General features: G+C 43.0%; 1 protein-coding gene and 1 long non-coding RNA gene across 3 annotated transcripts in view; one reads left to right on the forward strand and one right to left on the reverse strand.

Moving 5' to 3' along the window:
* The window catches only part of BMF (Bcl2 modifying factor), a 26,188-nt gene extending 15,401 nt beyond the window's left edge, over window positions 1-10,787 (reverse strand). Inside the window, exons 1-4 of one of the 2 annotated variants that reach the window (XM_027642142.1) lie at window positions 10,714-10,787; window positions 9,266-9,430; window positions 8,029-8,349; window positions 6,929-7,092 (exon numbers count right to left, since the gene is read on the reverse strand). In XM_027642142.1, the coding sequence (XP_027497943.1) occupies window positions 6,929-7,092; window positions 8,029-8,344 (480 nt within the window). In that variant the 5' untranslated portion in view covers window positions 8,345-8,349; window positions 9,266-9,430; window positions 10,714-10,787. The remainder of the gene's footprint in view (window positions 1-6,928; window positions 7,093-8,028; window positions 8,350-9,265; window positions 9,431-10,713) is intronic. The other variant, XM_027642143.1, reaches the window with a different exon arrangement.
* A 26,867-nt stretch (window positions 10,788-37,654) lies between these two features.
* LOC113946778 lies at window positions 37,655-53,344 on the forward strand. Its single transcript, XR_003527543.1, has 3 exons — window positions 37,655-37,665; window positions 43,896-43,898; window positions 53,144-53,344. It is a non-coding gene; the product is annotated as an uncharacterized LOC113946778 (long non-coding RNA).
* Window positions 53,345-72,089: the final 18,745 nt, after the last annotated feature.

Consider the following 72,089-nt stretch of genomic DNA (forward strand, 5'->3'; position numbering starts at 1 on the left):
TGTTCTGCTGTGGTCCGGTCCTTTGAAATTGGCAAGGGTAGCTATCGAGGAGAAACAAAAAAAAAAAACCACAAATGGAGAGTATAAAAGGCTGGCGGGACATTCCTCCTCAATGGCTTGAAACAAAGGAGGACTGCACTTGGGCACTTGCTTTCCTGCCTTTCCACCATAAAATTTAATTGAGTAAAATACAAACACACACTCCTCACCATAAATAATCAGTCCAAACATCTCATCATCCCCCTCGGAGTTGGCACTATCTTAATAAGATCAACCAACCTAAGCGGAGGACTGGAGGCAGAACAACTGGGTTCCAATGAGCAATCTTTACATGATCTCAATCAAGTTATAACCTGCATTTTCTAGTCTCCCACACTAAAAAAGAAGTGGGGTATTACTTCTTAATTGAAAAATAATTTCTCAGCTGTCACACTGCTACAAGGGCAAAGCATGTTACCACTGTCACAGCCGGCAAAGTGCTCTGAGAGCTGAGGAAAGGCAAAAGAGCCTGTAGAGACTACAGGGGTTGTACTGGAGAAACATCAGCACTGAACATTAACGTCACTGCACTGATGTTAGAAATACTGCAAAACCATTCACCTGTGCTGTCCCGGAGAACTGTTTTGTTCTCTTTATTGTGGGCAGTCTTGGTCTTTTGAGGTTGTGGCCATACTGCCTGAAGACAGCGCAGTTCTGTGTCTGGCAGGGTGAAGGATTCACGGTGCACCACTGCATAGAGCTTGCAGGGCTCTCCTGCCACCCAGCTCCCTTATCCTCTACCCACTTCCTCTACCAGAGCTAGGCAGGAAGTTTTGCTTTTTAACATTATCCCCTATTTTAAGCAGGAACAAACCCATAATATATTTAAATCTCTTGTCAGCTGAAAGCATGGAGAAGAAGGCTAGATTAGGCTGATGCAAAAGTTTTGTGGTTTTTATTTAACTGATACACAGTGGTTGTATGTGACTTGCATCAAGAGTTTGCATAGCCCAGCCTCCAACAGCAGCATTACGTGGCTGCCTGAGGAAAAGCTGAGGGCAACTACATGCAATAGGTCCCCCTAATACTCTTTCAGCATCTAACTAGTTTGAGCTTAGGACTTCCCGAGTCAGATCTGGTTTCTGTTTATTTAATGTCTGCTTCAGTGGCCATAAACTTGTCTCGATTCCCCTTGAACTCAGATAAAGCACTGGGATGCACAATATGCCTTGACAAGGAACTCCACAGAGCTACCTGTTTTATGAAAAAAAATACCTCATTTACTTTGAACTGGCTCCTACTAGCTTGACTTGATTTTTCCTAGTTCTTGTACTGGGAGAAGCTGGTCTATCCATCTCCTTCATGTCACTTTCAATTTCTGTTTAATATTGCTTCCCTCTTGCTTTGTGTCTTTTTTTGGGCTTAGCAGTCCTAGCCCATTTTTTCATTTTTCATATGGAAGTTCCATCATCCTTCTTGACTTTCTCTGAACCTTTTCAGAGATGCAATTCTGCTGCATCATTTTGGAAGAAGAAAAGCAGAATTGCATGTAACATTCAAGATATGGGAGAAACATGGATTTATACAGTGGCATAGCTATGTACTTTTCTCAGTTTCTTAACATACCAAAGAATATAATTTCAGATCAGATGTGAAAGGGTCCAGCAATTTTCTGTTAACCTAAATGTCAAGTAATCAGCTCCACAGGCAGCAGGATTTCAGAACGGGTGCTAAGCAAGGGGCAATAGGTTGTTGTATCATTTGTATGCATAGGGGAAGGTGCACTTCCAAGCCCACCTCTTCCTTCATTGTTATTGGTCAAAATGGAAAAAAAAAAAAAAAGAAAAAAGAAAATTTAACAACATTAAGCAAAAAAGTGTCTCCACTTCCTCATATCAAGTTTCTGACACCACTGACCATAAGAATTCTTCTTCCCCCTATGGCAACCTCCTTTCCTCAAGCCTAGGACTCCAGTTCTGTAGCCCACGAGAACTTTGTTTTACATCTCAGTCTTCCCAACCTCACACTCACTCTACCCCCTGCCCTCTAAACCAGGCTCACTCACTTCAGGAGTTCACTCCCTCACCATGCTCCTGCATCCTCAGCTGGAGATTCAAGTCCTGCGCTGATGGGCAACGTGCAGAAAGTGGAGCTGAAGAGGTGACCCACTGCTGTGCACAGCAGCAGCAGGGACCAGCAAGCACTAGCCAGCTGGGAAGATCCTGAAACATACTGACCTGCTAGGGAAACAAAAGAATGAAAACACTTACCCAAGTCTCAACAAGACTGCAGGTACAAGTAAAGTATGCAGCTGCCGGTGCTACAGGCTCAGTCGCAGGACAGTCAGAGTCTCTGCACTACATTATTAGGAAACTTTTCTGAAGATTTTTCCTAAAACATAAAGTCATTATAAAGAATGGTTTCCTGCAAACAATACTAGTGTAAAAAAAGCAACTGTTAAAAATTCCGTGGTTGTCCCTTAATAAACAATGAAGAAAAGCCTGATGAAGTTTGTGATAAATGATGCACATGTAGCACTGTGTGCCCACTCTCTCATGCCAATGACTTTCCAAAGAGACGCAGACTCCTGTTGCATAAGCAGAAGTGTCTCAGAGGAGGCTTTGATAACTCTCATGAGAGACAGGGGAAAAAATATGCAAATTTTAACAGGTTTCACTTTCAAAGGAAAATAACATTTCCTCCTGGATAGGAGGAAATGTCATTGTCATTAGGTTGAGGCAAACAGGTACATGCCTAGTTGTCTGCCCACAGCCAGTATGGATGCAGGCATTTGTGTTCCACAGGCTGCTCAAGCCTGTTTGCAGCAATGGTGAGAATTATTTGCTGAACCAACTGGGGAATTCAGAGAAACAAAGTTTTCTATAGCTAGATCCACAGAGGCTTTTTGAGCATGGTCAGCATATCCAAATCAACTGCAGGATTCCTGATGTGTTGGAAAGGGGCTTTGTTGTTGTTTGTAATGCACTTATTTACTCAAGAAAGCTCAGCTCTGATTCAGCATCTGGTTCTCATTGAGGCTCAGCTTTTTTTAAACCAAGCTTTCCAGATGGGTTGACTGAAGCACAAGGAGGTCAAGAGACTTGTCTGAGGTCATACAGCAAGTCAGTGGCTCTGCTTGGACCTGAGCCCAGAACTGTTCAAGGCTACCACTCCTTGGCTCTTAAAGAGACAATTTTATCCCCTGTGAAGTGATCTTATCTCCATGAAGAAGAGATGCAATAAAAGTAGTCCCCTCAAAGCTGCAGCCTGCTTAAAAAGAGTTATTTTATTTGGAAAAAAGCTGTAGCATTCCAGTGTCTCAATGGAGCAAGTCAAACTGAAGGGGTGTGATACTGATATACAGTGTCATCCACCCCACCCCTGTATAACCCTGTGCTCCTCTGGGGTGGCTTTATGCTGCTGCCACTGCTGTCCCTGACTGTCTACTCACATCCCAGCTAGCAGCACATCATGTCGTGAAATACACTGTTGGTTCAGCACAGATTGAAGCCCCTCCTCGAGGCAAGGAAACTTAAGTTCACTCAGGACCTGAAGCAGAGCCCAAGCACTTATTGCCACAGCCTGGGCATATGGGGTGTGGGCAGCACATCTCAGCCAACCAACCAGCAGATCCCCTAAGCTCAGCTCTGTTCTCCATAATCTCAGAGTACAGTCTTTAAACTCAGCCACAGACTGGGCTACAGCAAGCAGTTCACAGGCAAAGGCACACTTGCTCCAAACCAAGAAGGAGGTGGGAGGTCCTGGGTTCTCCTGAAGAAAACACGGCTTGGCTCTAGCTTAGTTTTCCAGGGGTAGGGTGAAAAAAGTACAACGGGGGAACTTTGCCAGAAGCAACACAGCTTCAGTTAGGTAAGAGGTAGTAAAGAACTCAAGAAAACACAGATGAGTCTCGCATGTCATTCTGCAGAACTTTTGCAAACTGGATCAACCTGTAACAGGCTCTGCTACTTAGGCACACAGGGGGTTGCTCAAGCTCCTCTTACAATAAATTCAGCATCTTAAGGAGATGAAAGCCACAGAGTTCTAGGGAATGTCGCGTTATTGCTCTAGCACTGTTCTAAAGATGAAAAAGCCAGGTTTTAAACTACTTTTTTCTGTTTAACATATTAATAGGAAATGAAACTCTGAAAATGGTGTACATGCCAAAAGCAAGCATAGGTGCAGCCAACTTTCTTATTCTTACAAGATGCATACCCAAGAATCTTTTGTATAGCCAAGAACCACAGAATAAATACCATTTAGCTCCAGAAGCCCAGGGAAGAGATAACAGTGACTCTCCAGGGTTCCCAGTGTGGGATGGGGTTAGACCATGCATGCAGCTGAGTCCAATGACAACTCAGTGACGTCAACCTCAGCAGCTATTGCCTGCTCAGTTTCTCTCTCAGCCAGGGATGTACATTAACCAGCAAGTTTTGTGTCAACACAGACTTGCTGCTGCAGCAGGAGAATGGGGGCCATACCTCAACTGCTGGAGAGTCTCACAGAACTCAAGACCCATGAGAAGGCAACTCTTGAGCTAACTGGATGCACTATTCCAATACTAAAAGTCTTTCCTACCTCCCACTGAAAGGGCACACGTTTTCTTTTCCCAGGTTCACAGATAAGATGTTTTGTCGGCTCCGAAAAGAGGCACAGCTTGTTGAAAACCAGCTTGCTCTCTCTCGGAACTTCACAAGACCACACTGGTGTGACTAACTTTGTGGTATTTTAAATCTGATTCAAGACACCACTCTGGAAAGTTGGTTTTGACCAAATGTTTGAGACAAGCTGGAACAGGGCATCCAAATCAGGGATTAGTTTCACAGCAAGATAAATGACAGCCCAGTTTTTCATGTCTCAGAGGCTTCCCCTTCCAAACCACAGCACATTGTGAACCAGTTCACGTGTCTCCAGGGGCAGACCGCTTGCTTCTTCAGCAACGGGCTAGGACAGAGGGGCTTCTGCACAGGGGATCTCTGCCAAAAGCCAAAGGAAATCCTCCATGCAGGGCTAGGAGGGAAGGGATTGGGCATGACAACAAAATACTCCATGGGGAACAGTGCCTTGGACACCAATATGTGGCTCAGTACTCAGTTTTCCTGACAAACAAGAAGGAATCCCTTAACAGATCCAAATGCCAAGGCCTATCCCAGGGTCAGGCTGTGGATAACCACTGGCTGAACTACTCTGTCCTCAAGTTAAGTTTTCAGGTTGTTTTGGTTTGGGTGTTTTTTCCTTATGCTTTGTTTTCAAATTCAAATGGCCGAAGGCCCTCGCTCCCGTCCCCTTTACAACTTGTTGCTCTTCCAGTTCAAACAAAGAGCGAAGCCCCTCCTCTGCCGGGCCCCAGGGGCCGGGCCGGGCCGCCCAGCGCAGCCGGACGCCTTTGTTTACTACGGCTCCCACACGTCGGGCTGGCCGCCGGCCCTGGCAGCGGGGCCGGGCGGGCACCGGGAGCTCCGGGCCAGCAAAGAGCCCGACCCCGGGCAGCCTTAGTGGGGCCGGTTCGGGTGGGAGCTCCTGGACGCGTTTCCAAGGCACAGACATCAGATATGGACACTCCCCCGAGATGAAAGGGGTCAAGTTACAACCAGTTCCACCAGTTCAGTGCAGGGCTCCTCCGGCGGGATGGTTAAACCTTCCCTTTCCTGCGAGAGCCTGGCGAGGGAGTGGGGTCTGCAGCTATCGCTGGCGAAAAGGCGCCACCGCGGAAAACCCCATTCAACCACAAACAACACGTGTTAAAAATCTCGTGGTAACTCGTTATTCCTGCAGTTTGCTAAATGACGTTCATAGCCCCATCTACATTTCTACAGAGTAATATTCCTTTTACAGTTTCTTTAATCCTCCTGCTATTAGGAGATGAGTCGCAGAATTCCCTTATGTCTCAGATGACACAGAGAGGATCAAACCTTTGCCCAGCCACAAGCCAAATTCTCTGGCCAGGACAGAGATCCTCACTTACCTTTGAGAAGGGCTGCAACAGATCCCACAGTTAACAGAGCAGCAGCTCACTTGGAGTGAGATAAACTTTCTGTCCCCCTCTGAAGTCAGCAAAATTTCTTCATATATAAGCAGATACACACTCTCCTTGTTGGGCTTGCATAGAAGTGGCAAACTATTACCTACTGCCAAACCTCTGCAACCTCTGACCAGCTCTCCATGGGCTGAGATTTCCATTTACTCAGCAGGGGAAGGAGGGCAAGGAAGAAAGAATCAGGGATTTCGGGGGTGATGGTTATTTTGTTTCTTTGAATAGCAGGGTTTCTTTTTTCTTTTCTTTTTTTTCTTTAAGAAACAAAATCAAGAATCTGGAGTGTGGTTTTCAGACCTGATGGCACCTTACAGCTGTCTTTTGTTGTGAGGAAGTTACAAGTCTGAGATGCTAGCTAGGACTGTCTGACAGAGGAGCTGCTAGCAAGTCTAGCATGATCTAAATATACTTTATAACATTACATAGAACTACCCTTAGACAACAAGGAGTGTCAGAACAGACTCCAGGCTTCTTGTTATCTCCAAGATGAGGAGCTGACATAAGCCACAGATGGCCACTTATTCCACAGAAGACAAGACGGTGGTGGTGACGAAAGTGGAGAAGAAGAGTAAAAGCTATAATAGAAAGAAAGCAGGAGATCCCTGGGAAAAGCCTCATAAACCCCGCTGCTAATGAACTGGAAGAGCTGGAATAGCAGCAGCTAACACAAAATAGCTACCTTCCCAGGCAGAAAATGGAATCCCACACATTCTCTTCCCTCCACCTTGCCAATCTTTAGGAAGAGCCAGCAATCTAGCATAAGCAAAAATCTATCAGGATACTCCTGCCATTTTATTGCTGTTGGCATTCTGCTACCTGGAAGTACAGCCCACTTAGCTAATGCCTGGAGCCAGTCTTCTAGAGTACCACTCCTGGATAGGTAAATCCCCATCTTCCCCTCCAGAGACACCCTACCCTCTGTATGTGGAGCCGGTGGAACTGGTCGGCAATGCACTGCAACTTCCGTGCAATCTGCACCTCAGCACGTGCTTCCTGCTGACCTTCCTGAGGTTCCTCTTGGAGGTGTGGATCCAACCCAAAGCCAGCTGGAGGGACATGTAAACGGTAACCAGCATTCCCTACAAAGCAGAGATCAGAAGAGTAATTCGTCCAGTGCGAAGATTACCTTTTCTACTCAGTACGCTTCATGTAGGAAAGAGCTGCACATAATCCTAAATTTTTGACTCATGTAAAAGTCCAGTTCCTGAAGCCCAAACAATGACTGTGTACTGTAATCATGGAGTAAAACATTTGCTCAGCTTTGAAATAGACTTATATAGATTAAGCAGAGCATTGTGTTGCTTCCCATAGTGAAATGAGTGGCAGGATCTTACAATTGGTTCTTTTTGCTTGTTTATAGTTCAGTCAAGTCCTTGGGTTTTTTTGATGACAGTTTTGCAGTTTTAGAAGATCTCTGCCTCAAGCTGTCTCCTCTTAGAGGTTGCAATATCTTTTCTCTCAGACTTTTCTCAGTTTTCTGGCATTTAGTGGTACTGATTTGAATTAAAGCTTAATTGGATACACAAAACTGAACGGTGTCACATCAGTTGCTAGTAAAATACTGCATGGACATGCTATTTATTCAACAAGTTTAACTCTGGTAAAGAGCCTAAAAGCTCTAACTTTTTGCATTTCCCTCTTTCCACTGAAAACTTCTAGGAGTCTTCCTATGCAGATGAGACCAGTAGTAGTTAAAAAATATAGGCAAATTGTAGCATATAAGGTACAGTGAGCACTTGAACATCTAGCAGTAAAATCGAATGTGATAAAATAAAGCCAAAAAGCGAAAGAGAGGGAATATCAAAGACAGCAGAAGCAATGAGCAAGTGCCTGGTTCCTGCAGTGGACAAGCAAAGGTAAGAAAATAAGTTGTCTTACTTGAGGGAGTTGGACCAAGGCAAAATAATTTCAGTCCTTTAATAACATGCCCTAATGAAAGAAACCTTGCTTGATTGGGGAAATGCTAAAGGGACAGTTTCCTTGCTGCAAAGCTAATGACACTGGAGTGCTCTTACCATAGAAGAGTCTCCGTGGCTCTTCAGTGACTCCACAAGGCAACATAACATCCTGACTGGAAGAGGACGGGCTGAGTGTTTGAGTTGCCTTGTCCTGCTGCTCAGGATGCCTGATACCGGGACCACAGCAGTGTGTGAGGGGGAATAGTTGAAACCTCCCCAGAAGGCAGCTGTAGGACTGGTTCTGTGTGAAAAAGCCAGTTGCAGTCATCTCACCAGGCTGACCTGCAAGTCCAAAGTCATCAGAGTGAAACACGTCATCGTCCAGCCCATCCAGGCTAGAATAGTCCTCTTCCAGGTAGCTGGGGCGATCCATTGCTCCTGCAATAAAGGGACATTAGAGGAAACAGCTAAGACACAGCAAGAATGCTGTCCAGGAGATAATACCTTCTGCTCCAACAATAAAACATAACTGTTTTTACCACACCTCCCTCCCAGTGCTGCCCATCTGCATGAGCAGGAGAGGCGAGTGACCTTGTGGTGAATGCCAGAAGTCCTCAAGTGGTGGGCCAGAGAGAGACAAAGTTCGCACATGTAACAGTCCACCAACAGCTCTAATTCTACAACTGCTCACAAGTAGGTAGCCAACCCCCAACCTCTCAGCACATGGAAACTGAAAAGACATTGTTTTAAAAGGCAACTCCAATCCTTCCAAAAGCCTTGTGGCCAGTCAGCTTCTTTGGGGTCTGCTTTGCTTTAGCCTGCTGTATTTGAACTTTATGGTATATAGATCATTCACTTTTTCCTACCTATTGGTTATTGAAGAAGAACTCCTGTAATCACAAGGCTGCAGGGCCAGATTTTTAACAAAACCCAGCGGTTGCAAAACTCGAGAGCTGGCAAAGCCATTTCTGTGAAGCTCTCCATTACTTGTCCCTGTGAGAGCCAACTTTCCTTTCAACTTCTCATTTCCTCCCTCAGCTCGACTTAAGACATGTCCCAAACTTGGCAATGCAGTCACTTCTTTACCCCTCTTACCCTCAAGCCTACATGCACTGTCACTGCAGTGGTTCACCCTACTACTAAAGAAAACCATTGCTGGTCTCAGTGTTTAAAGCAGGACTTCTGTCGTTGCCACAGTAAACATTCCTGAGCTCTGTTACAGTACAGAGTTGGACTAATATGGTGGATAGGAAAAACCCCCATAAGCCCTAAATCATTATTTAAGAGTTCTTTGCAAACGTAAAGCATATAGAAGCAGAATTACCAAAAATGCCACAAGTCCCTTTACTGTTACCTGTGCATCTAACCCAATTGGAAGACAGACTCCTAAGAGATCCATCTCCAGGATTTCCACCCAATTCCAAACAAGGCAGTGAAATTCAACTCTTCATGTCTCTTCCTTTGCTCTGGTTTGCGAAGCATTTAACAGAATGGAAGACTAGCAAGAGGAATTTCAGGCCTGAAGGAGACATTAATAATAATTTTATAAGGATGTGTTCAGCACTGCCCTTGGTGCTCCCATCTCCTCGCAGGTGAGCAGCACTCAGGACACCAGTACTTTAGAGGAGACAAAGGGACTGAGCAGTGCAAGAACTATTTGTGCAGGACTCTAACTTGGGGGCACTATGGTTATTTAAGTTGCTGCATCTCAGCAGTTCACTCAGCTGAGCAACAACTCCCAAAAGTGTGTCTTCAGAGCAGAACAAGTACCAGCCCCACAGTTGGTCCAGCTCTGCTGGCTGACAGCAGTGGCACAGCACTCATAGCATTCTCATCCATGGCTTAAAGAAGCATACCGAAAGGAGTTACGGGCCCCAAGAGGCACTCATGGATGATCATCTGTCAGCCCCGCTGGGATACGGGCATTCCTCAAAGAAAGTGCAGCAAAGGCACAGAGCAAACACTGAACAAAAGAGGGTTTAGAGAGCAAGAAGTTTAACTCAACCTCCTGCAATACAGTCCGACCTTTTTTGAAGAGCTCCTCGGAAATGCCGAAGAGAGAATGCCGAGGCAGCGTGAAGGATAACTCATCCTACAACTCACTGAAACTCCCTCCACTCCCTCCAAACGCAGCTCACGCCGGGAACCGCAGACACTGGACAGCTCGGGTTCTGGGGCTCTGCCCGACGGCGGGCGCACGGGCACGGGAGCTCGCGCGTCCCCGGCGCCGTGTCCGACCCAGGGCGCTTCCTTGGCCGAGCCAGCGGCCAAACCCCGCCGGCCGGGGCCGCCGCACGCGCGCGCTGACAGGCGGCGGGCCGGGAGCGGAGGGAGGGCTTAGCGCACACGTGCGTGCCAGCGTCCCAAAACAAAGCTGGCCGGCCTCGCTTCGACACCGCCGGCCGCCCTTAACTCCTCCCCGCCCGGGCTCCAGCCTCGCAGATGTGCCCCCAGCCAAGAGGTTTAAACGCGGCTCCTTCGGGCAGCGCCGCAGGACGAGGCACCCGAGCCCTGCGGGACGGCCCGAGAGGGGCAGCGCTGCCCGCAGAATCAGCCGCCGCCTGCATCAGCAAATCGCTGCCTTCCCGGTGCCAGCCGAGCTCATTCCCAGCCCGCCCGCTCCTTCCTTCTCCTCGCTTCCCCGCAGGCGCGGGACTCCGGGCAGGACCGGCCGGGCGGGGGTTTGCCCCGAGGCGAACCCCCTTCCCTGTCCCGATCGCGCCCGGCCTCGGCGCCGCGCTGACCGGAGACGTGGCTCAGAGCGGCCAGCCCCAGTGGCGAAGGGGCTTTCTGGGCACTCACCGAGAATCGGGACGGGCGTCCCGCGGGGACGGGGCGTCCCGGGAGCCGCGGCCGCCGCCTCCTCACGGCCAAAGTGCGGCCGGCGCCGCCGGGCGCGCCGCGAACAGCTGACGGCGGCCACGCCCTCCAGGGCGGCCCCGCCCCCGCCCCGCAGCCAATGGGCGCGGAGGGGCGGGGCCGCCGGCGCGCGCGAGCGGCGGGGGCGAAGCCGCTCCGTCCTGATCCAGGTGGGAGAGGGGAGGGAGTCGGTCCCGGTCAGCTCTCAGCGGGACGGAGGCGTGGAGCCGGGATCAGACCGGTCCCGCAGCCCGGCAGTCATCCCCGGCCAGGGGCTGAGCCACCCGCACGCTGGGCTAGTTTTAACTCTGATGGGAGTATGACTCCAGCTAGTTATCTTTCCTACAAAACCCTGATTTCTTGGCTTTAGATGAGTTAGAAAGTTCTCTTTGACTTGTAAAGTCTGAATGCTGAGGTGTGATGGTCAAGGAGTCCTTCGCAGCATGTCGTGCTTCGTAGTGTAGATGAGTAGCAATACACAGGACTAAAGAATAAACTAATAAAGAAAAATTCTCAATAGTGTATTCTGTGAAGCCCCTCGATGAGAAGATCAGAAAAAAACCAAAAACAAACCCATAAAAAAAAGCCAAGCTTCATGCTCCAAACAACAGCTTGGTGCCATTTATCCTTCCTCTCCCACTGATTCACCAAGTCCCCCTCACTGAGCTGAGCGAGGCAAAACCTAGGTCCTCACCGTGCAGCAGCACCCTGTCAGGATGTTTTTAAAACCTGCGTAACAAGATCTCTTGGAAGGGAGATTTTAAAACCCAGCTGGCAGCTGAGTAATGTTAATTGCTGTCAAGTCTGCCACACAGTTATTGAGGTTTGTAACTTAAACTCAGGGGAGGGGTTAGATTGGAAACCGATGACTGGCAAGGTGAGGCTAATTACTGTGGTTTCCTTGTATCACATTGTCTTGGCCAGGCTCTGTGAGCCTCTCCAGTTAAATGTTTCAGAGTCACTGTGATTTTGGGTGAGGTATTTACAGTTACCATTAATAGATTAATAGACTAGTAATATTCGTTTCCTCCAAGAACCCATTTCTTTATGGTTCTTGTCCAAGCGTTCATTTCTACTCTTTTATTTTTCAGAAGGCTTGAGCCTTTGCTTATTTACGAGAAGATCAGCTCATGTTTGATTTTTACCTCACCACCAAGTAAGAAAGCAAAAGGACTCTTTCATTTTCAGTAAGGGTCAGGATCCTAACTTAATTTAGGCCTCATTGTCCACTTTTGATAGTCGTGGGAGTTCTGAGTAGGAGGAGAGAAGAATGCTATTAGAAAAAAAAAAGGTGACAAAAAGCATTCTGTATCTTCAAGATATTCAGATTTTATCACAGTGATGGTCAGGCCCTGGCAAAATGCCAGCTACTGGAGGGCTATTTCTAATTTGAATGTGTATTACTATAAATAAAAAATGAATGTGCTATGATTTGAACCACATATGTCTTGCAGACTGAGTAATAACGGCCTGCTGGTTAGGCTCATTAACAGTAAGAACAGTACCTGATTGGCTTTGTTTTCATCTCATTGAGCCACACTTTGTATCCCCAGAGGCTGCGTTTTGGGAACTCCTACTGTGTAGAAAATGTATGGAAACTGAAATCTATGTATATAATCAGGCTAGATGGTAAGAGGGCTCAGGAAGGATATTTGTGCCTTTCAGTGATTAAAAAAAAAGATATGGCAGCATTTCTAAGAGAGGGGACTCAGAGGGATTCCTTGAGGAAATTAGACATTGTTAAGAAATGGCTCCGAGTAAATAGACCGAAACCAAGACAGAGACAGCGAGTCTGAAATGGAAAATTGTGAACTGGGGGCAAATTATACCACCAACCTCATTGCACTCTACTGAGAGAGTTTCTACAATAATACGGAGACAAGCTTCTTACCTGGGAATGGGAGCCCCAGGGATGAGTACTCTGAGAGGTTTTTGCTCATTAGTGTACATGGTGGCATTTTGATTCAAGAGATTAATCTTAAATCACGTGCAGTAGTGTCCCTGTGACATCTGTGGATGGAAATACTGTGCCATCCTATAACCTTTCTGTCAGGCTGCTCTACTTCTCATAAAAATAGTGAACAAAATTGCTTCTTTTATTTAGTTAGCCCCCCCTACATATCCCCTACATGTCTTCAGAATTATTTCTTCTTATTTTACTGACAAAACTCTGTTGTCAGCATTGTGTTGTAATTGCAGAGTATGTTGTGATCTTAGGCATGGGTCTTGCCAGCTCCTCTGCCTGGGTGGGCTCCAAAACCCACACAGGGCCAACTTGACTTTGGTGGGGGTAGTCTTGTCCGATGAACTCAGGTTTCATTTCTATTTTTCTATTTTTGTAGCTCTCATGGTTGGAATAGGGAAATTAAGAGTAGCCTCATGGATCATAAAGCAAAGGATGAACAACAAAACCATGCAGGGTTGATTCTGTTTATTTTGTTATCTTGAAAACATTTGGTCAATTGGATGATTTTTCAGGGGGCTCAGTCTGAATTCCAAGGATTGGAAAACACTGTCTTCTACCCTGACACATATCAGCGGGCTTGCTGTGTTCTACCACATTTTATTGTTGTGTGTGGCAGAAAAAAAAGTCTTGAATTTCAAGTTTTGACTATCCCTGTGCATTCCTTACGTGAGCCAACCTCTTGGAGAAGGCGGCCTCTGTCCTGATGGAAGAGCTCACTGGCTTCAGCGCCCAGTGCTGGTAGGAGTAAGTCCTGCACATTTTAATTGGTTGTTTGGGAGCAGGATCACTTGCTGACTATATATAAAAGTGAGAGGATAATGCTGTTGGAGTTGTTTTCTGAAGGAAGCAAATTTTAAGGCAGCTCACCACGGTTCCTCCTTTTTGCTCTTCTGAAACCAAAATTCAAACACTTTTTTTCTCCCCAGATAGTGGCACTGTCTTGGGAAAATGCTTCAGCCTTTCTTGGGATGCTATGCTTGACTCCTACTGCAAACACCGAAGACAGACGTTTGCATTTTCCATTCAGCCTTTCGACTGTCAGCCCTGCAAATCCACTCATGCCTTAAAGGCAATGGGACTGAGGGAAACACTGTCAACCAGGCTTGAGGCATCCACATTTCTGTATGTTACTGAACATACTCTTGTATGCTGGGGTCAGCCTGAATTTTTCCTCCCTGCTCACTTGCTCGCTTTCTTTCTTTCTTTCTTTCTTTCTTTCTTTCTTTCTTTTTCTCTCTCTTTCTTTCTTTCTTTTTCTCTTTCTTTCTTTCTTTCTTTCTTTTTCTCTCTTTCTTTCTTTCCTTTTCTTTATTTCGCTCTTTCTCTCTCCCCCCCTTCTCCTCCTTCCTTCCTTCCTTTTTCTCTTTCTCTCTCTCTCCTTCTCTCTTTTTCTCCTTCTCTCATAAACGCTTGATATACAATTTCATTTTCTCTAAGCAGTTGTCCAATTCTACAGAATTTCTACAGCCTGCTAATGATGTGGGGGAAGTTCCCATGAAGATTTCTCTTCCCTTTTTTTGAAAAAAAGAGACCAAAACCAGCATTTGCTCACATCTCTGGGTTTCTTACATGGCCCATCTTTTCCTCCTGATTCTGTACTCTTATGCTCTCTCTTCTGCTTTTTCCCATCTCATTCTTATGAGTTTGCTTCTCCTTCATCATCTGTCCTTCTTGGATTCTGGACCAACTCCTGCAGCATAAAATTCCTCTGATGTTTGACTCCACTACTGAGACTTCGTAAGGGCTCGATATTAAAGTAAAATCTATATCTAATCTTTACAGAGTTGCAACTTCATTCTGTTAAGGCCTGATCCACTCCTTGCCAAAGGCAAACTGACTTCAGAGGGGTAAGATACCAAGAACATTTTTACACGTGATTGGTAATGAACACTGAATATACTCAGGACTCACCAACTATACTCAGTGCAGGGCAGCATTAGGTCTTTATATCACTGCACGAATAGTTATGGTGCTGTTAAATGTCACAGCTGGCTAATGTGTAACCTTGAAGCTTGACACCACACTTCACTGCCTGCAAGGGTTCTCTGGCTGAGACTGATTTTGGAGCTCAGTTATCACAGAACTGCAGAACGGCTGAGGCTGGAAGGGGCCTCTGGAGGTCATCTGGTCCAGCCCCCTTGGTCAATCATGACCACCTATAGCTGGTGGCCCAGGACCATGTCCAGATGGCTTTTGAATATTTCCAGGGATGGAGACTCCATAACCTCCCTTAGCAACCTGTACCAGTGTGAATGAGCTTGGGTGGAAAATTATGTTGAAATCTCAAGTTCAAAATATCTGATACATTTTTATGTATCCCCAGTTTTATTTTTTCCATTGCTTTTTAAAATTATGACAATGATTGTTCCTATCCTGGGGCTCATACACAGATTCTAAATTCTCAGTTTTTTCATTATTCTCAGTGCTACTCACAGGACAGAAGTCCTTGCAGAATCTGGTCCTAACAAGTGCATTGCATGTAATCCCTGTAGAGTACAGAGGTATCACTGTTCTCATCTTACAGAAGAGGAACATTGCATTTGTGTGTCATGTGTTTTGGCAGAGAACTGCCAAAGACTGCACACTGGGCTACAAAGACCTTTGGCTGGAACCAGCAGAGAGTATTGCATTTATTTTGGTAAATGGTCAGTTACTTCTTGAGATCTGATCTCAAAAACATTCATATTTAGATGGAAAATGGTGGAAAAGTAGAGCTCAACAATTCTGAATGTGAAGATATAGGAGAAAAACTTGACCTGAATCACTGACTGTTTATGTTTTCTGCTGCAATACAGGACCATTCAGGGTGTTCAGCACAGTGGAGCATTAAGTCCTAGGTGCAATAAAATTCAAACTGGAGCTAGAAAGTAAAAGTGAGAATAAAACCAGAATTGCCTAATTCTGTCGATAGTTCAAAAGGGAGATCTAGTGCTAGAAGCTGCTGAGTGCTTCACATTGTAACCTATTTAAAAAATATATGAAAAAATAAATGTTAAAAATATAGAATAGAAAAATATAAAATTGACTTGTTTTTTTCTCCAGTTGCAGGTTTTCCTATCATAAAGGCTCACAGGGCATTGAATATTCAATCAGCTCAGAATACCTTTGAGCAGAGTCTCTGTCTGAGGACCCTATTGTTTGTAAATTCAGACCCTTCATTTTCATATGTAAATCTATGAGGTCCCGTTTCACTACTCAGAGAATATTCTTAAAGTAATTTTTTATCTTTGTCTTTATTGTCTTCAGCTAATGACATTGATGTACTCTGCTTGTGTTAGAAGTGTTTTAATAAAACACAAAAATTAAAGATTGCTATGAAGGCAAAAAAACCCACTGTCTGTAGAAATGTTTCCTTTTGCTGTCTTGACTTTTTGTTTTCACTGCATTCATTGCAATGCAGTATCTTTTAATGCATACTTTTGAGAACTAACATAAAACTGAGGACCTTATTCTTCTTGCAGTAAATCCAGTGGCAAATCATCTCCAAATTCCAGTAAAACTAAGATGGATAGACTTTTACAGTTTGGGTAGGAAAATACAAACAGCTTCCTGATAGAGCTCAAAACCTGGAAAACAAGTCTGAAAAGAATTTGGCAGAGCAGGACGCCTTACAATTTTCCTGAAGGAATGTTTGCAACTAATGATTCACCATTTCACCTCAGTACCTCTAATACTCGTGAAAACCCATTTCCCACACCAACCTGGGGAGTTGCACCAGGCAGTTTTGGAAAGAGGTGGTTTTTTGGGTTTGAATTGTGAATGTGCAGCACAGCACTCCAGATAGGCAGCACCTAAGAGGAAAAGCAGCATTTCCTGTGATATATAACAAGCATCATAGCTCACCTCTTCTCCCCTGTGCAGCTGGGTGCAGCCGTCCTGGTACCAAGATCACAGGAAAGCTTTATCTGGAAAAGGTCCCTCTGTTTGGCTCCTTTTTAACAGATGGTGTTTCCAAGAACAGAGTTGAAAGACTGAGACAGATTTTCATTTTTAATAACTGAGCTTCAGGTTCCCCAGGGAAAAAATGTTCTCCACTGGAGACAAGAAGGTCCTGTGTCACCCAAATTCTTTACTTATTAAAGAGATAGATGAGATCCTCTTACAAAACTACAGTAAAGTATCTCCTTAAATCTGGAGAGGTGGTCGCTGTTTCTTTTTTGCAATCTTTATTTTTGTGGCTACCTCATGAAAATCCAGCAGGTCATCCACTGCTGGGACTGACAGGGCAGGAAGAGCTGCAGAGGGTATGGAAATTGGGAGGTGATACCTGCATCCCAGCTCTGCCCAAGGCACAATACTGCAGTGGGACCCACCCACATGGTTTGTGCTTCCGGTTCTACAGGTGCACAATATGGACAATACTGTGGTGGAAAACATGCTGAGCTCCTTCCATAGGTGCCAGCGGGTGGCAAATAGTATTTTTCTCCATTCTGTTAAAGGGAGGTTGTCTTCCTTCAGACTCTGTCCTTCCTTCCTGACTGGTGCTGAGGATGTGCAGAAGCAGAGCAGATTGACACATGTGGAAAACTCATAAGAGAACATGAAACTCTCTGGACTAATTTTCATTATTTGCTTCCAATTATTTAAATGATCTATTTCTTTTCTAAAAGAAAAGAAATTTAGGGGATTGCTCAGTGGAAATGGAGCAGTTTGGAACAACAACAACAACAAAAAAGGAACAAACTAAAATAAACCCAACCAGTGAAGCACAAGACTTGTCTGCTCTTCAAAGGGAAAGATTAACATAATGGCTTAAAAACCCCAAAAAGTCAGCTTTTCCAATGTCCATCTGTACCTTGGGTGCAGAAGTTCCACCTGAGTATTGCCTCGGATTTTAAAATCTTACCTAGAACTTCTGGTTAGAGGTGAACTGAGGGGGAAAGCAAAGTGGGGAAGCCAAAATGGGAAGGTTGAAAGCTGTTCAGGCACCCACAAACTTGGGGCAAGTAAATCTTTCCTGAGGATTCCTCATAGAGATCAGGCTAACTGCTGGTTCCAGAGGAATGGCAGGAGGAGAGAGGGTGGAGAAGGGGGGAGAAGCCAGGCAGCCGTGGAGAAATGTGGGTCCCACCTCTTAGTGGCTGCAAGGTGAGGGGCAGGGGGGAGCTATGAGAAGATGGGCAGGCAGCACCCTGCCTCTGCATCTGTGACTCAGGGTTGGTTTGTTCACTCCCTGGGGAAGCACCCTGCCTTCCCCTCTGGTGCTGCACAACCCCATGCCTGACCTGACTCATTGCTCATCTTCCAGGGAGACTAACCAGAACAACTATTTCTGGTGAAATCAACTTTCATATTCTGTCTCCCTTTTCCATCTCTTCTGTTACAGTTTTCTGCTACTTCTTCTTTTTCACCTTTCTGGTTGTTTGCTAATGCTGTGTCCCCTCTCATCTTTTCTTCCTCTCATCTCCTTTGCTCTTCCACCAGTCCCTTTGCTTTCTGCCACCACCTGGTCTCATTTTTCAGTTGTCTTTCTCTTACTCTCTCGTGTCAAGGAAGGGGACTGGCAACTCTGGCCCCCAGCACCACCACAGAGTGTTACTAGCTCTAGTTTATAGCTGTAGTCAGTGTTTTTTGTTATCAAAGCACAATACAGATAGTATTGTTTTGGTAACTGAGATGCACTCCAGTCACTGTCCAACCTACTTTATTTACAGTGAAGCTGAAATAGCTGCCTCATCTGCTTGCCTAATGATTTGTGGTATGAGTCTGAGATGCTAGCTGGCCTCCCAAAATCACAGGGCAGGTTTGACAATTATGTTATTTTTGTGTATGTTTTCCTTCAGTGCTTGTTATTTCAGCATCTCACACTGGCTGATGCATCTGCCCAAGGCGCCCAGCAGCGCAACACAGCACTGATATGAGACTCCTTTACTGAAGGCTGACTGCTAAGTGAGGTGCAAAAGCAGTTGGCACTGGAATCTCCCCTCTTTCAGTGCAACACCGCCTTTACAGAGCTGGCTTGGTGGCCTGCAGATCTAAACTGCTGAGTCACACTATTGTGTTTTGGGCTTTTTTAAAGCACTAGACTATTTTTGAAGGGAAATCACAATAGAGGGATATGGCAGCTCCCACGTGGGGCCCCCCTGGGACCGCTGGGTCCTCACAGAGCAGTCCTCACCTTTGTGTGGTGCAGGGCTCGAGGAAGCCCACACAGCCCCATGCCAGAAGAATGAGCAGCTTGCTTCAATATTTCCTTTCAATTCACTGTGGCCACTTTGGTAAGGGGTGAATTACAATATAGGAGAAAGGTTACATCTCATGCCTTTTTGTGTATTGCTGTGCTACAATAGCAATTTTTGCAGGCTTTCAGCTATAGCTGTGTGTTAGGTGATTCTCTCAGAGCTCCCAATTCCCATTCCAAACTTCTAGTAAAATCAGCAGATTTCTGTATGCAAGCTCCAATCTTTATTAATTTATCATGGCTTACAGCAGATAGCACTTTGGAAGTTTTTCTGAAGAACTAGCTACAAGTAAATTCAATGGTTAAGTGAAAGCAAAATTAGATCTGGCATGAGCAGAAGGCAGAACAAAGGAGTGAAATATGGCTAAAAATGAATCTGTAGGTGATCTTAGGCAAATCACCATGCCTAGCTCAGGACTCAGAGTTTATATTGCTAAAATAAAGACTCAGTTTTAAGTATCACCTTTATAACTCTGAGAACAGAACAGAAGCATATCAAAGAAATAAAAATGGTGATTATGTATTATAAAAAGGTAACTTTCTTAATTTGAAATCAAGCTCTAGATTATATCTGTGTTTACCCCAGTTTTTTGCCCACGCAACACTACTAGGTTAAGGGAATTTAATATTAAGTTATGTTTACTGAAGAACAGAGGTAATAGATTTAGGTTTTATCAGTAAATTTCATGGCATAATACTGTCTATGGTATCAGTTTATCCATTTCAAAAAATACTGGCTCTCCTCAACCTGTAAAGTCTTTATGCGAATAGAAGCACTGCCTAAATTCCAGCAGAATGTGGGTTTCTAAGCTTAAACGGTCTATCAGCAGCTTGTTGCAGCCCACCTCTATCTTCTATTACTGATTTTCTCTTCAAGTCTAGTGTTTTCTCCAGGGTGCCCCAGATTTAGGAGTATCCTATGAAAGTTTCTGCATGTATTTAATGTATTAATATGCAAAAAAAGCATAATCCAGGCATTCTGATCCACTTGCATAGTGAATTTCTACTAGTACGAAAGCTTACAAAAGATAAATTTGAAGTCCTTGCATTTGACTGTTCATGAAAAGCACAGAACTAGAAGTTTGATAACTACTAGAAGTTAGATAACTACTGGATAAGACAGATAATTGTCCTTTTCTGAATACTTACCAAAGAAGTCTAACAAAGTGACCTAAAAGAATTAAAATATGATCTTTGATATCAAGCACACTTACCTACACGTCAAACAGAATACTCCTCAGCATGGAAAAGAAAGAATTTGAGGAAAAATACTCCACTGGAAAATTTTAACAAAAAATAACTTGTAACTGTTTTCAGATGACATTGTATACAAAGGGCAGAGGCTAATTTTCCTTGCATCATTTTGTCATGCACGTGTCTCTACTGTTTAGCACTTAGAGGACTGAGGCAGGGCTGTCACCAGCCAGGATGTCTGATGAGCAAGTGCCCTTCAACACAAATCAGGGGGCTTCCCCTAAGGGAAGCTAAAGAAACAGATATTCCAGTTTGCGGGTTGAAGGTGGATTGGCATGTGCCTGGTAGAAGTTTCCTAACTATGAGGAAATGCTTACACGAGGGATAAACAGGATTTGTAAAAACAAACATAACTGCAGGCAATCACATTAAGCCAAATTCATTCCTAGCAAGCCTTGCCTGGCTTACGCTGCAGGGTGAGTTTGGCTCAGTGTGTGACCTTATCTAAGGCTGGAGCCATGACATCTAATATGTACAGATATTAACACTGTACATACTTGGATCCTTTCATTTGTAAATGGATCGATAGACAAATTCAGTCTGGTATAGAGAAATCATGATGCCCTGAATTTGTGCACACATCTACGTGCAGTGTGGCACAGCCTATACTCTCCCTTAGTGCCTATATATAGAAAGTCAATCTAATGCAGCGGGGCAGTGGGGGCAGGGGAGGCTTTGGCCCTGATCCATTACACCTGGCCTTTCTCGCGCACCATGAAAATTTCATGTTGTTTTCCTCCCGTGTCTCCCGCAGTCTTTGTTCCTCTCAGGCCAGTGCTGACCAGCAGCCTCATGGCCAGGCAGGCAGTGAGCTCCGGCTGCCGCAGGCTTCCTTTTGTTGCTCTTGCAACTTCTAATGAGCCGTCAATCAACAACCTTGTTTCTTCGAAGCTTATCTGGTGACTGCTGAGAGGGGCCAGGACTAGGGATAATGTGCAAGCTGGAAGAAAATACACCAAGAACATATTTAAAGTGCTTTTTTCTTTAGTTTTACAACCAAGATTTTTCTCCAAATTATTATCCTGTTCAAGCTCTCACCGTAAGAAAAAGTCACTCACGATCACAGCATGTAAACAAAGCGCTACTTTAGTATGAAGGAAGAGCAGTAATCTCTATGCCTTATCAAAGTCATCAGATAAACAGGACAAATTATTTTGCGTCAGACTGGCTGGCAAGTCACCTTTTTTGCAGGAAGAAAGGAGGCTCATTTCTAGAGATGAGTCAAAAGTGGAACTGTGTTGCTAACCCACAAAAGTTTTGGAGGGTTGATTACAAAACATGGTCTCATTCTCCTCTAGGTCCACCTTTATTGTGTTTGTAACTCAGCTTCATTACAGATCCATGGGGAAAAGCGAAAGAGGCTGATGGGAGCTGTGGTGAGCTCTGAGGCAGCCGAACCTGGAGTGGCCATATGAGGCACCGGCTCCCTGGCTGGGTTCAGACAGGGCCACTTGAGCTGAGGTTTGTGAGGAAGAGTCTCACTTTACAGAGTGTGGCCTCTCTTTTCTGCAAGGAGAACAGACAGACTGAAGGCATCACTAAAACATCTCACCTGAAATAAGGCAGCACTGCAGACTTGTGGGGCTATTTCCCTTGAAGTGCATAGGCCTGAAGGGATCTTCCCGCTAATTTATTCAATTTTATAAATTCCAAAGCCAAACTTGGCTTTGTAACCTACTCGGCAATACATTTTTTAATCATTTTCATTGCTGTCCCTGAGGAGATGACTGAGAAATAAACTGAAGGCCCACCAATTGATGTTAACCAAGTAGCTTTGTTTTATACCTAAATAAAGATGCTCGTGCAGCTTTAATTTCAGAATAAAATGTGAAAAAAAGCAATCATGTTTCAGACAGCTGATAAAAAAGACAAGTGAGATCTTTTTACAAGCTGTTGCAGAATCAAGTTGTAGAATTTTTTTTTGGGGGGGAGGGAACTATTTTACTTAATATCTTAGTTTCCTGGAACAATTTTAACATGATAAACAATCTCCATTTTTGAATGGAGGCTAACCATTACTTTGGTGGCTCTCTATTACTTTGACCTTGTAGAACAAATCTTAGAAACTGTACTGCCCCGTCCCATCTCCCTTGTATCATGTCTATATCCCCAGCACCTCTGTGCAATGAGCAAATGCTCCACCTTTTACAATAGCAAGGAATTGAGGCCCAGGGAAGCCACGTGACTTGCTCAAGGCCACATCGAAGGTCCAGGGCAGGTGAGAGACCATGCAGGCAGCTGGCACCACTTATCCTTCACTGCCCTTTACACCTTTGCAAAGTCAGCTACCATTCCAGTCTGACAGCATTTTCTACCCACTTCAGATTTTTATGTGCACTGGGTTTAAATACCAGATAGTCTTATAAACAGCTGAACAACATTGTCAATTCAAACAATTCATTGGGAGCCTCAAGATATCTAGTGGCTTCTGGCACGCCCAGCTCATGGACCAAAATATTATTTCTAACCATGGTGATGACGGAGAAAAGCTTGAAAGGAAGAATTTCAATACTGAAATGCAAGAAGTCAGGTAGGAATAATCCTACACACTTATTACTTAAAAATACATGGGTTGAAAGCAAACTCTTGCTTTTTTGTGGCTTGGTTCTTGACTGCCAGGTATTTGGCATTGCTGATACTGATATTCCCATGTATAACCACAGTGAAAACACACTGTTAGCAAAACTGGTGCTGTGATCAAACCAGAACAGCCAGAGATGGTCAGAGCAGAGGTGTGAGGCAGTACTGTGGTTGTGTGGTCAGGCAGGTGTGCAGTACACAACTACAAAGTGTTACAAATGAGTCTGTGCTATTCATGTGTAACCTAAACAAGCCTGATGGTACACACAGGCTTTGAAGGGATGAAAATTTAAGAAAAGTTGTTCTAAGAGTATAAAATTTTTCTTATATGTGCCTTTCTTCAGAGTGTGACTGAAGAAGTGAGAGAGTGTCCTGGAAGGGACTTGAATAGGGACCTTGCATAGCCTACGAGGCATGATGGCTTTTACACACTACATCACTGCCAGGCTCTTGCTACACCATACTTAACATACAGAATTTGCATGAGCTGTGAAGATGTGCAGGGCCAGGATTCAAGAAGTCCACTTTGTTTCCTGCCATTTCCTTGCTGTGGTAGCTATCTACCAGCAATGACACATAAGGCATGCGGCTCTCTCATCTTCCAGCTTCACTTTTGGATGGAAGTGGTTACAGCTGCTGTGTCTTGTGCCTTGCTCTAATGATTAGGTTGGTTGCAATGTCAAGTACGTGCCTGATGAGCTAGTTACTTGTGTCTAAAGGGATGACTACTTTTAGGAGATACCTCAGCAGCCATAAATCCCCATTGTATGCATCAGCTATCTAACTCAAGGCCACAGGTAAATAGCTAAGTCCTAGGGAACAATAAGGCTCCACACTCACCCCAGTGTTTCTGATTTCCTCTAGTATTCCCCTGCACAGCACCCTGGCTGCTGTAAATCTCATTCCAGCTATCAGCTGCTCCAAGGCGTTGACCGTCTAATCTGGACTCAGGAACTCAAAAGCGAGTGCCCATAAAGCAGCTGTGGAGATGTTTGGCAAAGACAAGACTTACTATGTCTGGGCTTGGTGTATTAAAATGTACCTTTTTTTCCCAGCTTATATATGATAGCTGCTCTCAGACAGTACAAACAATCCCTTACTACACAGAAAGCCAGCCAGTCTATCAGCATGGATATAGTTGATTCCAGTCCACCCCTTTATCTCTTACAACGCTCTGTAGGATTTGAATGTGGTTAAAAGCTGTATGATCTACTGTCTTGCTGACCCTGTCTAACTTAGCAGTCTAGTGTAAAACAAACTGTATGCTCCCCCACATATGCTAGCCATGAGTAGTACAATACAGTCTTTCCAGGTGATTCTGGCTGAATCCCTCTGCAGCCCTCTCCCCACAACCTGTCTTACTGGTCATGTGGATGCAACAGTGGCAGGTCCTGACTCTTAAAAATTGATTATGTACAGGCACTGTAGTGGTCATTCAGGTGCTGGACCGTGCATGCAGTGTTAGCAGCTGTTCCCCCATCTCCAGCAAAGCAAAAAAATTTTCTATGAGCAGAGTGTGGCCCTTGAGTACCTCTTTTATAGGTAAAATATGAGACTTTCTGGGACTACAATGGAAGATCCCTTTCTAAATGTCATCTCTAATTAGCCTATTGCATAATTCCTAGTGTTCAAGAAATATTCTCTGTCTGATCATTTGTACATTTAGTAATCCCAGCTGTCCTGCACAGAGGTGGCTGCTGCTTGCAGGGTTCCTGTGGAGTGATGCCAGTCGTTGATCTTCTCTGAGGTGTGTGAGCACAAGAACAAAATGCTTCTGACAGGTCACAAGGAGCTGACAGGTCACAACAGTCCTAAGATCAGGCTTGGAACAGTTTGGTTTGGATTCTCAGGGTCAAGGAGAGCAAATCCTTTGGCACAAAATACAGCTTTACAGGTACAGGCTCTTGTGTTTTTAAAAGAGAAAACACTGTATATTAAATGTACAGAACATAAATGCCTCTAAGCTCAGATGCAAGCCCCAAGGTCCCCAAAGTTTGAGGGACAGAGACCTATATATTTGCTCTTTTTTAATTGACAAATCAGTTCAAATGGTGCAAGTCTCTCCTAATGTGCTCCACCAAAATGGTCCTCGTGGTTGCAGCTGATACTTTTCAGGAGATTTCTTTTTCAAAAGGGTAGGGTCAAGAACCCCACTTAGAGTAAATACATGTCAGCTCCTGAGACCTTTCTCTGTGTTTAGAGGAGAGCATGTCTTATTTAAAAGGAAAATGAGAGAGAGAGAAGCTGTCTGAGTGGCAGGTAGCACACTGCAGTCCTGTGTGAATAATTGAAATGGAATCTGGAATGCACACCACCGCACCGGGAACTTCTGGAGACCATGTCTCGTCGGAAGAACTGACTCTTACAGGAGAGGTAATGGAGAAGTTTCTGGATGAAACCTCTGTAGTCTCAGCCCAAGGTGGAACAAATACTCCAGGGTTGAAAGGGACACCCCTCCTAGCACAAAGTATATGGGATTTGAAAATCAGGCACCAGTCCAGGGCCTAAACACAAATTCACAAACGGATCAATCAGTGATGCCAAGGACAGCCAGAAGGTTCCTTTTGAGGAAAGCATTCTAGGACTTCTGAAGCAGTGATGTCACAGGAGATAGACTGTAGAAATCTCTTCTTACTCACTTAGCTGACATGATATTAGAGATACTTTCATTCTTTGGCACCGCAGCTCTGAATGGTACAGGTGTAGGGAGCATGTCTGAAGGCACAGGGGATGTGCCAGGGCAGTGGGCCCGAGAGAGCATGCACAGGTCACATATAACTCTATTGGCTGAAGAAGTCACATGGTAAACAGGGATATAAGGAGCGGGAATTTTGAAATAAAGCCTCTTTGACCACATCACCTCGAGGAGCGTTATCATTCCTTGTCATACAAGGGCAGCTGCTACTACATACAGGCAGCAATACAGCCTCAGCAGTGTCACAGTCTAGAGATTCTGACTGGCAATTTCTTCAAATAACTAATGATGTTGCTACTCCACTGGCTCAGTGTAGGGAGACGTTTCTTTGTTCTATTGCTGACGTTGCCTCTATTGTGTGCTCATCTCTGAGCCTGAGGGACTTGCCTCAAGAAGGAACTCCAAGAGAAGTTTGTGGTGTACAAGATAATCTTCAAGAAAACAGCAGAAACCTTTGTAAGCACCATCTTCTGCAAATGCTGTCCTTCTCCAGGCATGTTCTATAGCCTAGATTCTGAACTGAAGAGGCAGTTTGCCTCTCACATCCAGAACACAACTCTGGTTGCTAACTTTCAGACACCATGGTTGAACTGCATGAATCTCAGAACCAAAGTTCAACCCCCCTCCCTGTCCCCTGCACCCTAGTGGAATGGGGAGGGGAATCAAGGTAAAACTTGGTCTTCCAAGAAAGAAAGATGGTGTGAGGTTGTTGGATTGTTACACATTGCACATTTGAGTCAGTTCTGATTCCAGTACTGCTTGTTCAGTTTTATCCAAGTTCATTCTTCATTGGTGTGAGTGTGATGATTAGAGGGAAGTCAGACTCAGATCCTCAGGGCACTTGTGGTTAAGATTGATGCCGTGAGGTGCTCAGTGAGGTTATGCACACGTAGCCACCATAGAAGTGGTAATACACAGTGTTACATAGTTATTAATATAGTACAATTTAGTTCATCGGCTATTCTCACCCAAAATCAAATTCCCTTGGGGTACACACTGGAATTCCTCATTCTCTTGCATTACCCACCAAGTGCAGCTGGGTCCTTGAGCAAAAGTAATCCCATGGGTGGGTTTGACTTTGCCTGAGGCAGGAATAACCCAAACTGTTTTCCCCAACATGTTTTCAACATGCACTACAGGAACTTTATCCCTTTCTACAGTAGTAAAAATTTTGATTGGGCAGGGCCAGCCTGATTGGCAGATCCTCTAGTGTTGACTAACCAGGTGGCCTTTGCTAGATGTGTATCCCAACATTTGAAGGTCTCACCATCCATTGCCCTCAGTGTAATCTTTAACAGCCCATTACACTGTTTGCTCTGTGATTATGCACCAGGGGCTGATAGGTAATGTGATACCATCCACTCAAAGCCACGTTCTTTGGCCCAAGTGTCTATGAGGTCACTTTGGAAATAAGTTCTGCTGTCTGATTCCGTTCTTTCTGGAGCACTACTTTGCCATAAGACTTGCTTTTCAAGGCCCAGGGTGCTGTTCCGGGCAGTGTCATGGGGCACAGGGTATGTTTCCAGCCATCTGGTGGTTGCTTCCACATGGTGCTTGCTGTCATGGGTTTGGGGGAGTGTGATATAGTCAATCTGCCAGGCTGCTCCATATTTATGTTTCAGCCATTGTTCTTCATACCAGAAAGGCTTTAAACATTTGACTTGCTCAATTGCAGCACATTACACATTCATGGATAACCCGTGTGATAGTGTCCATGGTTAAGTCCACCTCTCAATCATGAGCCCACCTATATATTGCATCTCTTCCTTGATGTCCTGAGGTGTCATGGGCCCACCAAGCTAGGAATAATTCACCCTTGTGTTGCCCATTCGAATATATCTGATCCACTTCAATCCTAGCAGCCTGATCCTCCTGCTGGTTGTTCCAATGTTCTTCAGTGGCGTGATTCTTGAGTACATGAGCATCTACATGACATACCTGCACAACTGGGTTCTCCATCCAGACAGCAATGTCTTGCCACAATGCAGCAGCCCAGATGGGTTTACCCCTAGGCTAAGAGTTACTCTGCTTCTGTTGTTGCAACCACCCCCACAGGGCATTTTCCACCATCCATAAATCAGTACAGAGATAAAGTATTGCCCATTTTTCTCATTCAGCAATATCTAAGGCCAACTGTACGGCTTTAACCTCTGAAAACTGACTCAATTCACCTTCTCCTTCAGGAGTTTCCATGACTTGTCACAGAGGACTCTTTACAGCTGCTTTCCATCTCTGATACTTTCACACAAGATGGCAGGATCCATCAATAAATGAGGTATATTGCTTCTCACTTTCTGGTTATTTATTATATAGTGGGGCTCAGCACTTCACCTTCTGAACCTCATACAACTGGCCTTGGCCCATCCAGCCTATCCAGATCCCTCTGCAGAGCCTTCCTACCCTTCCGCAGATCAACACTCCTGCCCAACATGGTGTCATCTGCAAACTGCCTGAGAGGGCTTTCAATTCCCTCATCCGGGTCATTGATAAAGATATTAAACAGGACTGGCCCCAAAACTGAGCCTTGGGGAACACCACTGTTTGCCAGCCACCAACTGGATGTAGCACCACTGGGTGTAGGTGGTAGGATTTACCACCACTCCCTGGGCCTAGCCATCCAGCCAGTTTTTAGCCCAGTGAACAGTGTACCTCTCGAAGCTGTGGGCTGCCAGCTTCTCCAGGAGAATTCTGTGGAAGACAGTATCTAAGACTTTACTGGGGAACAAGGGAAATACAAGGGGAAGAGGAGGAGGATGACCTGGGATGTCTCTAGATGAAAGTGTTTGGAATTCTTCTTTAATATTTTGTCTTCATGTGGGAAGATTAAATTCTTCATCTTTTCCCCATATCTATCCCAAAAATGCTTCCAAGTATTTCAGCAAAAAATAATTCATGTGACAGCTTATGTGAAGGTTTTCCTGGAAGCTAGTTTTGCTTTTTGTGCTTTTCTAACCATCGATCAAAATTAGATGGCAAGTGTTACTGCTGAGATAAAAATTTAAATCCCAATAGAGCAGCACTCTTCTGAACTTATTTAGTGCTAACAGGCTACTGATAACTTGTGTTCTGTAGAATCCATTCATTTGAACAAAATATATACCAAAGCCTTTCCAATGTTCACAAAACATTGTTGAGTTCAACCAGTTAGCAGAAGAATACTTTGCAAATTTCCTAGCTATCAAATCAAATCAAATACCTTGGAAATGGGAATAATTATTCTTGCTAATTTTAAAAAGGGATAGCATTTTTACTAATGAATTTTTAAAGTTTCATATGTACAAATTTGCTTTTTTGCTACTTACTCCCCTTTAAACCCATTTTCCAACAGTCACTGCAGGCAGAAAAAAATAGCCAGAAATACTATACCTATAGAGACCCAGATTGCCACCTCTTGGGAACAGGGAAGAGTTGAACAGGATGGGGAAAAGTGTCTGTATAGCTGCAGTTGTAGGAGGAGAGAATGGTTTATTCAGTCGCTTCTCAATGACTTGTCTTACTTAGGTGTTTCCAGGATGCCCATCATATTGGTATCTGAGCTCCATCTCAACTGTCTGGAAGGCAGTAACAGAAAACTGCTATTTGATCTCACTCCTTCTTTATCTTATCTCATCTATCAAGAATGTTCTCAGCAACTCAGTATCTGAGCACCTCACAGAAATTACACAAAGTCATCAGCCTTCTTTGGCATCTCCTTTTTGTATTGGAAAAAAGCAGTGCTTACAAACAAGGAAATCCAGATCAGCACCGTGTGATTCAGCTACACTTACCCACAGGGGATGTGCAGAGGATGAATAGGGGGAGCAGAGTTGCTGTGGATAAAAGAAGCTCCGCTTGCTGTGGAAGTCTTCCAACAGCCACATCATAGCCACTCATTAATTATAATCTAGCTGATACAGAACCCAGCATGTTTGACATTCAGCACAAATGTCTTAAGATGTTTAACAGATGGCGAAAAGTGAACTACAGGTAAAATGTTGGTCCCAGACTACTCAAATAGCAGCAGAGCCAGAGCTGCACTCCTTGGGCCTGAATCCAGGACAATAAATTCTCTGCATTGGACTTGAGGTAGCCTGGCGAAGAAGGTTTTATGCCTCAGTGGACTCCCTTAACACATAGATCTACTATGGAGGACAACTGCTTCTCACCCCCTGTCCTCCAAGTATACATTAGTGAAACCTCTACTGACTGTGACTTACATAGGTGCAGCACATCCTCACACTACAATATCTCACTCTGCCCACTCCCTGCTCACACACCAGGGACTGGGAAAGTGGATGAAGTGTGCCTAGATATGCCCAGCTTGACACTTGGGCAACCTTCAAAGCTGTCTGTAGGCAGAAAAGGAGCAAAGATCCCAGGGCTTCAGACTCCTAGAACCTAATCTGACAGGGAGAGCTTTTAGCAGTGCTGCTGGCTCAAGCAGTCCTCACACCCTCTCTCCTTCCTACCCTGTGCCATCCCCTCCTCAGTTTTCCATTGTAGCTGTTTGTGGAGTTGAGTGGTGACCCAGACTGACCAAGTGGCCTTGTTTGCTCCAAGGCGTATCTGAAAGAGCAGCTCAGGGATAAGAACAAGCAGTTTGAGTTCTTTAACCCAGCACTCCTACCAGAAGAAACATTTGTCAGCTCCTGCCATAGTTCAGTGCTTAAATATAAGCCATACTGATGAGGCTGCTTGTCTCAGCTGCTCTTGCTGAAGCTTCTGCTACATGGCCTGCTGACAATAAGTCATTTGCTACATAAATTCTCATAATTTCTGTACTTCAAATTAATTTTAAAATCTACTGTGATAAACATTGACCTCATGAGGAATAACAGAACCCTTGATTTATGCTCTTACAATTACGTCTGTTAAGTAGTCACAGGACTTAAAAAAAATCTTAGAGTGGCCAAAGGCTATTTTGTGCACCTTCAGGTCCACAGTTCATATGCCACATAAAGTTTAATTGCTTTCCTGATCTGGGCTGATCAGTCCTGCTCTCTGCAGCATGACCCTTACAGCCTTGCTTGCCATCCTTGCCAGCTGGAGCCTGTGCCAGTGTATCTACAGTCAGGCTGAGCGAATGGTGCCTGCAATTAATAAGGGATCATGTGCTCAACTTCTATAAATAAATGAAAGGGACAGAGTCATCCCTAGGAGGCTCGTCACCTTTTAGGCACTCATGCATACCGTAAGTGCACTGGGCCAGGGAAACAGCTCAGGAACAAAATGAGCAATTAATTAAACAAATGTAACAGAGGTAACGGAGTAGCTACCTCCACAGTGGGAAAGCTTCCCAGAGCCATCTCACCTGACCAAAGCCTGGACTAAGCCAGCAAGGTGGAAAGGAAATGAGTAAAGAAGAACTAAGCACGTTTTAAAATGATCAGAGGTTGTGACTGAAAACCAGGAATACCTAGTTCTGTCCTCAGGGTACAGACACATTAAATCATTAAAGGCTGTGAAACTTCCAGTGCAGAGACACACTCCTGCCCACAGCCATCATGGAGTAACCTGAGAATGTTTGGTCCTGGGAGGAGGAAGAAAGGCAGCCACCTCACATTTGAGTTGGGCTCTGCTGGGTGACTGCTTGTCAGGTAAGCACCACGCAGCTGGTGCTGGTGCCCTTCAGTTCATATCCCAGCTCATTGTGTTGTAAGCTGATGTGACCCTATCCTTATTTACACCAGCAAGCTGGTGGGAATATTGGCTGGGGTTTTACATTGCAACTGTGGTTAGTTTTCTGCTATAAGGGGGATAGGTGTGTTGATAAGCTTTATTACGTACTCCAGGTGCAATACCTTCTTTCAAACAAGGCCAACAGCAAAGCATGGTGGCTCTGAGCAAAGTTTGTGCTAGGTGATGGAAGTGTCCTAGAGAAGTATTAGGAGGTCCCACTGTATGACTATAAGAATTTCTTCTGTCTTTAAAGCAAACACATCCAGGTATCATACACTGAGATTCAGTGTCAGCAGCTTCAGAAGAGCGCTACCCATCTCAGAGACCAAAATGAAGTGGGAGAAAACATCCCCCAAGTCTTTAAGTTTGAGATGAATAACAGTATCGATTTGGGCAAAAGTGTTCCAGTACTGTTATCAACAATGGCTAAGTTGCTCTAACACTCTTTGGCAGAAAAATCTCACCTTTGAAGCCACTTGGCTACAGGTGGTACAACTGACTAGTCCAGGACAGCTGAGTGTTCATTAAACATTATTGATAACTGGTTTTTGAAACACTCTGGAAAACACTGATTTTAAGCAAACGTATTACAAACAAGCACTGACCAGCAGCTCTAGTGTAAGAGCATTACCTGAAATGCTAAAATTATCTGTGAATTTAACTTATTTCCAACATAGATGTAAGCACAGGAGACACAGAGGTTTTTGCATATATGTAACTCAAACAGAGATGCAAAACTAAGGAAATGTGGAATGAAATATATAGTTCCTAAAAATATCTGGTGGGAAGAATTAAATACCTGTTTAAATAGTCAGTTTATCTTCAGGTGGAGATAGGTGGATTAATTAGTCTTCAGGGAAATGCTATTAGTGTAACTGGGAATAGATATGAGAGCCAGAATAAGACCAAGAGTCTTAGTCTGCACTCATATAAGTGTAATTCCACAGTGAATTGACTTCTGTTGCTCTTGAGTTCATTGGAATAGATATGGTTGTCCATGCTGTGACCTTGTGGACTATGAGTCCCTAGGTGTGATATTAATAAAGGAGGTTTTTCTTTGATCCAGTAATAATACCCATCTTTGTTCTAGAGCTGCAGAAACTGATTGGACTGTATCTCCCGTGGTGGGATGCAACCAGTGGTGCAAGTGATACACAATTCCCTCTCCAATACAGGAGGTAAAACAGACTAAAAACACACACATGCACACTACGATAGTAGCATTTCAAAATAAAAATGTCATGGTTCCGGTTTTACAAGACTGTTACAGTTTACTTGGAAAAGAATCCCATTGTTATCCCCCTCTCCTATTGTTTTGCCAACAAATTAAATTCTGATTTTGACTAGCTCTTTTTGTTATGGGAGTAATTAAGAATTTTCAAATGTTTCTCCATACCTTCAGCTGGTGCCTACTCTTCACTAGGTGCAGCGTGTTTGGATGGCTGAGTACGGCCTATCTAATTGTAACAGCTTGTCAGAGGCCAGCGGGCCCTCTGCCTGGGAAGTCCAGGACATGTTTACCACCACCCTCAGCTGCCTCTTACACTGATAGAAGAAACTGAGCTTTCCCCAACAAAGTAACATGCAAAACCAGAGGAAGCATGCTGATACTGTGATCTCCATAGTTAACAGTACTCTGACTAATCCCGGTGAATTCACAGCAAATGATATTGCTGCTGCCCTTTATCTCAGGCTTATAAAGGGAACATGTGGCTCTGATTTACCTTTTCTTACACAAATTACTGCATGAGGGAGTAGCAAGGGAAATAGGAGGCTAGACATAAAAATTACCAAGCAGTCTTTGCTATGTCTAAAGAAGCCCTCTAAGGGAAAAATTATAAGAATGGCAGAAAAATTGAGCAAGAAGGTTGCAATGTTATGTTAGGTACATGCAAAAGCAAGAAAATGTTAGGGCAGGTCTTTGGCTGCCGTAAGCAGTTGTAGCTTCATTAAATAAATTGGGCAAGGTTGATTTACACTATAGGGGATCTGTTATGGTGTTCAGTGCCATTATAATTTCTAATGAGCAGTTTTCACGGTTATTAATTCATCTGGTATTAATAATTTAGCTTTTGGACTGGCCAAAATAAGCTATTTTAACCACCAAGAATAAGATTCCAAATTGCCATCTGAAGTTGTCTGTTGAGCCTCTGAAAGGTGCTTTTGAGGACTGCCCTGACAAAATGCCTGAAGGCAGATCTGCATGTCTGCTTGAAAGGCCTGTCTAGACTAGGAAAATGAGCAGCTCTTACAGTGTGCTAATGGGTACATATTGGTTAGCACATTTTAAAACACCTGAGAAAAGGAAGAAGATGCTCAGTCAGGTTATAGTGACATGTACACCAGCTAGGTTCAAGTTTTGCCTCTGATAAGGAAAAATCAAACAGTCATGCTCCTTCTTCCCTTCATCTCCATTATCCTGTGCCCAGCTGTACAGTTGTGATTCCTGCTTTAAAACTGCTGCTCTCTGAACCCTTGCTATGCACCAATTTACTAAGCCAGCAGAAAAATGATCACAAAAAAAAGAGAAATGAATATGTTTGTTGTTCAGTGAGTTAGGTCAGCTGATGCTGAAGAGTGCAAACAAATACCAGTGCCCAGTAAGTGTCAGAAGGTGCAGCTGGGACACAACATAGGAATGCACAGAAAATCTCCACCTTTCTTCAGCAGTTACACTGGCTCACTCTAACCAGTAAAACTGCATTCTCTATCCCTGGCATCTGTGTTGAGCCTAGCAAGAAGTCTCAGTGGTTGTGTGGGTAGATGAGCATTCCAGTTTCACATCGGTCATCAAGAGAAGTATATAGACATTTGTTGACTACCTTAGAAACTGTAAATTGTTAATTACAATTATTTATTACTTTAGCATCAGTCTTAATCTCCTCTTCAACCAAGCAATTTTCTGATACTTCATTAAAAGACAGTCTTGGCCCTTAAAACACAAGTCTTTTCACAGTTGTGTTCTGTCACTTCCACAGTTTGTTGTCCTGACTCTGTGTGAGGGGTGCATTCATCTTTGGCCCCACTGAACCCTTGTCATCCCACTGCAGGTCACCTAATGCACCTCATCCCATGTCCAGCTGCTTGAACACCCCTCCCACCCCTCTCCCTTCCACACAGCCTGTTGTATTTCTTCCCCTTTTTTTCGTGCTACCTAAACTCAGTGTCTCCTGCTTTTGCACTCTTTGTGATTTTAATGTTTTTCTCTTCTACCTCCTGGGTTCAAACCTCTCCCTCTGCATCCAAATGTACTCCATTTGGGCCTTATTCACCTATTTCAGATCACTGTTTCCCCTTCAGGAGCTCAGATTCACTCAGTCCCTGGCTCACAGGCTGTTGACACAGCTGTCCGTACAAATATCTCTCCTTCAGATGGATAAAAACTGATCAAGATTTGGCCCTTGGTGAATTTTTGTAAGGCATGTGGCCTATTTTTCATTATGGTAAGTGTGTTTGTTCTGCTCCTTCTGGGTACAACAGGAGCTTGCTTACTTGGACAGACAGTGCTGCATATTAGGAGGGTGTCCCTGTTCATTTTGGCCTCAATATCTGTATCCAGCCCTTCTTTGCAACAGGCAGAAAAGGAGGGGTAAAATATCTAGCCTGAGGCATGAGCTGTTAGTTCAATATAAAGAGATTTAAGTAAGAGCAATGGGAGAAGGAAACAGGCTGAATATCAGGAAAAGCTCCTGCCAGTGAGACGTGTTTGGCTGTGAAATCTTCTCCCAGGGGAGAGAGGTCAAAGCCTCATTGTTTGGAAGTAGAGCTGGTCAAAACTGTTTTTGGAGCAGCAGCAGCAGCGGGAGTGGTGGAGGTGGGGAGAAGAGCAGCAGCTGTGCATGGCAGAGCGGCAGATATATGAGGGGAAGTGGCTGGATGTACAGCAAGAAGAAGCAGGAGGAGCAGGAGAGGCTGACAGAGGAGTGGTGCACGCACAGGCATGAGGGACACAACAAAAGGATCAACAGAAGCGCAGTGGGGAGCAGCAGACAAAAGCAGGAGAGAAAGCAGGGAAAGCAGAGGGGAAAAGAGGCAGGAGCAACAGAGATGCAGGACATGAAAGAATGGTGGGAAATGCCAAGAGAAGCACTGCAAGGAGCAAGTGTGCAGGCTGAATGACAATAGCAAGGTCTTGTTTTGTTTTGTGAACTCGGTGGCCTTGGCTAAGCAAAGCTGGAAGATATTGAAGGACAGAGACAAAGACATCAGATTTGTTGGTGACGTTATTTGAACAAATCTCGCCACCTGGGACACTTTGTGCAGTTTTCTCATTCTGCATCAAGGTGTTTCAATGCATTCCTTGGCAAAGCCAGGGACGGGCAGATTTGAGGAGCCACCAGCCCATCATTTTGGGGCAGTACCTTAGAACACGAAGGATGGGCACAGGCCATATCCTGACATTTCCCATCTTCTTGAAGATAGGAGCTGAAGGAGACTGCCAGTATTAATATTGCACCATAGTTCATTGATTACAATTTTTTGTTTAGAAATTCCAGACATTCAGTGACATTTCATTCCTCTCACTGGCATGAGCTCCCCACCAAGCAAATCCTATTATGATATAAATTAGCTGAGGTTCTTCAGCCATCTCTATCACATACTCTATTAAAATTCACCATTAGTTACATGGTGAAGCTCTTCACTGTTGCAAAAAAAGAAAATTCCCAGTTCAGTTTCTTTCAGTGTAATATTAATGCTTCCCTCACTCTAAAACAGGCTACTCATTTAATTTTGCTGAGGTCTGCTACATTGTTTCTACATAGATCTGCAAAGCAGAAAGCAAAGTTCGGGTTTTGGCTGGTCTGCCAAAAGCTTCATGTGCTTAACTTTCTCCTGAGAGATCAGGAGAACAGTGAGAAGATACAGGATCTCCCTAGGACCAAGTGACATGGCTAGAGCTGCACTGAAGTCCTCGTGGATTTTACCCAAGGTCATAATCCAGACCATATTTCTGCTGCCTTGCTCTAAAGCCTTACTTTTAATTCTTACAAATCTTTTCAAATACCAATCCACAATGAATATTGTACACTGAATACAGGACTTGCCAACTTAATTTGAAGAAATTGCTGATAATGACAACATCAATTGCCTTCTCATTCTGCTCTTTGTCTTGATTGTTAATCCTTTCTCAGAAACGAAACCCTACTTGGATTACTAATGACAGTCTCTTTGTTCTCCTTATTTTTTTGTTTTTCTTAATTGCCTTCAGAGAGCAATTTTAAAACAATATTCATGCCAGAAGTACAAACTGGCAGAAATGCCATTAAAAGGAAAAGCCTTCTGTAATCTTATTTCTGGTGCAGTGACCAGGACCTTCACAGTCATGTAACTAAGCTGCCAGTTCCAAGGCTAAAACAGTTTTGTGGTAGTTCAGCACAAATGGAACCAATCTAATATAAATCTGTTGAAGCTACCGGTGTTTTTTTACTCTGCATTCACAGCAACCAAGATCAGGATCTGGTGCCTAAAGTGTCAGCAGAATTCATGGAAGGAGTTTGAAATGAAACAGATAAATCAGTTTTGTTAAATTTAAGGTTTGGTTTCTCTTTGAGAAATGAATGCATGAGAGCCTGGAAATGTGATGCTGCCTGTTACCTTTACTTCAGTTCAGATCAGTTGAATCACACTGAGTAGTTACTGAATACAAAATGACTTGGTCTCTGTAAGTGGATAAATCTCCGAGGCAATTTCACAGCTGGTAGTAACAGGTAATCGCAACAAAAAGCCCAAGTACTAAGTAACAAGGTCACTTACCCCCTCTCTAATTTTGAAATATTCCTGCCTGTCAGGGTAGGGCAACCTTGATGGAGCAGGGCAGCTTGTTTGGATAGCGCCAGGCCTGGGAACAGGGATCCTTTACACACCAAACCGTAATTTTCCAGAGCTGGTACTTTAACCAAAGGCAACAGTGCCCCTTGGTGATGTGATCGTGATGTAGCACAGGGCTGACACCATACTCGGTTTCCTATGTTTATTGCGCCATCGGTTCGGAGCAAGACCTCTAAATGAGGTAATGAGGGCAGCCTTTGTGCCAGGAATGTGTCCTACACTTTATTTATTGCAGAAGGGCCCAAACAGACAGGCCAGGCCACAGGTGTCAAGAAAGGCACGAAGAGACTACCCAAGACCACTGGGGGCTTCTCTGGAGAAATGAATTCCACCCCATCTGTTCAGCATCACCCAGGGACAAACACTCATGTTCCTTCTGGCTTCCAAATCTGGGATGAATCCTGCAAAGGTACTGATCCCTTGCAGTAAACAAAGCCAGTTTGGGCTTTGAACATAAAGTGCATTACAAGATGTTCAAGAGCCACCAAAGCTTGTAGAATTGATTTCTCATACAGGGTATGAGATTAAATAATTTCACTGAGAAATGATGGGTTTACCCTCTGTGGCTCAGCATCTAATCCACAAGATCAGAATATGATCATCTGGCCTTCAAGGTGCCATCCAGAAAAGTTGAAAATTTATTAACTGCAGGTAGAAAATGAGAATACTGTGAATATAGAGGATGGTATGAAGAGAGAAAGAAAATTCTATGTTGAAAGTAGAGCTTGTAGGGTTTGTACAGTAAATAATGCTGAGCAGTATATATGTGCTGAAGTGAAGAAAAATAAAAAACTAACATTTTATGTGTTCTAAATGAGGTCTTCAGTCTTTGGAAAAGACTTGGCTATTATTTAATGAGTGTCATCATGTATGCACACATGGATCAAATCAAGATAATATACACGGGCTGATTCTGTAAATTCCTGAATTTCAAGTTTTTGAAATTGTAAATTTCCTGGTATTTTTCTAGCTTAAGGGTTTTTCTGTTTTGTTTTGTTTTTAACGGGAAAAAGCCCGGCTCCTGCCCTACTCTTGCCTGGGGGCCGCGGGCGCCCAAAGCGGTGGGACTGTGCGAGCATCTAGTGGCCAGAGGGAAAACTTCACCGCCACGTCAACCTCGGCCGGGGTTTCCCTCAAAAAGAAAGTAGAATTCCTAACTACGGAAGCAAACGAGTTAACTTAAGTCCGACATTCACTCTGAGAATAAAGGAATTATTACTTTATAAGAACAATGAAAATGAAATGTTAAAATCAGGTTGTATCTGTGCCTACTTTCTGTTCCACTCCATACATCTTCCTGTGCACGTGCTGAAATTATTACTTTGATTTTCTACATTAGACAGAAAAGCTTAGAGGTTGCTGAGGGAATACTGCTTTATCAAATGTTTCCTATATTTTACTTCTCATATGATAAAATCTGGTTTTCCTCTTTTCTGAGTCATTCACTAGTGTTTTCTCGGAAGGTTGCAGTGGCTAGTAGAAAGCAGAAAGAATAGCTACATTATGTTTTACCATACTGAGGCCATGGAATGTTTTCTTAAAGGAAACTTATTTGTGGATGCTGATGTATTAATTTAACTTACAAAGATCATGTCCGGCCCAGATTTGTAGGAACTTGGCAATGTAACTGGAGCTGCTTCCAGAGAAAAGAGTAAGGCAGAGCAGAGATACAATATAAATATAAAGGATTCCTCACTCTGAACAGTAACATTGTCAGTGGGATTTTCAAACACACTCAGCACAACCTTTCTTTGTTCAGATGATCAGAACCAACAGTAACTACCAGTGGTAATATTAAAGATAATTTGATACTGTCTCTTGCCCAAAAAAGTAGCTATTCTACTTATTTGTATTACAAGGGCTGTGGGACTAAAGTCAGGGAGTTAAGTCAATTCACTTAGACAAATGAAATACATGAAGATCAGCATATTAGGCTCAGAACTGAATAGAGAATAAAACTAGTGCTACCACTAGAAGTGGCCTTAGTTCTTCACTTTACATATCAAGAACCCCTGAGCTTTCTTTTTTTTTCCTCCCAGGTCAGCCAGTTAAAGCATTCAGAGAGTTTTAGTCATCATCTTTGATGCACTAATTCCTTCACCTCAACATTACTAACCATGACTAGGTAGATATGCCTTTTGTGACGAAGCATCTAGGTGACAGGTAGCGGGTTTATAGGAGATGCCATGAACGACTAGAGAGAGGAAACTTCTAATTTCAGCTGATGCAGTGGCAGTGATTCCCTATCCTTTGTTTTGTGTGCTCCTAAAACAAATGTCAAATGGTATTTACCCAGTGGTGACAACAGACTGCATCCACTTAAACCCCAATCTTTTTTATAGTTTTCTTGTATTGCCTAACCTTGAGATCCAACAAATTCCATATTTTTGGTAGAAATTCCATAAACAGGAGCATGAATTTCTTTCTTTTGAAAAAGTATTGAACTGTTCAGACATCCATTCCATTGCAGCACAGGGTACAGCATGGCAATATCCCAGGTAGGGCCTCTGTTCCCATAGAAGTTAGTCCCATGGATAGCTCAGATAGACATCAAATATTAGTCTGCAGTAAGAGAATTTTAATATCAAATCAAACACATGTACTGTGATGTGAAACTACATATAAATTTTAATTACTTCCTTGTCACAGATGAACCATTTCCCACAAATTTCATGTGCAATTTATGATATTTTATGATATACATAATATACAGGTTTTTTGTTTAAATTGCGGTTTTGGGGAAGAAGTTTAAAAGCTTTAGGCATATTTTGTGTATGTTTCTATTGTAAAGTGATTACATCATCTAATTCTGCCAAACTCAAGCTAACTTGATAAGCATCCTCAGAAGACCTCCTCATTAAATAACATCCTATAACTTGCAAAGCAGTAGAAGATGTGGTTGAACACACACCAGCTGTGTTTATATCAAGGCTCTGATCCACAAGTTGATAAAGAACCAAAATATTCATTAACTTCAATGAGCACTTCCCTTCTTTACAAGTGCATAATCAAAGACGTATGAACGACAGCCCAGATTTTTCAGAGCAGTTTTATGCACTTATCTTCCAGTCTTATTTTAAGTTCATCTATTTAAATCTTTTTGGTTGATTTGTGAGTCTAAGCTGTTTTATTTTATCTGAAAAAGTATCCACAGTAATAAAAATACAGAAGGACATTTTTTCTTTAGAAATATTCAGTAACTGTAGTCATCCGGCCACTATTAGCAGGCTGCTCTACTGATGTATTTCTGGAAAACATGGAAGTTTGACTCAATAGCCAATTTGCATTATGATGATTTTTTAACTTCAGACTTGAACTTATCCTAAAATTGTTGCTTTGCTCTCTTGTCCTATAAAGACAAAGAAGCTCCACAGCTGGTAAAACTAGGGTTGCTTTGGGGGCATTTTCCAGAGGCACTAAAATGGAAAAACATGCATTAGATGTTTCTCTCCTGCCCTTCAGGCTGCTGGCAGGGAAGGCAATTGGGAACCAGCAAATACAGACAGGACTGCCTAAGCTCCAGTGTCACTAGGCTACTGTTAGAGGAAGCTGATACCACTGGAGCACATATGGTGAGACAGCAGTAAGCTAGGAGGAATAAACCAGCTTTAAGAAAACACTTTTTAAAGAGAACAAAAAAGGCCATGGTTAGCCTCTGACTCAAGAAGCCCTACTTCATTGAGTCAGTGAGGCTGCCATTTCCAACAACAGTGGCTAGGAATTCCTCAGCCTGCAATAATTTTGAATAATTTAATATAAATTTATGTGGAGATGGTACATGGGCTGATGCAGTGAACCAGCTGCAAAAAAACACGTGCTGGATGACTGAATCAGAAATCAAGATCTTTTTGAAAGCTGGAGATAAGCTCTGGGGAAAAAAACAAGATAAATCTGATAAACAAACATTGTTTAAAAGCCTCAAGCAAGAACAATAAAACATACAGCTGGGGTAATAGCAGGCAGAAAACGGCATTGTGCTATTGTGGATTTTACGGCGAGTGGAAGTCTTTCTGCTATATTGCCCTAATACTAAGATGGAGACTTCAGTAGGACTACTGTTCTTGTGTCCAGACTAGAGCACCCTTTACAAGAAGTATATGGTTCCCCTGGAAGAATTCACAAGGGACAGACAAAAATGAAGTTACAGAGTTTCTGACTTTATATTTTGTAAATATCTATATATTTGGCACTTAATAACCTTTAGCACACTTACTACTGTAAAGGCCATTACTTTTCAAGCAATGCAACTTCCTTTATATAACTGCAGTTCCCACAAAGGCCAAGTTCCTGAATGATGGGCACCAAAGGTGTTCCTAGAAATTATATACACCATGACCATAGTCATCACTTTCAGAGATTTTACATTGCAAATAAAACTTGTCTTCTCTTACACACGTATCTATTGGTATGTCCAAGTATAGAGAATGAAAATGATGTTTGATGTTTTTAGGGGATTAAAATACTTTTTAACTAGTAGTGTAATAGCAGATGTAATGCTGATTTCTGCATCATTCAGCACACTTCTGGCAAAAGCAACCAGGGACTACAATTCTTGCAGAAATTGCGGTGACTCAAGGTTGTGATGCCTAACTCAAACTAAACTAAGACAGCTACTTCATCTTCTATGGATAATTTTGGATTCAGTCTCTAAAACCAGTGTACTATCCATGTGTACTAAACACAAAGAGTAACATAATTGCATATTCCTAATTAAATCAGAGTGCTTTATCCTAGAAAACAAGTGTACCTTGTTTTTCTCTATAAGAATCAATTTTGGAACTAATCAACAATATTTACCTGCAGACTAAATCTGTATTTCTGATCTATATTCAACTGCAGGCCAGAAACAGCATCTGACATTTGGAAAGATATTAAATCTCATCATTATATCTTAGGTCTTCCAAGTTTGTCTATTTTGCTTTAGGATTCAATGTGAAACATTGGGAGTCAAACAATCTGATAAAGTTCTTTTCATTTGTGAATAGGGAAAGTTGACCTGTATTTCCAGGATACTGCCACAAAAACTGTACTCCAAAACTGTGGCAACATTTCAACACATGACTTCACTTTTTCCTAACTGATATTTCTCTGCTTGTAGCATTGTTCTTCCCAGCCAACTCACACTTTAGGGCTCTCACACGTGCTTTAAAATCAGCCTTACCAAACTAAAATATTAAAGTACTAGCTGAACAGTAGCCTTCTCTTAATGAAAACAAGGCATTGCTCTTGTAGCAGTATGACCACGAGAGGGCACATCGCCAGTTGTGATGATGTCTCACTGGTGCTGTATTGCTTCATACAAGACTTCTATCTTTGCTTTTTCTGCCTTTTCCTGTCTTTTCCAATCACATGAGTAATTTTGTAACCTTCTTTCTAAATTAAATAACAAAATTCTCCAGACAGGTTCTTAGTCATCCAATAATTGCTATCTCAAAGCAAAAAAAAAGAAGGGTCTAAATAAAGAGGTGATCGTCAAGCTGAGATAGTGCATCTGTTTTCACTTAGAAAAGGAAGCAAGGTAGGTAGATAATACTTGTGGAACAAATAAGATAGAAGCATGAAAAAAAGCAGGAAAAAAGTATAATAGGTAAAAGTCTAATCTGAAAAAATATAAAGTGTATTATCACAAAAATGGAAATTTCTGAGTGTTTAAAAGTAAAAAAAAAAAAAAAAAGCAGCCATAGTTTGAGGATGAAAAATGAAAAAAAGGCAACTGAATTAATACAATGTTGGTTTTCCCTAAGTATCATACATGATTTTAGTTTTCCAGTGACCACAGTAACAAAGATGAAGAGATGCATTCAGATGTCAGCTTCATCTGGCAATTTTAAAACTTTTCCTCTCTGGCCTTCCCTCCCAGTTGTCCCAGAGCACAGGTCAGAAATTGTGTTTTCCATGTAGATGTGCAGAACTGACTGATTAAACTGTAGAATATTTTACCTACTCCTGAAGCCTTTATTCCCTACACTTATTACTTTCCTCTCTCTTTTTGTGTTTTTCTCTTTTGGTGTTTTGGGTTTTTTTCTTTTTGCAAGGTCAAATTGCTTGAATTAAATTTTTGGAAATTCTACTATCATTTAAAATATGCTCCTGTTATCCTGTGGAGTTCTCTTGCAACAGTGGTAGCAAAAATGGCTTCTGCTGCTTTGGAAATAAAATAAGTACTGATACTGCTGACATCACTAGGAGTTACAACCTTGTAAGCAAGGAAGAGCACACAGTATCATATGCAGAAGTAAAATTGGGTCAGCTAGTCAGCATGTTTATAAGCCCATTTAAAATGAGATTTATGCTTTGCCAAAGGATTCTTTTCTGTCTCCTTTCCCATGGGATAGTAAGCCTTTATAACTCTTAGGATGTTACTAAAACTCATCAGAAGTACTTAGTTAATTAGTTCTTGTTAGGGATCTCTTCTGAATTTCTCAGAACAGGTATTTAAACAAGAGAGTAATGGTTGTTTTACCTTATATTAGTTAGGGATGATGCAATTTGCAGTAGCAAATTGCTGTGTTCTCCCATTGCACTCAAAATAAAGGAAAAACAAGATTAGACCTACTTTACCCACATTAGCAACATTTTTAAACAGTATTTTTACTTATACATGATGTTATTTGGCACCATTTAATAGAAAAACAAGTTCCTTTTAGGGTCAGATGAGGCAAGTGTTCTGAGAAAGGCCCAAAAGGTCAAGTAACTGTACACTGTCACATCTATATCATAATGTATATGCAGCCTGAATTCTCAAATTTCCTAAGATTTGAGATCTGAGCTTTGAAACCATGAAGTTATTTTTGTGTGTTTTTATAAAATCTGTATTGAAGAGTCATACATGTAGGTAGACGTATATCAATACCCATGTCTGTAACACAGTTATCTAAATAAGGCATAAGAGATTCCCAGATTTCAGTCCCTATTTGATCCAGTTTGCAGCTTTGGGAGGGGAACACTGTGCTATTTGGCAGTGAGTATATATCTAAAATTTTATCTTTTCAGTGACCAAAAAGTTTCCTTTTAAAGGAAATTCTTAGTACACTGTGAAGGCTATTTAAACATCCTGAGTACACAATATCCAGCCTATGAGACACTCAGACACCTTTAATTCTAGCAGTACTCCTGCATGTGTAAAAGGAAGGTTTACTTCTCTTGAGGTTCCTTTGAGCTACTGCTATAAAAACATTTAATAACAAACAAGAACTTACTGTCTATGCAAGTCTGTCCTATATCCTTCTTTTGCTAGAAAAAAAATGTACCATGAATCCGCACTGGCCTACTAAATTGGCAAAAGAGCATTTTGAGATTCTGTAACCTGTATATAACTCCCTTCAAAGAAGCTGCTGTTCTGGCTGACAATCTCATTGCTGACACAATGACAGTGCAGGTTTGCCAAGCAGCACTGTGAGAGGGCAATTAGCAAGCCGCCTTTACCTCCGTGCAGCCCAAGCCGTCACTTGCTCAGATGAAAGGAAGCTGTCAAAAGCCAATTCACTTCTAGCAAATAACACCTGAAATCAGGTCAGTGGCTTTGCGGCACAAGATGTTTCTTGCTGTGCCCAAGAAACTGAAGTTTGCCTTGCTTGCCAGTCTCTCTTGACAGTCTTAATAACACTTAGTCAGTGCAACCAGTTTCTTGCAATCTTATGACCTCCTTTGCAAGCAAAATGCTGGACAAGAGAGGTTCAGATGTTCCAGTTTCCTCCAAAGGTGGAGCCATTGCCATTTATACTCTCAAATTTAAAAAGGTTTCTGAAAAGCCAGAGATGATGTGTCAGTCCTTACATGAAGTCTTTCAACATCCTTTATGATGTTTCATGACTGTCTCAAAGTTGTTTTATACTTCATATTATGTCCCCAGCTAGATTATTAGACATAATGCCTTGCAAGCACAAGGTGGTTCAAATCTAACTTGAATCATCTGGCTTGGTAAAATAAACAAGCCAGCGAGAGCATAAAATTTCATATCAACCTTTACCAGATTTTCTACGTAGTTTTAAATGGCACAAGATACATGATTGCCATTGCCAAGGTAGAATTGCCAGAGTAGTGTGATATGTTGTTCCTCTTCAGCAACTTTACCAGAATTTGAAGGAATGAAGGTAAATCAGCTGCTACAATCTATAAACCCCATCACCCATCAGATCCCTGACTTTCTTACTCAGCACACAGGTCTTATAAAAGGATGGTTTAGTAGATTATCCGAATAAGTCAGCAGTGCCCTGGCAGCCAGGAGGGTCAACCGTGTCCTGCAGTATATCAGGTAAAGCATCACCAGCCAGTCGAGGGAGGGGACTGTCCCTCTCTGCTCTGCACTCGCCTTGCGGTGCAGCCTCACCTTGAATATTGTGTGCAGTTTCAGACACCACAAAATAAAAAAGATATTGAGCTTTTAGAGATTGTCCAAATGAGGGCAATGAAGATGGTGAAGGGCCTTGAGGGGAAGCCGTATGAGGAGTGGCTGAGGTCACTTGGTCTGTTCAGCCTGGAGAAGAGGAGACTGAGGGGAGGCCTCATTGCAGTCTCTCTGTAGTGGGCTGACCCTGGTCAGATGCCAGGTACTCATTAAAGCCACTCTCTCACTCTGCAACTTGACAGAGGAGAGAAAAAAAACAGCTAAGGATTCATGAGTAGAGACAACAGCTGGGAGACGTCAGTTATTGATCACCTTTATGGGCAAAACAGACTCAAAGTGGGGATAGTACTTAAACTTATTACTAACAGGATAAGAGCCAAAGAGTGAGAAATAAAAGTCTTAGAAACACCTTTCCCCCACTCCTCCTTCCTTCCATGTTCTCCCTCCCCCCCCCAGTGATGCAAGGGGATGGGGAGTGGGGGTTGCAGTCAGTTGTTGTTTCTGCCACTGCTCAGGGAGAGGAGTCCTTCCTCTGCTCCCATGGGGTCCCTCCCATAGGACAGTCCTTGATGGACCTCTCTGGCATGAGTCCATCCCTTGGGCAGCAGTTCTTCCCAAACTGCTGTCCCGTGGGTCACTCCTCCATGGGGTGCAGTCCTTCATGAATGAGCTGTACTGACGCGGGTCCCCCACAGGGGCCACAAGTCCTACCCAGAATAAACCTGCTTCAGCGTGGGCTTCCCTCTCCACAGGCTGCAGGTCTCTGGCAGGACCCTGCTCCATCTTGGGCCTCCCACGGGGTCACAGCCTCCTTCATGCATCCACCTGCTCCAGCATGGGCTCCTCCATGGGCTGCAGGTGGATCTCTGCACCCTGATGGTCCTCCATGGGCTGCAGGGGCACAGCTGCTCCACCATGGGCTGCACCATGGGCTGCACCATGGGCTGCAGGGGCCTCAGCTCTGGTGCCTGGAGCACCTCCTGCCCTTCCTTCTGCACTGATCCTGGTGTTTATCTTCTTGTTCCCATGTTCTCACTCTGGTCTTTCCTGGCTGGAATTCTTTCTGCAACACAACCTTCTTTTCTTAAACGTGTTATCACAGAGGCATTACTATTACTCCTGATTGGCTTGGCCTTGGCCAGTGGCAGGATGCCTGTCCTGAAGCCAGCTGGCATTGGCTCCATTGGACAGGGGAAGCTTCTGGCAGCTTCTAACAGAAGACACCCCTGTAACTCCCCCCCCCCCCCCCCCACCAAATCCCAGCCACAGAAACCCACTACAAACTTCCTCATGAGGGGAAAAGAGGGGCAGACACTGGTCTCTTCTCTGTGGTGACCAGTGACAGGACCCAATGGAATGCCCTGAAGTTGTGTCAGGGGATGTTTAGAGTGGATATTAGAAAAAGGTTCTTCTCCCAAAGGGTGGTTGGACACTGGAACAGGCTCCCCAGGGAAGTGGTCACAGCACCAAGCCTGACAGAGTTCAAGAAGCATTTGGATGATACATTCAGGCACATGATGTGACTCTTGGGGATGGTCCTGTGCAGGGTCAGGAGTTTGACTCGATGATCCCTGTGGGTCCCTTCCAACTCAGGATATTCTGTGATTCTGTAATATGGAATGGGCTCAATAGTATAAATTGGTTTGATGAAGATAAAATGTGTGATTTCTAATTCCTTTCCTAGGTTCAGACAATAGATGATTCATACAGGTAGAAAGAGGTAGAAATTCTTGTATACAGGATATTTTCTGTAGCATTCTTGCTGCAAGCTGCCAACCACTGCTCTGAATAAGCTTCCAAACAGAATTTATTACAATTTTTGTATGTACAGATCTTTATCTGCCTCAATATAGAGATCTTTAGCTCTCTATCTAAGTATAAAATAGATCCATATAGAGATTATCAGAATCATGTCTATACATTGTTATATAGAGTAATGTTATTGATCTATATAATTATTATGCATATATATTATCAGAGATGCCAGAATAAATATGTATTACACATGATTATATAGTTACATGATTGATCTCTATAGTATTATAGTTTATCTATTATCTGTTATTGTTAGCATAATTATTCATTATAAAGTTTAGGGGCTGTACCTTTTTGCCAGAGATGTAAATTAATAGTCATATTAAGTCTCTCTTTTTCACTGTGCAGCACAGCTTAGGCCCTGCAGACTCAGCAATTTTTCTGTTTTTGTTACTGCTTCAGCAGCTCCTCTTCTAAATAACACATTAGGTTTCAGATAGACAAGTACTGCACTTGTATATCAATTTTTCTATCCTTACTTCCCTTTTCTGTCTGCCCATATTACTGCTTCCCTAGCCCACTTCAGCCCAGATCATCTGGGCTAGCATAAATATGTTTAACATTGGATCACTTCAGTTGGACTAGGCTAGGAAGAAAATACATGCATGGCTTTGGCACGTCAGAAAGTATGTGGGACTCTTGCAACTCGGTAAGGGAAGCTGCAAGCAGTTAAAGGCAGGCTGAGGCAGCTTCAACTGCAACCAGGGTTAAGTTATGGTTGCAGTCTTATGGAGTTAGTTATGACTGCAGTTATAATTGAAGCTAAGCTTCTTCAGCTCATCATTCTGGCTTAGGTTTGACTTATTTCAGCTGATATGCACCAGATCAGGTGATGTAGCACTATAAGAATATCAAAGTCAAACTGTATAAAGCTGGTACAAGCATAGTTTGACCTATTGGGGCCAAATTTATACTGGCAGATAGGGTCAGCAGCTGAGAACAGGTCAGGCATTAACAAGAAAGTCAAGGCTTTATTGTGCCACAGAAATACTGTTTCTACCCTTCTGTAATTAAAGGGCAAAAAAGATGCCAAAGCCCTTTCTCAAGGGGTACTTTAAGCTTGAGCAACCTACAGTCTATTTTCTATTTGCACTTCTGCGCATTCCTTATTTGACTCTAGAAATGCTCCCTCCTCAACTGTGGAAAATGAGCATGTAGGGTAATTTTGTAGAATTCATCTGTGTTGCCTACTGAAGACTTTGCAGCACAATGCAAATGAGAAACATTTAAGATACATGGTATTTAATATGCAAATTGAGGAGTATTGATTTTTTTTTTTGAGTACATATACAACTGTGTAGGTCTGAGCTTGAATTTGCTTAAACTGTCTTCAGAAATGTGAGAAGTTCAAACAAAATTTTGTGCTTATTTGAAAGTCTTGTTCTGGAATTTATTCAATATTTCTGAATAGCGAAAGATGTCAAAAACAGTAGGGCATCCTGGGTTTCTTCTCTGAGTAAGCATCTTACCTGAAAATGGAATGCTCCCTTGGGGAGAGGAGATTTTGAATCATCCAAAATATAATATTTTTTTTTTTTACGAAAGGAATAATCCTTCACTAATTTGGGTGCAACACTGGATAATTAAATAGGTCTTGCCTTTCCCTGGTTTCTATGATGAAGATCACACTTTGTACTGGGAGAAAGTTCTGGTGACAAGGAAAGCTCCACAAAGACATCTGAGGTTGTTTTCCAGAGGAACACAAACTCTCTGCAGGACACTAACTCTAGAGGCTTTGCTTCTTTTCTTCCAGGTATCCCTGTACCAAGGGTGACTTTTCTTAGTCAGGTTTTGTTTGGTACAAACTAGGCCACTTATTATTTAGCCTGAGATTTAAGTGTACTGTGGAGAAGGTGGTGTTCTTTCCCAACTTGTTTTCCTGTTCTTAGCCTTAATCTTCTCTCTCCCCACCTCTCTGAATTTTAAGATGGGAAGCCAGACTGTGCCAGGACTGGACCCGTTTCAGTGAATCTGTATTAGGTGATGAATGGACACAGTGGACACTTTTCACCTTCTCTGGTGCTGCTACTATTGCCAGGTAACTTCCTACTCTGCCCTGTAGGAGTTCTGGCAGAAAAGTGGCAAAAATGGTGGCTGATCAATAAGGGGAAGAGTAAATGGGCTAGATCTCATAATGGTGCTTAGGGACATGGTTTAGCAGTGCTGGGTTAATGGGTTGGACTTAATGGTCTTAGAGGTCTTTTCCAACCTCATTGATTTGATGAGTCTAAGTAATCATATGATTATAAGAATTTCTTTACTACGAATTAGTACTAGTAAACCAGGAAACAGAATCTCCATGCCCTTGTGTATATGGATCTTTAACTACCTATGGCTTCGGTAACTCTCATAGTAAGAAAGCTGTAACATTGCAACCTGTATACAAATGTAGGGTGATATTGTACATCCTTTGTTTCCTATTCCAAGCTTTCAGGTATAACCTTTAATTCCTTTTTCTCCTGTAGAAGAACAACTTTCTTCTTTAGTTCTGGTTCTCTAATGTATGCTTCTTTATTTAAAGCTGAAACAAGAAGGCTTTGTAATTTCAATACTTTCAAACTGCACCTTCTCAAAACTGATTTCTTGCAACAAACTCTTCAAAAGTATACATTAACTGCAGCATTCAGCATGGAGGCATGTCGTGGTTTGAGCTCTCTAAAAATTCAATTTCTAAGCTTTCCCATAATTTGCCTCAAATGTAAAAGAGAAGTTCTCAGACAGGCACAACTCAGTATGGGGAAATTATATAAAAATTTATTTCAGAATTTATTACTAACATAATAAATACTATAGAAACTAAAAAGCAAATGAATACACAGTATTAATACAATCTCTACCACCCCTGGGGCTTTCCCACATCGATCCAGAAGAAGAACCCTCCAGGACGATAGCTAAAGTCTCTCTCTCATTGGGGTATCAAGGAAGGGGTCTTTTGCACCCCTACCAGCTCCTCGGCCTCTGCCGAGGTCTCCTCCTGGACTACAAGAGAACACTTGTTTTACCAGGTCTTCATCACGATTTACAGGGCATCAGCGTTTGAGTCCTTTCCCCCCGGTTCGTGTACGTTCCTCCTAGAGAGTAAGATGTCCACTCTTGCTCTCCAGGGTGCAGGGTTTCTGGATTTTGCTCAGTCTTTATACCCTAAATAGTTTTGACCAGAAGTCCTTACCCAGAAAAAGCCTGCTTGGCTTGGCTTCTCTCTGTTTCAGCTGATGCAGCTTCAGCTCGACTTCCACGTGTCACGGGAGGCATTCCTCCCCCCGCATTCCTCCTTCGGTTTTCAGCTACTCCCGTCCAAACCCACGAGCGCACCTCTGAGCCCCTCGGCCCGTCTTCATGTTTCAGTCTCAGCTCCAGGTCACTCCCGCCCCCACCATTGGGGGGGGGGGGGGTGGGTGGTAGCAGCGAGACTGCTTGAAGTTTCTCTCTTCCTTTGCCTGGAATTCTTCCAGCTCTGCACGATTGCAGCTGCTTCTCTGGCTCTGGGCCACCGCTCAGCCCGCCTCTAGCTCGGCTCCAATGCCGTGCCCGCCTGCCGTGGGGGCTAGCTCCCACCCCCTGGCTGGCCTCTCAAGTCCATGCCACCGCCTCTCCTGGGCAGTGGGGGGAAAAAAACCCTAGCCTTTGGCCACAGACACCCGGTCCAGTTATAATACTGTTCCAGGCTCCCCCGCAGCCCAGCCGGGGGTGGGGGGAGAAAGAGGGTCTGGTCCCCTGCAAGGGGCCCGCAGGGATCTCTCACCTGCTGGCTTCCGAATCCCTCTCTCTCACTGCCCACAACTTCCTTCAGCTGTTGTAATATGCTAATTTCACAGGGGTGAAATGCAGCTCCAATTGGTCCCTCATCGGAAACTCACCTGGGACCAACCACTTCCAGCTCCCTGCCCGGCGGGGGCGGCTCAAACCACGACTGGGCAGAGCAAGTACTGGAATAATCACTGAGGGAGAGCAGAACTGCAATTTAGTGGGAGGGTCACAGCTAAGTCTGGCTTCAAAAGACAAAGAGGAGTTAAGTTGTAGGGCAAGCACCTCTGCTTGGAGAAGGTTTTGATTCACAGTGCCTGTATTCTAAGAAAACAAACTCTGAAATATCGCATAGGATAGCTGCCCATCGGCAGCTACTGGCTGTTTGAGGGCCCCAGACAAGTTACTAGCACTTGAATTTAGAGCTCTGGGACATGAGAAAGGCTCAATGGCAGGACTTCAGGGACATCGTTTTTTCCTTCAGGTTAGCAGCCTCTCCCTGCTGAGGAGGCATTTGCACTTAGAGACATCAGTCTGGAAAGGGAGCAAAATGGACAGACTAGGAAGGAGCTGCTGCAATGCAACTTACATCAGGTAAACATGTTTTGAAAATATGTGTAGATAAACTACACTTGAAAGATTATCCTTGCCCTTGAAATAATAGTTGAGATCACATAACTCAATTTAAGTAGTTACTACTCTGTATGAGTATCACTGCCAAGTAAGTGTTTCTCTAGAAGTAAAAGTGCTACTGTAATTTCCTTAAATGGTTTTTCTTTAGCTGTGTCTAATGATACTTAATTTTTTTTCAATTAGAATTTTCTACTGTTGCTAACAGCAGTTCCCCTCAGAGGAGGGAGCATTACTGTAAACAGTGTTTCAGGCAGCAACTAACACTTAAAGCAGTCCCACTTCAAAGCAGAGCTCTCTGACCTCCTCTGTAAAACACCAGCAGCTGTCAGCACCCTGTTTATTCCAGCACACTAGCTGCTGCTTCTGGCTGAGCTACTGCTACAGATCGTCTGTACTTAAAATAACCAGGACAGGTATTAGGGAATAACTGCTTTGGTATAAGCCTAGAGCTGTTATTATAAGCTTAGATTCGCACCAAGAGCCATTTCAGAATGTCCAAGTGTAGTAAATTTCCACTCATAGACAAGCCCTTAGCATGGGAAAGAAACAGCAAATGCTTCTTGATGTGGATGGTCTCTGCAGCATTCTTGTTGCTTCGAGTCAACATACTCAGATTTTGAGGGATGAACACTGACAACCTGCCACTGATGACAACAGAAGCTGAAATAACAATGAGCTGCTACATATTTATTTCCTGTGTACTTATCTAACAACTGCAGTAAGATGTAGAGCTCTGACTAGTTCCCAAGCATGTAGATCTCAGAGGAAGGAATGAAATAATAAGGGGCTGAATCAATAGACTCAATCAGGGCCTCAGATGGGACTCAGAAGATCTTGTGAAAGCCCCCAAACTGGTAATTAGAGGGAAGAAAGGTTTTGTTAGCACCAAAGTCCAGAGCCCTGTGGCTGGGGTTAGGGGGGGAGGAACTGACTTTTATCAGCAGTTTTATGCCTATGTTAACCTCGCCTGTTAAAACCTGTGAAGGGTAGTGCTAAAGGTAGAATAAAAACACCCTGAAAAACATATAAGTCTGATGAGGTGCATCCCAGAGTCCTGAGGGAATTCACTTGATGTAGTTGCTAAAACACTGTCCCTGGTATTTGAAAAGTCATGGCAGTCAGGGGAAGTGCCAGGTGACTGGAAAAGGGGAATGTTGCATCCATCTTAAAAAAGGGTAGAAAGAAGGACCCTGGCAACTACTGACCTGTCATCCTCACCTCTGTGTCTGAGAAGGTCACAGAAAAGATCCTCCTAGAAGCTAGAGTAAGGCACATGGAGGACAGGGAGATGGTTTGCAACAGCCAGTACAGCTTCATTAAGGGTAAGTCCTACCTGACCAACTCAGTGGCCTTCTACAATGGAGTGACAGGAAAGGGCTACAGATGTCATTTATCTAGACTTCTATAAAGCCTTTGACATGGTCCCCCACTACATCCTTCTCTCTAAATTAGAGAAGATGGATTTGATAGGTGGACTGTTAGGTGGATAAGGAACTGGTTTGACAGTCATATCCTGTGGTTAGAGGCAGTGGTTAGAGGCTTAACATCTGGATGGACATCAACGACAAGTGATGTCCTTCAAGAGTCTGCATTGGTACCAGTGTTATTTAATGCCTTCATCAGTGATACAGACAGTGGGATTGAGAGCACCCTCAGCAGATCTGTGGACAGCACCAAGCTGAGTGGTGCAGGACACACCTGAAGGGTGGGATGCCATCCAGAGGGATCTGGACAAGCTCGAGAAGTGGACCCATGGGAACCTTGTGAAGTTCAACAAGGCCAAGTGCAAGGTCCTCTGCCTGGGTCAGGACAACCCTTGGTATCAATACAGGCTGAAGGATGGATGGATTGAGAGCAGCCCTGTTGAGAAGGACTTGGGGGTGCTGGTGGATGAGAGGCTGGATGTGAGGCAGCAGTGTGTGCCAGGCAGCCTGGACAGCCAGTTGTCTCCTGTGATACATTGAAAGAGTGTGGCCAGCAGGTCAAGGGAGGGGATTTTTCCCCTCTGAACTGCTCTGGTGAGACCCCACCTGGAGTACTGTGTCCAGCTTTGGAGTGCTAAGTACACGAAAGACATGGACCTGTTGGAGCAGGTCCAGAGAAGGGCCATGAAAGTTATCAGAGGGCTGAAGTGCTTCTCCTATAAAGACAGGCTGAGAGAGCTGGGGGTTGTTCAGCTTGGAGAAGGCTCTAAGACCTTATTGTGGCCTTTCAATAAATGGGACCTGTAAGAAGGAGGGGACAGACTTTTTAGCAAGGTCTGTTGTGATAGGAAAAGGAGTAATAGTTTTAAACTAAGGGAGGGTAGATTCAGCCTAGATATAAGGAAGGAATTTCTTTACAATGAGGGATCGTGAAGTACTGGAACAGGTTGCCAAGACAGGTTGTGGAAGCCTCAACTGTGAAAACATTCAAGGTCAGATTGGATGGGTCTCTGGACAACCTGATGTTGTTGAAGATGCCCCTTCTCATTGCAGGGGGTGAACTAGTTCCTTCCAACCCAAACCATTCTATGATTCTATGAATTTCCATTTCATTGAGTGTAACTGAGCCTGAGGTATCAAAATGAAAAGAAATACTAGTAGTTAAATACACTTTATTTGGATATAAACAAGCTGAAGCAAAGCTAGAGAAGTTATGGGTTGGGGGTGTGAGTGCAATCTGCTACTGCAGATTCACGAAATAACACTGGTTTAAGGGTCACATTCAGCTGTAAGCTTAGTAAGAAAGATTAGTAGGCAAGTTTATCTGAGGGGCCATTCAGTAGTAAGATAAAGTTGTAAAGTCTTTTAAAGTTCAGTTTTATTGGAGGCTTTCACTGACTGACTAAAACTGTCCTGTGTGTACCTAATTCTTCTTGAAACTGCCTGTGGGGATTGTCCTAAAGCTGTCTTCAGCAAATAGAGAAAAATATGTGGGTTCCCTATGATAGGTGATCCCTGAAACAGGAAGAGAAACAAGATGTTCATGAGAGGCATGTAAACAGCTGACCTGAGCTTTAAGAACATGCCAGCAAATTAAAAATATCAATGCAAGGAACTGGGCTCTTTCTCTCAGAATTCACCATTCCATCCATTAGAGTGGACTGTAAAACTTTACTACCTGCTTCAGAGGTGGCAAAATGCCAACACTTCTCAGCACCAACAAGGAATATCTGTGCTTTCATGAAATCAAATTCCAAGTTCTGCTTTGTGTGATAACCTTTACATGAAGTTTCAGGACTAGTAGGTCAGCTAAAATTGGCACTCACTATTCCCATCACAATCCATAATCATCCCAAAGGGAAAACTGTGGTAAGCATCCCCATCAGTCTCCAGAAGTGCTTGAGTTAGACATGCCCTTCTTCCTTCCTTGTCCACTAGTCAGCTACATGAAGGCATGGCAGGGAAGTCAGGAGACAGTTTTCATCGCTGCTGGTTAGTGAAGGTCTGGCACAGCTGAAGGCACTATATTCTGCTAGGGAATGCACTTTGAGACATATTCCACACACACACCCCCCCCCCCCCCCCCCCAACGTTTCTAATCTATTTCCAGGGCTCTGAAAAGAGTTTACCTTACATGTAAAATCTTCTACATGTTTTAAAACTATGGTAAACTTACATAAAGGATGATATGCCATATTTTGCCCCTGCTACCTATACTGAATACTTGAGTTGTCCAAAGCAATGTGAGGCTCTATAAAATGGTTCATTGAACTTAAAAAAAAATCAAACCATCTACTTGCATGTATTCCACTTGCACATTGCATCAGATCCTTCTACTGAAAGTTTCTCTGGAAAAGCACAGAGTGAGAGTCAGGGGTGACATTTGCAAGGCAAATTCAGATATTCTGTGCAATATGATCAAATATTGTGCAGCTCCTCTGGGCATGTGGTCCAATCCCTTGTTAGAGATGGAGAAGTCCTTGAGCAACTTGATCCAAAGTAGCTCTGCTTTGAGCAAGAGGTTAAGCCTGATGACCTCAGGAAATCTCTTCCAGCTGAAACTGTTCTATGTTGTATGATTCTATCCCAACAAAGTTTGGCTCAATGGCTGGCAGGTAGAGAAAAGAGTAAAGACAATGCAGTCAAGGGGAAATCTCTAGACCAGGCAAGGAAATAGAAAAGGACTGAGAAAGGAAGAGAGGGTTACATGAGAAACTGGGAAAGGCAAAGAGCAGAAGGAACCCACAGCTGTAATAAATATTACTACAGCCCCCAAGCAGCTTTGGGACAGCAACATGCTGAGGCATGGCTGGGCAGCAGGCTCTCAGGGGTCTTGGATTCCTACAGATCTTCTGCTGTCTAGCCAGCGCTTTTTCAAAGCCACCTTCCCTTCTTCTCTCCCTGACTCTCCCTTTTCTTCTCTCCCTGACTATCCTCTGCTACGTCCTTAGTGACTCCAGCAGCACACTTCTGCCTGCACTGCACCAGACTACTGATGATCATGTTGATTGTAAGACACAACAGTTCAGTATTTAAAATTTATTTGTACATGCTTGCAAAAGTTTGGTTATACTTTTTGGAAGACTAGTAAATTTAGGTCCTAGTTGCGTAGTAATCACTTCTTCCTGAGAAAGTCCCCGTAACAGTGCACTTCTGTCAGAGACACTGCAGCCATGACCACCACCAGCTTTCTCTTAAATAGCTTTTAGGCTAGTTAGAGATTGGCTGTCACTGTGGCATGCTGAGTACTTTTCTTCAGGAATAATTTCTGCTCAGTCACTCAAATTGTTTTCAGCCTGTTCACTCTCTCCTATATGCCCTCATGGCTTCCTTTCCAGAGAAGATGTTGCAACATGTGTTGTTTCTTTTACTATGAAGCATTCAGGAGTTCTAGGAGTGCTGATGCAAGGAAGGTATGGAAAATATGAGTACTTAGTATTGGACAAGTCTAGCAATTTGACTGTGTGGCAGCCAAACCCTGCTGCCTCAGCTTTGACAGATAACAGCTTCAAAAGCATAAGTTAAGTCTCCATCAGATTTCCGACTTTGACCATTATTGCACCTGAAAAGCATGTGGATTCAAAATTTAAGCTACTCCTGTTTTGATGAAGATGGGTTCATTCTGCAGCCTTAAGCCCATCAACTTTGAGAAAACTCCTGTGGGGATCAGGCCAACAGACCAGCAAAGGGATTTTTAACTCTGTATTTGGTGGGAAGCCATTTGCCCTTTCAGAAGGTTTAACTGTCCCCCAGATGCACAGTTTTCTGTGATGTGTCTGCAATTCTTGTAGCATGCCAGATGGCCTGTGTCAGGCTCGTCTGTGTTTCTTGGCTTGGAAACATACACTGTAAACAACTTAAGGGATTTTTCTTTATTTCTGAAGCAGGTTATCCTTTGGCTCTAAGTTCAGTTCCTGGACTAACTCATCAGCCAAAATACAATTTTGCATACAGTCTCTGCACCAAGCAAAATAAATTCTTAATAGTAATTTAAAAAGAAATCCAAACCAATCCACCTGTATTGCTATTTCCCTTCCATGAACAGTTGTCAAAGTATCTGTGGCAAAACACATTAATTCATCCAGAGAAGCAACTGTAATTTAGGCACAAGGAAGTGCTTTTAAAACCTCTGAAAGTGTCAGTTAGAAAGCTATGCCCTGAAGTATAGCCCTGTTCCACTTATTTCTTGACTGTATCTGAGTGTAGTGCATTTTAGGGCTGCTTCCAGATATCCTGTGCTGGATACCAGTCGGGATAATATACATATATAACTGTGAATAACCACATATACACAGTCTGCAAAATTTGACTGCTGAGGTTTTTGAAAAGCCTGTCTCAGATCTTGCTGTGTTTAATCACTCTTGTCCATACTGACAGGTGTTTTCACAGGAATACATTCAGATCCTGCATTGCTGCTGGGCATCCTTGCCAGGTTTTTTTCATTCTCTCAGAATCAAGAGAAACTCTTTGTTCATAGGCAGTGGAGGCTATTTTGGTTTCCTCTTATGACTCTTGTTTTGATGCATTTGGAATTTCTTATTACTCCTGATACCCAACTCTACACAATTCCACAGTAAGCTCCTTGTCCATCACTTCCATCTTTGTGGAAAGACAGCTGGGAGTAAAATTAGAAGAAACTGAGAAGTTATATCCACATCCTAACAGAAGTTATAATGGTTTGGAAATTATAGGGTACAATACAGTTGCTGGTCCCTGAGTGAAATGTGGGTGGCATGCTCAAAACATATTCCACAATCTGCAACCGCAAGCACCTGCCAAGGGGGATGGAACAGAGGGTAGAGCAGAGTGGAAGCACCATGGCCAGGCTCTGTTGAAATTCTTGCAGGGAGAGGAACTCAATGGTACTTTGCAGCTGATAAACCACATAACACCTGTCAACCAAGGGAGATAGGAGATGTCTTGATGCTTAGACAACAATTCAGGTGAAATTTCTCTTCTGAGATGACCTTGGTTCATTAAAGCCTAATTGTAATATTAACACCCACCTCCATCCCAAAGTTACCCACCTCCAAGATATAACTACCCATCACTGAGCACATGCTCTATATTTTATTGACTATTTCTTTAAGAGCAAAACAAGAGAATTTTACATTGGTCAGTAACAAAGGAATGTATGACTAGAGTCACTCAAGCTTCACCTAAACATAAAGAAATAGTGTAAAATTAAGTTGAGAAGGGGGGAGACGCTAGAGAAGACTCCATTGTAACTGCTGGGATCAGTCATTGGGCTGAACTTGTCTTTTCCCCCATAGGGACACCTACTGGGTAAAGCCTGTACTCTGTGCATGCTGAATACTTTTATTGGGGATTACAGCTATCTGTGAGTTGCTTTGAATATGTTTTTGCAGTCAGGTACTATCACCAAGAACCCTAGAACCTTAACCTGTCACAATTTTCTGTTAATAAAGTGTTATTCCGTATGATGTTACTGTGGGTCCTTCATGGGTGCTGGGAGTCACCAGCCACAGGTAACATACTTGAACAAAGTGGAAGACCTGCTGAAGGGTCATAAAGTGGGAAGACCTGCCTTATGCTGATGGTGTGTGTCCCTGAATAAGTCAGTTAAACTGCCCTCAGATCAGCAGGATTGTTCAGTAAAGGGTCCCTGTACTAGGGAAGGTTTGGAAGGATGCTGAAACTGAAACCATACACCGTTGAAAACTCAAAAAACCAATATTTTTTACCAAGAGGTGGCTAACAAAACAAAAAAACCCAAGAGAGAGGAAGGAGGAGAAAAATAAGCCCTCAGTACGACTCCTCCAGTCACCTAGGTGTTGCTTATGAAGTTATCTTACCAACCCAGAATGCCTAGAATTACCCATAGCAGAAGCTGCATTCTTGGAGCGTTGGCAGGCTCGTAAGATAGCAGGTGTCTCTGCAAAAGGCAACATTGTCCTTCGATGTGAAGCTTGTATAACCCTATCATGAGCTATCTGCTTTTTATCCAATTTGCCAGTAATGTCTACCTGGCCAGGTGTAGCTAGCACCGCCCAGCTTAGAGGCCTTCAGTCCCTCCTCCCACTGTGCAAGTGGCATCTCTTCTGCACATGCGTGGGTACTCTAGAATTCCCCCCATGCTTGTGCACTATACCTCGGGGTGTCTTTTCTAAATGAGTCTGGGGGTGTACTTCATCACTCTCCTCTTCAAATGCCCTTGGAGGGCTGCCAACCAATAGCAAGGTATTAATTAACTATAGTTTATACAAGATGCTCCCTTCAAGGACGAAGTTCTCATTTATCAGTGCTTGTTTTCTCATAACTTGGCAGGAAAAGAATAGACTGTCACAGGTGGCTGGGCCAAACACAGACCAAAAATATCAGCATCTAATTAAGCCTGGTACAGTCCCTGTTACATATGCTGATGGACTAATCAGGAATGATGGTCTCAGCTTTCCTGGGGCACTGACAGATAAATCAAACACTATCAATGAAATCTCATCTTTTCACATGACAGTAAATTGGTTTAGTCAGCAAGATTGCCATTGATAGTCTGCTGCAAAAGTATAAATGTGCCCATTCCCAGGCTGGGAAGGAGTGGGCTCAAAAGTTTTGGAAGCATGAAGAGAAAGTGGTGGAACATATTAACCAATGTTGAGCAGAAGTGTAAAGAAGGAAAAAGTAAAGGTGCCATTTGTGCAGTTTTAGGAGCCTGCTTTGTGCACAACAAGAAATTAAAGATTCACTTGCTTCTGAATGGATTTCTGATGTAGAGTATATTGTTTTGAAATCAGAAAATGAGGTGTTGAAGTCATTGTTAGCTTTTGAAAGGAACTTGGGAGAGAAATTAATAGCCTGAGTTAATAAACTTGTGGCTTAAAATGAGCATCTCAAAACTGAGGTTGACCACCTGGGTTAACCCTGGCTGACTGACAGGTATCCACTAAAGCAACACTCTCCCTCCCCTCTGCAACTGGACAGAGGAGAGAAAAAAACAGCAAAGGATTAATGAGTTAAGAACTAGAAAAGGTCACTTATTGATCACCATCACAGGCAAAACAGACTCAAAATGGGAATACTAATTAAATTTATTACTAACAGGATCAGAGCAAAAGAGTGAGAAGTAAAACAATCTTAAAAACATCTTCCCCCCACCACCACCTTCCTTCCAGGTTCTACCTCCTCCCCCCAGCAGCTCAGGGAGAACAGGGAATGGAGGTTATGGTCAGTTGTTGTTTCTGCTGCTGCTCAAAATGGGGTCCTTCCCACAGGTGGTAGTACTTCACAAACCTCTCTGGAGTGAGTCCATCCTATGGGCAAGAGTTCCACACAAAACCCCTGTCCTGTGGCTCACTTCTCCATGGGGTGCAGTTCTTCATGAATGAGCTGCTCCATCATAGGTCTCCCACAGGGGCCACAAGTCCTACCAGGGAAAACCTGCTTCAGTGTGGGCTTCCCTCTCCATGAGCTGCAGGTCCCCAGCAGGACCCTGCTCCAGCACAGGCCTTCCACAGGGTCACAGCCTCCTTTGGACATCCACCTGCTCCAGCATGGGCTCCTCCATGGGCTGCAGGTGGATCTCTGCACCCAGATGATCCTCCATGGGCTGCAGGGGCACAGCTGCTCCACCATGGTCTGCACCACGGGCTGCAGGGGAACCTCAGCTCTGGCTCCAGGAGTACCTCTTGCCCCTCCTTCTGCACTGACCTTGGTGTCTATGTTGTTGTTCACATGTTCTCACTCTGCTCTTCCCTTGCTGGAATTTTTCATCTGTACAATAACTTTCCATTCTTAAATACGTTATAATGGAGGCGTTACTATCATTCCTAGTTGGCTCAGCCTTGGCCAGTGACAGGAAGCCCACTCTGCAGCTGGCTGGCATTGGCTCCAGCAGACAGGAAGCTTCTAGCAGCTTCTAACAAAAGCCACCAACCCTGTAGATCCCCCTGCTACCAAAACCTAGCCACAGAAACCCAATACAGCACCTTAAAACTCTGCTTGTTGCAGCAGAGTACGGAAGGACTCTGTTGCTGGAAAAATAGCCTCTGGTTTTGGTCAGGCATCTTCATATATGAGTATCTTTTCTGGATGTTGGGACTTGGAATGGGGGTATTCGGAGTGATAGTGATGATGATGAATGTATGGGGACCCCGGATTCCAATTCTCAGCTGATTTCCTTGTGCCTGTTAGTTAAGACCAAGACTGCTGTTGATAGTGATGATGAGACTAGTACCATGATGGGTACAATCCCTCAGATGCCAGCTGAGCTATCAAAATTACAGGAAAAATATTTAAGGTAGCCAGTTGAATCTGAAGGTAAATATGTGTGGCAAGTTTCTCTTATGGGAGAGGACCGAGTTTTGCTGAGTAAGGAGGAAGTGAGAGGCTTTTGGGGACCTGGAGTGTTTCTAACTACCACACTGGGTGACTATGACTACTACTTAACTGCACGGGCTGCCTACTGGGAAGGTGGTATAGATCCTCAGGAGAAGGGAGACCCACTGGTAATCGAAATTAATGGCACCTCTGAGTTGGTTGCATCAATGCACAAGGCAGCATGCATACAGACAATATATGACAGAGATGCTACAAGGAAATCTCTGATGCAAGCCCTTATTGACCTAGCATGGTTAACCCCTCTCATTCGTGGACCCCCTGAAAGTCTTAAGATGTATGTTGCAGATATTGAGGACCATCTGCAAAATAACAGACACAGTACTCGTAGTTGCAGATGGAGTCAGCGAGACCCCAACCTCACTTGGGATGAGTTTGTACAAGAAGTACTTAATTATGGGCATCATATGGGCTGGACCATTAAGTAATCTGCAGAAAAGCTGCTAGACTGTACCTGGTGTGTCTGCCAACCCAACACTTGAGAGTCCAAATTTAATGAAAGGTTTAACAAAAGGCTCAGATTTGATAAAGACTGGAGTGACGTATGGCGTCAGGCTCATGACAGCATGGATGCATAAATAAGCCCTCACTTCCTCCAGGTGAACCCAGAGGGATGTGATTGGCATCCTGTGAACAGGATTGGGAGTTCTAAATGGCATAGATGCTGAGGTATAAATGAACAAACTAGACACAGTAACTAGTGACTTAATAAACTGAAACACCCTCTACAGTCTTCCCTTTTGGTATTGGGAACTAATCAATTGTTCCTAATGGACATATTTCCTCCATGGAAGGGAATTAATGAAAAAGACCATCAGTTGATCACAGATGCACATAGTGTAGTTCAAACAAATGTTTCTTTGGCTCTTAGTTGTACCCAAGCTCAACTGTGGATGCAGTCAATGACAGCTGCAATCGTAAGGGAAGGTAAAGAAGGTACTTTACCCATTGAAATTTGAAAGGTAATTTGGGATAATATGGTTGAATTTGAAAAGAAATTCCAATTCTGGTGGTACCTAGTCAATTTTACCTATGATCCCATCAGCAGTGTAGCAACAGCTTTTGTTATCAATACATAATGCTTCAGTATATAAAATATACCAAATCATTGCATTAGGTTTAAATCACAGTGGAATTATATCCTTTAGAGCATAGAGTATGAGCCCAAACAGATGGAAATAAATGGCAGACTATTGATGTCAATGCATGCATCACACGAGAGCAACAAGGATTCATTTGTGAAAGTAACACCATCAAAGCTCAAGACATTCATCTTGATACTGAGCAAAATGTTTGTAATTTTGAGATTCACCCTAATGAAAACCTGGAAACTGTACTTTTATATATTCATACAGGATGCACTTGTATGAGAAGCGCTTGTGATTTTGTATTTCTGGGTAATATTACTGTAGATACAAGTAATCACTCTAATATCAGTGTGTTTAATTGTCAATATTAGGAGATGCTGGTTTAGACTGTAAAAGTTGTTAGGATATACAGTCTAGTTTTATTCGCATTCAAGGTTTGTAGCCTACTCCCATTAGTATGAACATCACACTGGTAAAAAACTGTTACAATGTGAAAACCTGAGACGATTGCTGAAACAAGCTCAAGAAAATGGACAATGGACTTCGATTACAGTCCATCATGACATGGAAGAAATACATTGTGTGATGGAGTAAGTGAAAAAAGATGGAAAACACAGATAGTGGGACACTTTTTTGGATGGTCACCAACAGCTACTGGAATTCTCAACTGAGTGCTTCACCCTGCTGTTGTTTTTTTGATATTAACCCTTTGCTTTTAGTTTTAGTAATTGTCTTGTATGTTAAAGTTTGGATGATTATGCAACAATTAGCCTCTCAGCGGTTCATCTAGTGCTACACTTGCAGACTGACTGCTGTGAACAGTTCATAGGTTTGCCTGAAATCAGCTGTTGCACATGTATGTTGATGAAGTCTTCCATTGGGTTGTACTACTAGTCCCATGTAGTTTTCCAGTGTTATTGTTTCCTCTTGTTTTTGTTGATTTTTTTTTTCTTTTTTTTCTGTCTGACTTTCCTTCACTGTAGGTAGCTACAGTGCAGTTGTAGCACTCTCTCCCTGACTTTCAGAATGGAAATATGCTGGAAACAGAGTTCTGAATTCAATTCCCAGAACATCTAGGCACCTAAGCTTCAGCTTTATTAGTATCCCCTTTGCTCAGTTGTTCAGCAGAATGGCACATTGCTTTTGACAGCTCCTCTCTTCCCCTTTGTCTTGTGGTTTACACAGTGGAATAAAGAGAAAAAACAAAACTGACAATGCTAAAGAGAGCCTGAGCAATAATGTATGACTATGGGAGGGGAATGGGAGGGATGTTGCTGCAGGGGAAACAAACCCATGTCAGGAACGAGTCCCTGTGCTTCAGTGACGATGGCTGGAGTTATTTTCAGCAGAGTTGTTTCTCACATTACTTCTCCTTAGCTATTTAGTCATCGGGGGTAGCAGCCTGTCAGAGTCAGCATTCTCCTGTTGTTATGAAAACAGTAACTGCCATCATTGGTTTTTCACTTTGGGTGAATGAAGTGTTCAGTAAACAGTGTTCCCACCTAAGGCAAAATTATATTATGTTGAGAAGTAAGGATCACTGTCTTGCTTTCTTTCATCAATTTACAGTATATTAAACACAAAACCCAGTAGCAACTTACACAGCACCTTTCATTGGATGAATCCCAAGGCTTTACAGGGATAGTTTCTTCTCCTATTGAAACACAATCTTTCAAAGCACCCAGCAACATTATAAATAGTATAGGGCAGCGGATGGAACAGAAAAATGCTGAGACCAAACTAAGCTAGCAATTACTTATTTGTTTATTGAACAGATCTTAGCAGTGGGCAGAAATTTGCAGCCTCAAACACAAATCTTATGAATAACTCAACAAATTTGTCCCATCCAATTTTGAAATTGCCTTAAAGAAATCCACGCAACAATCTAAAGTTCAGACTTCACAGTCCATGTTTTACTTTAACTGATATTAAATGATTTCCTATTTACTGCATTTGTCTTGCCCCTTTGATTTCAGTCGGAAAATGGCATGAACCCTAGTAATGATGTGGAAATAGACAATTATCCACTAAGGGTCAGCCATGCCATCATGCTTGTTGTGCAAAGACTTTGTGTCTAAAATAAAAAGACACTAGGTACATAAAGCAATGCTAGTGAAAGCAGTAGCTCATTGCTACTGGTAGCAGAGGTAAATGAAAAACCAAAGCTTACAGCCAAAATCTTGAATAGATATAAAATAGTAAATGCAATTTGGTCCTTAAAGTTAGAGGAACTACTAACTTTCTTTCCTGTGAAAGAAATTGTAAGCTTACCTGAATAGGTTTACTTGTATGAGGTTTATTACTCATTATATTTCTGGATTGTTTGTAGTATAAAATTCAGTGTTAGGAACTGCAGAAACTATGAAGAAGTAAATGTAGGAAATAAAAACTACAGATGAATTTTTATTCATCTCTAATGATGACAGATCTACTGTCATCATTGAATATAAATAATTTATTGAACTATTTCTAGTGAGATAGAAGGGTAGAAAGGAGAGAGACATAAGAGCAAGGAAGAGCCCATGTAATTGCACAAGCTGAAGATGTCAGCTTAGATCAACAGACTAGAAAAAGGAAAAAAAAGTACTTCATAGTCAACTAAATAAGTAGGGATATTTTGTCAGGGATGCAGAGTTGAAACCCTAATTTCTTCTGTTTTGTACTGCTCTGCAGGGCCTTCTTTATCTGTAGCTGAATGAGAGCTAATATCATACTAGGTCCCTTCCAACTGGAACAGTCTATTTTTTTCTAATAGCAATAGACAGCCATGAAAACTGCCCTTGGCAGTTCAGGAGGATGAAGTGGTTGTTGCCAAGATGTGCCTCACAGGCTGCTGGGACTTGGAAAGCTTGTATATATGGATAACTACCAGTAACTTCAAGTCACTTGAACTGTTTTTCACATCATGCTTCATAGGTAATTTATACAGGAGTTCTTGGTTGTTCTTCAGAACCACTGTAGAAATTGGCATTATCTTTCCTTGCTGGCATCTTTCTGTTTATATGCTGTCAGGGTGGACAAGAATGCTGGGCCTCTGACAGATTCCCATGGCCAAGGACCATGTTGTTCACGTGAAGTCTCTGCATGTCACTGGGAAGTAGAAATGTTGGGAGCCAGACTTTTCTTCAGGCTTAAATGTTCAGCAGAACTTTCAGTCTTGGAAGCTGCCAGGGGTGAAGCTGAGCAGTATCTGGTAGCATTTTAGACAAACTGAAGGCTTTTGGGCAACTGCTTCCCAGCTTTGTTGGGAGAGTGCAGTTCTTTACTTGTCCCTCTCTCTGAACAACTCAACAGCCTTGGTAAAAGGCATATCCCAGTATGTTCTGCTGGTCCTCCCTTTGTTTCTGCTGGCAGTAGAGAAGAAAGCTACACAAAAGCTCTCACATTACTCAGACCCCAATCCATTATCAGTTGGATGTTTAGACTGAAAATTGGTATTGCTAATGTTAATCTTGGCGTGGGGATGGTTTTTTACATCTAAATTCAGACTCTTTAGGATTCATAAAGAACCGAAGTGTGCAGGGCACAGAAAGTTTCAGATGGCTGAATTACAGCACTTCAAACCTTTTGTATACTACGAATAAAGAGGTATCTTGGTCTGCTTGATCATCCTGCTTCTCTTGTATTTGTTAGGGCTAGCTATCTGCCACTGAAAGGATTTTTTTAAGCAACATCTTGCTACAACTGAATTTATTATTGAAGTATTAATGTTACTACTGTGCTGCACTCCTCCAAGCCAACAAAGTCAAATGCTGTTGAAAGCTTGAAGAATATAAATTGTTTTTAAAATAACATCTGCAGCACTTGAGATAAAGCAGGGTAAGATTATGCTGATTATGCTGTGAAGCAAGAGGGATTCCACAAGGCTCAGGAACATCTTTCTGCTACTTGGCAAATATTAAAGTTTTCCTCTTCCAATTGAAAAAATCATCAGTAACTTGCTGATGACTAGCAACATGTATCCCTTCAAGAGTCTGACAGTCAACAGTACCTTCACTACAGGAATCTGGCTCAGCTTCTACCACATCCAGTGCTGTGGCACTGAAATTTGAAGTACTGCTGCCACCTGCAGGAGTATGGAAATGAAACTTGATGTCATTTCCGTACTTTATTGCTGAGCTTATCAGGAACAGAATATTCTCCAGAAACTTGCCCATCAGACATGTCTGATTCCACAATGACTGCTTTTTGTTGTGTGCCACTCTTTCATAGGCTCCTAAGGCCCAAACACCTCCAAAGCTTCAAGCAGGTTTCAAAGGGATTCTTTGTGTCTGTACTTGCAATGAAATTGCCATGTGGTTTTCTGTTTCCCCCTTTTAAGGTGCACCCTTCCTGTAAACTTACTTCTAGTACTACAAAACAGACTACTAGCCGAGTGTGAAACCTTGTAAATCTGATTAAACATCGAATTTTTCCCAAATCTGTCTCCAAAGTGGAAGGTGTGATTGCTTATTAACACGTAACCATACTGCTCTGCAGCTAATTCTAGTATTGTGTGTGCTCATGGACTTGTAACATGTATACATGTAGTTTAAAGAAAGCATCTTTGATAATGAAGAGGAATCTGTGTTGAGGGAGGGAGAAAAGGACTGGAGCAGACCATAGTAAGATAGCATTTGTTTGATACTTGTATGCTACATGAGCTAACCTAAGTCCAGCTTGACTGAAAGGCTGATACTGGTGGTGCTGGAGCTGGATGCAATCCATACTGCCTACACCAAAAGCAATGGGAAACACTGGCAGGAGAATTGCAACTGTGCTCATGTTAAGGCAGAAGGAATTTGATAACTGGGGGGGGAAGGAGGGTATTGAGTATTTGATGTTGGAATTGCATGTAAATCAGTCATGGATTTAGGTGTAATCTGTAGGATACTAGAATGCGATGAACAACATAGTGGAAAGGCACAAAGACCACTGGGCCTGCAGCAGGCTCAGCAGCACAATTCAGGACTATAAGATGTAGCAGAGAGTTAAAGACACTAAACATAAAGTCCTTCAAACCCTGGGATTACAGAACTTGGCAAAACTTTCTTGACAGAGTTTTTCTAGGCATTCGTAACAGAAATGAAAAATAATGAGGTCAAACACTTCGGTAAGTATGAGTTTCATACATGACTCCATTATGTCTGAGGTGTGAAGATGTAATAAATGATGGAGAGCCCCCACTTGTGTGGCAATTAAGAACATTTCTAGCTTTGCCTCTGTTTTTATACTGTGGAAGTGCTGGTTGATGAGATCCCATTTTCCTATCCTGAACAACAAGCACAGAAGACAAATTAACTTCTTCTTCTTCTTGGCATTTAACAGATTGTTTTGCTTCTTATTTTTAAGAGTTCAGTTTCAGGTCATGTTCTGTCTTCTCATGATATTTTTGGAAGGATTCTCCATCTATTGTACATTCAGTACAAACTCACTTTCACATCAGAGATAATTGTTTAGGATAGGCAGAAAAAGCTTTTTCTTTCCATGAACTGAAGACAGGATTAGAAAGCAATTCTCACCTCCAAATTTGTTTTATTTCAGAACTGTGTTTTGCTTCTTGAAATGGCCTGATTTTATAAACAACAGCAGCCTATGACTGTGGCAAATTTGAGCTATAAGAATATGTGACATTAAAAAGGTTTAGAAGTTCATGTTAAGCAATAATTTCCAGCTCTAGATCTGTGTGATGTGATTGCTAGGCACTGCAATCTGGAACCTGCTGAACAAACCATAACAAACCTCATAATCCTTCCCTGTTTACTGCAATTTTTTTACCTTACTCATCAATGACTTACATAAAGGGACAGAAGCCTCCTCAACAAATTCACTGATGACACAAAGCTGGGAGGAGAGGCCGATACTCCAGAGTGCTGTGCAGCTCTTCAGAAAGACCTCGACAGGTTGGAAGGATGGGCAGAGAAGAACCTTCTGAAGTTCGACAAAGGCAAGTGCAGGGTCCTGCACCTGGGGATGAATAACCCTAGGCACTGCTACAGGCTGGAGGCCAACTTGCTGGAAAGCAGCTCTACGGAGAAGGACCTGGGGGTCCCGATGGACAACAAGCTGTCCATGAGCCAGCAGTGTGCCCTTGTGGCCAAGAAGGCCAATGGTATCCTGGGGTGCATTAGGAAGAGGCACTGCCAGCAGGTCAAGGGAGGTGATCCTGACACTACTCAGCCCTAGTGAGGTCACATCTGGAGTATTGTGTCCAGTCTGGGCTCCTCAGTACAAAAGAGATGTGGAGAAGTCCAGTGGGGGGCAAAAAAGATGATTAAGGGAGTGGAATATCTCTCTTGCGAGCAAAGACTGAGGTAGCTGGGCCTGTTCAGCCTCAAGAACAGAGGGGATCTTACCAATATCTATAAGTATTTGAAGGGAGGGTGTCGAGGATGGGCCCGGCTCTTCTTGGTGGTGCCAAGTAATAGGACAAGAGGCAATGGGCAGAAACTGATGCACAGAAAGTTCTACTTGAATATGAGGAAGAACTTCTTTCCTGTGCGGGTGACTGAGCACTGGAACAGATTTCCCAGGGAGGTTGTGGAGTCTCCCTCACTGGAGGCATTCAAGAGTCACCTGGATGCAATCCTGTGCAATGTTCTCTAGGATGACTCTGCTTGAGCAGGGAGGTTGGACCAAGTGACCCACTGTGGTCCCTCCCAGTTTTTGGGTGTTGAGGGGACCTCATGTAAGAAATGGAGGAGGAGATGAACTGGTTTGGGAATTTCTCTTTTCTCAGGAGACCTTTTATGGCTGGGAGACAAAAGTTTGGAAGAATGTGTCAGAATAGTGACATTCTGTCTTTTTCCCTTGAGCTGTTTTTTGCCAGGACAGACAAAACAGGTAAACCCTTAGCAAGGAAAGTGTTTGCAAGTTACATCAAAGCATTCTTTTCCACAGATGGGGGAAGGGAAGAGGAGAGAGAAAGGGAAGAAACTGAAAAAAAACAGCCCAGAGGGCAGTATATGCACGCCTTGCGCCTTTAATATTGATATGGTTTGAAGCTGGCTCCCTGCCAACTCTCCAAACCTCACCACAAGAATCCCCCACCCCCAAAACAAAGGGAGAAGAAAAGGGAAAAAAAAAAAACAAGAAAACTGAAACAAAAGAGAGGCAGCTAAAGCAATATATATAAATATATTTACACTTATATTACAGTTATATACAGTTGAAATATATATATATAATTTCAAAAGGAAAAGGGAAAGGGAAGGGAAAAAGGAACACAAACAAAATAAAATATACATGATCAATAACCCAAGATCTAGCAATTAAAAGAATTAGCAAAAGAATATCTTACTACTCTCCTTGGGACAACAGAAAGTCGCGCTGGAACAACCACCGGCAACCTCTGTCTCCCAAGGTTGGCAAGGCCTTACCAGGCCTCACTCCCCAACACGGCAGACTCAACAGCGGGGAAACCCGAACCTCCAAAGCCGCCGGAAGGAAAAAGGCCGAAGGCCTTTCCTCCTTTCTTCTTATACCACAGCTTATGTAAAAATCGTAGGGAATACCAGGTAAATACCTTGGTTAAAAACTGGTCACCAAGGAAGGCCTAGACTAAACTACCACAAATATGTATGACAAGAAGCCCAAGCTCCATGTGTGTTGTTTCCTTCCACCTGGCTGTTTCACAGTTTGTATAGTGTTTCCGAGTTCTGAAATAACTGAAATAAGCCCAGCAATGTTACTGTGCCTTCATCATAAAATGTTACCTGAGTCCAATGCAAGGCTGGACCAGTTTGTCTCCAGTGAAGGTAAGCATAATATTTTTGAAAAAACATGTATGTGTTTAGGTATCTGCCTAGTGAATTTGAAACCAAAGATGGATGTGTTGCAATTGCACTCAAAAGTGTTTGAAAAGAGATTGGATGTACAGGATATTTATCTTGATCCTGCAGTCATCTTGTGCATTCAGCCCTTGCCGAAATGCTGCATGAAGACAGATGGAGTTAATTCCTGAATAGGAATAAAAGCCACTACTGAAGTGCAGCTGAAATACAGCTTCCATTTGTCAGCTGGAGTGCTGTTATGAGTAGCTATACAAATTCAGTGCTAGCTCAGGACAAGTGACAATGAACTATTCTCAATCAAATTAAATTTATGGCAAATGGAGAAACAAATCACAAACTGCCTTCTCTCTTATGTAAAATGGAAGGGAATTATTAGTCTAGAGGCCATATTAGTTTTGCCTGTCATCTAGATGATGTGTTGTCTCTCACTTCCAGAAGATAGTGCTCTCTAGACCAACACTATACATTGATTTTTGTCATTATCTAAGGAGATAAATCATTCTTATTAGTGAGACCAAAGCAATACTCAGGGGTTTCTTTAAAACCCAAGTACTTATCCATGCTAATGCTACCATGGACTAAGAGAAAATTCTTTCTTGCTCTTACAGGAAAAACGTGTTCTTTCTTCTTATCTCTGTTTTAAATACTCAGAAAAATCTAACTAAAGCTCAAGGCATCTGTACCAACCAGCTAAAAAAATAAAACAAAGGCTTTAGAGACTTCAGAACAGAAAGAGCTGTGGAAGTTGGAAATCAACTCCACCTGCTTTTTCTCTAGGGACTACTTTAGCTTACACCATTCCATGACATCACTGGACACATCTTTATCTTGAGAATACAAAGCAAAGATGTAAGAAACAGGATAGGGAAGTCAGAGAAAAATAGGTACCAGGAAAAAACCTGGGGTTTGTAGTTGTGCTATGTACATATTGTTTCAAGTAGCTGCTTTCACTCTCTAGGTGGTAGCATAACCTCCAAAGACTTTGTTACTCTTTTCAGAGCAACTGTGCAATTTGGTTTTATTTTCAAGCCTACGATTCTTTGCAAGTTTTCTTGCTCTGAGCTAAATTAATACTTTCTGCTGTTCAGAGCAAGAACAAGGACTTTTTACACAATGTTGAGACTTTGGGACTGAACATTTGAAATGCCTAAAAATAACTGGGAGTACATAAAAACAGTAACTGAAGGGGAAGGCTTGGGAGTTCTGTGAATGTTGGAAAGTTATCAGAATTAGAGATGTTAACAGCGATTTATGCATCGAAGTGTTGCCCTTTGATACAAGCAGTTGCAGAGCATTCATGGTCTTTCTGGGTTGTTTCTCTAGTGCAGTACATCTCAAGAAGAACACTAAAAAAGCTTCACTTTCCTGAGGCTAACTGTAAGGAATGTCAGTGAGGTATATTGTTCATAAATTCAGTAAGCCTTTCTGTGTAGTACTAGTACTGTAGTGCTTCAATAAAAAAACCAAACCAAACCACAAAAAGAAACCTCTCACAAAATTTTTGTCATTGCAATGAAGTCCGATTTCGGTGCTCTCATTCATCCTGGATGAGAGGTGATTAGCATGTATGTAGCATTGTGAGAATGGCCAATGGACTCCACAGACCTCTGTGTTTGGAGTCACACAGATGAAGAGGCAATGAAGCCTAGGATTCCTAGGGTTCAGAGAGCTCAGAGAAGCCAGCCAGAGGGCAGATGATGTCCTGATGAGTCTGCTGGTGTCTGGAGCGCTGGATGCCTTCTGACCTCCCAGAGGTCAGAGTTGCTCTGTGTTTCCATCAGGTAATGACACTCACAGAAACTTCTGAAGTGGGAGAGAACTGCTCCTTGTGTTCACTTCTGAGACAGCAGCACAACAGTCCTTGTCACTTTGTGCTTGTCACTACAGGGGCTGACATACCAGTGCATGAGGCTTGTTTGAGCTAGATCCACCTGAATGGGTACACACACACAAACGTGTGAAAGATAACTGATTTCTGTAA

Source organism: Corapipo altera, unplaced genomic scaffold (assembly GCF_003945725.1).
Source record: "Corapipo altera isolate COAL_440 unplaced genomic scaffold, ASM394572v1 23b, whole genome shotgun sequence".
Classification (NCBI taxonomy): domain Eukaryota; kingdom Metazoa; phylum Chordata; class Aves; order Passeriformes; family Pipridae; genus Corapipo; species Corapipo altera.